This window comes from Lepisma saccharinum, unplaced genomic scaffold (assembly GCF_977018435.1).
Source record: "Lepisma saccharinum unplaced genomic scaffold, izLepSacc3.1 HAP1_SCAFFOLD_391, whole genome shotgun sequence".
Lineage (NCBI taxonomy): Eukaryota > Metazoa > Arthropoda > Insecta > Zygentoma > Lepismatidae > Lepisma > Lepisma saccharinum.
This window is the reverse complement of record NW_028143096.1, coordinates 78,641-150,729: the sequence shown is the minus strand read 5'-3', so window position 1 is coordinate 150,729 and position 72,089 is coordinate 78,641.

Genomic DNA, 72,089 nt, shown 5'->3' with positions numbered 1-72,089 from the left:
CCGGACTTGGAAAGTAAATAATTATCTACCTCATCAATAAATTGAAATATAAAGGAATAATCATACTACATCTACGAAATGTCAATATCATGCTGCTGCTTCAGACAGAGGGGGGGGGGGTTCAACCATGATAACCTATGTTTATTTTGTTAGGAGCCAATGCTAGTGCATGTCTCTACGATGATCCTATCGAAAAGAAATTGACAATTGGCCCACCCTTGACCTCCAAATTTCGTACACGTACTCTACATCACCAAAATCAACAAGGGGGTCGACCCTATCTTCTGCACAAGTCTGACGTGTACGTCCTGTTTCGCGAAGAGTCGACAACCTTCCACAGCTGTTTGTATTATATTACATCAGATATTATATTGCATGAGTGAGTTGGCTGTGTGTATAAAGACTAGTTTCAGACATGGACGCGAATATAATGCCATGATAATTAGCTGCTGTCCAAAGTTATTGCATAACTTAAAATATTTATATATAAAAAAGGATATTTATTGTACTGTGCTTTCTAGCGAAGGTATTATTGTAAACGATATTGTTTGTAAATGTGGAAAGTTAGAAGCTCAATCCCCGGCCTATCAATGATAAAAAATTTCATCACGGACAACAACCAAAAAAAAAGGGTGTGCACGTCACAAAAGCATTGTCATATGGACTGACGATTATTATTTTTTTAAAAAAAAAACAGACCTAGTTACGATGGGTTATAACCTGTGCTGTCTTGCAATTGTTTTTGCTTATTTCAATGTCAGCGAGCGTGATATGAAACATGCATGCGAAGAAGGGAGGGAGATCATAACAAAATAATTCACACTTCGATTTCATTACTTTCGCTAGTCATGTTTCACCTCCTATCTAGAAGGATACTGGATGCTATTTTATTTGAAGATGGCTAAAAGCGAGGGAAGGAGAGAAATGTTACTTTTTACCTTTTTGCCTGTGTGTGACGAAAATAGTTTTACATGCATACGGCTGTATCGTGATCTGCTTGAATCATCATCACATCTGTGAGTTTTCAGTATTGCTGAATATATTTACATATCAACTAACGGTTATGAATTACGTAGAAATTGGCTTTTGTTAACGGTCCAGTGGCGAAGTTGGAAACAGAGAGCGGTCACATCAGACAGGTGCTCCTGGTATCTAAAGAAATGCCCCCCTCTTACAGAAAAAAATGGAGTGTTAGAAAGGAAAGATGTTATACCCGAATGAACGGGGAGTCTCGAGCATATTCCAATCCTCATCTTCGCGTTCAGCTAACGAGGAAAAAAAAGAAACTTTACATATGGGGGACTCAACAGCTGCTGTACGGTATTGTCCATGGATGTTAAAACTTTTGTTTTTTTTTCTGAATAGACGGACATATCAGTGTTGCAATCTCCAGATGAGACCGGAGCTTATTATTATTATTATTATTATTATTATTATTGTTTTGGACAAGGGGGATCAGATCAATGTATGGACTAAAACTTTTCTTTACATCAAAATAAAACAGAGGATTTTTTACTCCACTGCTTACTTATTATTGTAAAGAATGAGGTGCTGCGTCTTATTGTATAGTCTTCCAACAGCACACCTCGGGGCGTAAATTTCTGCTTCTTCATGTATGCAAAATGTACTTAACTTCTGTTGTGAAGCGAATGGAGAGTTTGTTTTGCTGCTGTGATTAAATACTAAACCAAAATCTTATTACATAACTTTGAAGTATATTTGTTAATACGATCTATATTATATCATCGCTATAGGTGGTCCATATTATGCACAGGAGAATTTTTAAAAAATGTCTTGTTTCTCGAACCTGTGACCTGCAGATTTGCTTTTGCTGGCAACAGAAACAGAAAATGGCACTATGTTATTCTATACTGATACAGGTATACTGTAATCATAACAATTTTCTAGTAACAAAACAACAACTATGTCGGAAAGAAATGGTGGGGGGTTTGTCTGTGTGGGGTCTTATTAACTACTTCACATCTGTACCCGCACAACTCATCGACTACAAAGCAACAATGTTAGGAAGTATGTGCATGGCCCCAAAAATACAAATTTAAAATCACTAATGAGACATGAACTCCCTTCACTGGTGTATATTTGAATATGCGAAAATGAGGTACTTTGAATAACCACAAAAAAGCTTGCAACGGTATAGAGAAGGGTCACAACTTCAAATTTTAGACGATTTTTCGTTAATCTGCAAAAGGCCAGGGCATACGGTAAATTGATTTTATTGAAAAGTATGCAGAAGCAGTGTTGGAAGCAGTTTGAAGACTGAAACGGCTATGGAAGAACACTTATTATAATGTTAATATTTCAGTATAATGTTTTCAGAATTGCTTTTCGATAATGTTCGATACTTAATTTAATCAATTGTTAGACAAAACACACATTCGAATTCAAGGACGGAAAATATGAACAGCGAATGAATGCTTTAGAGTAGATGTGATATTTAAAGGAGGTGATTATTTTTTTACTTTCTCAATTCAAAACAAAAATTCATGAATATTATTATCATTGAATGGTTGGTTAGGTGCTCGGTTTATCTTGTTCCTCCGAACGATAGATGGAATGTATACAAGCCTGTGCCTCCTAAGTTTATCGCGGCTATGAGGATGAATCGCGAAATGAAACGAACTGGAAACTTTCAATATATATATATTTTTTATAACATGCTTCACTAAGGAGGTCAAATGACAAGTTGGATTGCTATCCTTTTTATAACTTGTTAATTTTATTACGAACGAAGAAAGAATGCATGGCACTTAATGCTGTAATGTTATTGATTAGATCATCGTTTATCTTGTCCGCATCGATTAATCTCCTTATGTTCTTCTTCTTCGTCTTGTTGTTTTCGTCCAGAGTCGCGCTTACTGGAACGTTAAAACGTTTACCAGAACGTTGAAACGTTTACCAGAACGTTGAAACGTTTATACAGAAAAGGTTGAAACGTATTGTAGCGAATAGTCGAACGTGTCGCGAAAGGCGAAATAAAAAAAAATAACTCCCAAATTCAAAATCGGCCAAACAAGAGAGAGTAAAAAAAACATGTAACCTTCGGTAATGCGTTTTTTTAACCCACCTGCCCCCGGAAGTAATGTATAAAATTTTCAAAAATTGTATCCGATGAAGATGACAACATCCATTGAATCACTGTTCGGCAAAATTAAACTTTTTGTCGCTCCCATGAACCAAATTAGGTGATTCTTATAGATTTCGAGCTCCTGAGTTCGAATCCGCAACCCGTTTTTCTCCAAGACGTACCAGTTTTGAGGGAGGGGGTGGGGGCGGGTTTCAATTACCACGCAAAGGTGCTATTCTCCCCCCATATAAAATTGCATGCTATCATCAGAATTTCAATATAAAACAAGCAGATACAACTACATAAAGAGTAAAAGTTCAACATTTGCATGTCAATTGGTGTTCCTGCTCCTCTTGTAATTTGTACAGGGTGTCTCGCGTGTCGCATTCCAACAGAAGTCGGCCAACATATTCACACTCCATTTCCTACTGTAGCGCCTCTCTATGGTAGCTATTTGTTGATGAAACCTTTCACCGTGTCCATCGGAGACCTCACCCAAGCCGTACTGTTGAGGGAAGAAGTGCAAGTGACAATGCAGGAAATATAACTTGAGGGACATATTAAATCCCATGGTACGAAATGAAGTAATTAACCTGCCCACAATGTCTTTGTAATTAGGTGACTTATGATTCCCGAGATAATTCTTCAGTGATGTAGTCAAATTTCAGTTGTTCCATAAGCAACGCAATGTCACTGCAATACACCAAATCACCATCCTTTGTAAAATTAGGAACTAGGCTCACCTCTCTTTTTCTGTACATCGATATATTCACATCTCGGTCAAGTAGATTCCATTGTTGAAGTCGTGATGCAAGCAACAGGGCCTTGGTCTTCGGAAGGTTTAAGTCTCTGATCAGATCATTCAGTTCTTCCTGACTTATCACATGTGGTTCCTTAGTGTCAGACACTGGGGCGTAATTGGGATCTGAATGCGTACTCGAAGATTGTGCAACATCCTGACAAGTCGCAGGTTCTTCGTCGGATGAAGCACTGCTCAGTGTGTATGAGTCTGGTGGTATGGGTACAGGCAGAACAACATCATGTGGGAGAGGTCTACTCGCAGAATCCAAGTCAGGATACTGTATTTTATGCTTCGTGCCTTTTCAGAAACCTGTAATATTGGTCAGGCAGAAATAACAGTCTGCAACATGATCCCGGGGCTTGCGCCAAACCATAGGTACAGCAAATGGTATCGATTTATGTGTACCTTTCAACCATCCTTTTAGAGAACGCGCACACGAGTTACAACTTTGTTTGGGAGCCCAATCGCGTGGTCGCCGACTTTACACCCAAAGTACAGGTGGTACGCTGTCTTTAGGAACGGTGACAATGCCCTACTTTGCTCCTTGAAGACCACTTCCCCATATATGTAGCAGAATGAATCTACCGAGTTTTTGCAAGTTCGTGGCATGTTGGTTTAACACAAATGTCAATATTTCACGCAGAAATATTTTTCCTTAACGATATAAACAGACACAGAGTAACTCTCTTACACCACGATCACCTCGGAAGTAAAATATCTGCTTCATGGGACAACGAAGTGGATGTCTTGGCACCTTTTTCCAGCCACATCCTTTTTGTCGTTTAGACAGGGGGGTGCCAACGAATAACCACAACTTGATTATGTTTTTTTTTACCTTGAAGGAAGCCGAGGTGACAGTGTAGAAAGAGTGTAACGAAAATAAAACGTTGAACTCCAATGTACACAAATAAGTCTGTCACACATAGTTAAAAATTGTAAGATACCATTTATTTTAGAGCCAGTCACTTATGGCTCATGGGACATCGTGAAAATATTTCTTCCAGTAGTAATGTTAAAATGCAATATTATTCACATTTTTGTTTTGACATTTATCTGGAATTCTCAAAAAAATGTGTGTTGTGGCAGAATTCACTGTTTTTTTTTGGAGTGGGTGGGGTGTATTTGGAATTTTCTTCTATTTCGGGGGGGGTTGTGGGGGCAGGGGAAAGAATGTTCCTAGGATATAGTAACAATTATTGGATTGAGGTAGAAATACACAATTATGCATTCCAAGCATAAAAAATAACAATTCCATTACAAAAATACAATTCTTCGGTAATTTTTTATGGAAAATGCCCCCTAAAAAAAAAACCTTACGTGCTGGAACTTTTTCAATGCGATATTCGTAATCAGCGACTCGAAACCTATCAGGTACACCCTTTCACCCTCGTGGGAGGATTTTCATGCCGATCAGTGAATCGACATTGCTGAAATTTCTCCGGCTTTGGATGATCATGAAAAATTACATTTCTAAAATTTCAGGGAGAAGAAATGATAATCTAGAAGTCTCGATTGTGATAACAGAAGAGATGGACGAAAACAACAAGACGAAGAAGAAGAACATAAGGAGATTAATCGATGCGGACAAGATAAACGATGATCTAATCAATAACATTACAGCATTAAGTGCCATGCATTCTTTCTTCGTTCGTAATAAAATTAACAAGTTATAAAAAGGATAGCAATCCAACTTGTCATTTGACCTCCTTAGTGAAGCATGTTATAAAAAATATATATATATTGAAAGTTTCCAGTTCGTTTCATTTCGCGATTCATCCTCATAGCCGCGATAAACTTAGGAGGCACAGGCTTGTATACATTCCATCTATCGTTCGGAGGAACAAGATAAACCGAGCACCTAACCAACCATTCAATGATAATAATATTCATGAATTTTTGTTTTGAATTGAGAAAGTAAAAAAATAATCACCTCCTTTAAATATCACATCTACTCTAAAGCATTCATTCGCTGTTCATATTTTCCGTCCTTGAATTCGAATGTGTGTTTTGTCTAACAATTGATTAAATTAAGTATCGAACATTATCGAAAAGCAATTCTGAAAACATTATACTGAAATATTAACATTATAATAAGTGTTCTTCCATAGCCGTTTCAGTCTTCAAACTGCTTCCAACACTGCTTCTGCATACTTTTCAATAAAATCAATTTACCGTATGCCCTGGCCTTTTGCAGATTAACGAAAAATCGTCTAAAATTTGAAGTTGTGACCCTTCTCTATACCGTTGCAAGCTTTTTTGTGGTTATTCAAAGTACCTCATTTTCGCATATTCAAATATACACCAGTGAAGGGAGTTCATGTCTCATTAGTGATTTTAAATTTGTATTTTTGGGGCCATGCACATACTTCCTAACATTGTTGCTTTGTAGTCGATGAGTTGTGCGGGTACAGATGTGAAGTAGTTAATAAGACCCCACACAGACAAACCCCCCACCATTTCTTTCCGACATAGTTGTTGTTTTGTTACTAGAAAATTGTTATGATTACAGTATACCTGTATCAGTATAGAATAACATAGTGCCATTTTCTGTTTCTGTTGCCAGCAAAAGCAAATCTGCAGGTCACAGGTTCGAGAAACAAGACATTTTTTAAAAATTCTCCTGTGCATAATATGGACCACCTATAGCGATGATATAATATAGATCGTATTAACAAATATACTTCAAAGTTATGTAATAAGATTTTGGTTTAGTATTTAATCACAGCAGCAAAACAAACTCTCCATTCGCTTCACAACAGAAGTTAAGTACATTTTGCATACATGAAGAAGCAGAAATTTACGCCCCGAGGTGTGCTGTTGGAAGACTATACAATAAGACGCAGCACCTCATTCTTTACAATAATAAGTAAGCAGTGGAGTAAAAAATCCTCTGTTTTATTTTGATGTAAAGAAAAGTTTTAGTCCATACATTGATCTGATCCCCCTTGTCCAAAACAATAATAATAATAATAATAATAATAATAAGCTCCGGTCTCATCTGGAGATTGCAACACTGATATGTCCGTCTATTCAGAAAAAAAACAAAAGTTTTAACATCCATGGACAATACCGTACAGCAGCTGTTGAGTCCCCCATATGTAAAGTTTCTTTTTTTTCCTCGTTAGCTGAACGCGAAGATGAGGATTGGAATATGCTCGAGACTCCCCGTTCATTCGGGTATAACATCTTTCCTTTCTAACACTCCATTTTTTTTCTGTAAGAGGGGGGCATTTCTTTAGATACCAGGAGCACCTGTCTGATGTGACCGCTCTCTGTTTCCAACTTCGCCACTGGACCGTTAACAAAAGCCAATTTCTACGTAATTCATAACCGTTAGTTGATATGTAAATATATTCAGCAATACTGAAAACTCACAGATGTGATGATGATTCAAGCAGATCACGATACAGCCGTATGCATGTAAAACTATTTTCGTCACACACAGGCAAAAAGGTAAAAAGTAACATTTCTCTCCTTCCCTCGCTTTTAGCCATCTTCAAATAAAATAGCATCCAGTATCCTTCTAGATAGGAGGTGAAACATGACTAGCGAAAGTAATGAAATCGAAGTGTGAATTATTTTGTTATGATCTCCCTCCCTTCTTCGCATGCATGTTTCATATCACGCTCGCTGACATTGAAATAAGCAAAAACAATTGCAAGACAGCACAGGTTATAACCCATCGTAACTAGGTCTGTTTTTTTTTTAAAAAAATAATAATCGTCAGTCCATATGACAATGCTTTTGTGACGTGCACACCCTTTTTTTTTGGTTGTTGTCCGTGATGAAATTTTTTATCATTGATAGGCCGGGGATTGAGCTTCTAACTTTCCACATTTACAAACAATATCGTTTACAATAATACCTTCGCTAGAAAGCACAGTACAATAAATATCCTTTTTTATATATAAATATTTTAAGTTATGCAATAACTTTGGACAGCAGCTAATTATCATGGCATTATATTCGCGTCCATGTCTGAAACTAGTCTTTATACACACAGCCAACTCACTCATGCAATATAATATCTGATGTAATATAATACAAACAGCTGTGGAAGGTTGTCGACTCTTCGCGAAACAGGACGTACACGTCAGACTTGTGCAGAAGATAGGGTCGACCCCCTTGTTGATTTTGGTGATGTAGAGTACGTGTACGAAATTTGGAGGTCAAGGGTGGGCCAATTGTCAATTTCTTTTCGATAGGATCATCGTAGAGACATGCACTAGCATTGGCTCCTAACAAAATAAACATAGGTTATCATGGTTGAACCCCCCCCCCCCCTCTGTCTGAAGCAGCAGCATGATATTGACATTTCGTAGATGTAGTATGATTATTCCTTTATATTTCAATTTATTGATGAGGTAGATAATTATTTACTTTCCAAGTCCGGCATTAAAAATTGCAAATAACTCGAAAACGGTGAGATATTGCGCGAAAATAAATCGAAAAATCTCCCCCAAACACCACCCCTTGTCGATTTTGGGGATGTAGCGTATGTATGCCAAAGTTTGGTGGTCCTGAGTTCAAGGGTAAGGGATGTTTGCACACACCCTCCCAAAACTTTTAATCACTCGTAACTTCCGAACATGTAGCCATAGAGAGGTCTGGGGTTTAGTGTGTTGGTCGAGTCTCGGTATCCTCTGTCCTCCCATACCAAAAATTTAGTATAGGTCATCATCATAGAACCAAATTTTCATCAATCGAAAAAATTTTTCCAAGTCCTGCACAGCCCGTTTACGTTTGTCGCGACTATCTTGAATTAACTAAGCGAGTCCAGATAGCATTGGCATTATTCTGCCTTCAGTTTCTTCACAGTAACATCAATTCATATTAACAACTTGCGAGAGAACATCATGCATCTCATTTACAACAGAGCAATTTAATATCCTCGTCTAGTACGCTGCACTTCCTTGACATTAGATGCAGTGCAGGTGTATCCCGGTGTCAGGCTGGTGAAAGAAAATAACATTCAACCAAGTAGACGAATAGCGGTGTTCAAGTTCAGAAGATTCAACAAATGCCTGTCTGCTGCTTTAAACGTTCATTTGATTAGTTAACCACTCACCACGTGGTCATACACCACACCACATATTACACCTCTCCAAGACGTGGTGCAGACACCAAATACACTACATGACACCCAAAATCAACAAGGTAGGTTGCACCGTGTAACCAACTAGACGCATGAGTGCAGTTAAAAAATGCAGCGAACTAGACGGAGCTATTGAATCAAAGTGATCACGTGGCATTCTCTTTGAATCTGACTTCACCCACCCCACCACGCACTCCTGGCAAGGTTATAGAGGCCAGGTATCCTAAAAAACAACAATTATTATTTGTTTGTTTGCATCACAATACAGAAATAATAAGAGGCACGCACGCGTGTGGCACAACGTTCCCCCGAGAGAGGTTTACAAAGGTCACAATATATAAACATTTGGTCCCCCGGGGACTTAAAAAATTACGATAAGATGCATTCGCTCACCACTGTTGCCAGCCATAAATCTCTCTCTCTCTTCATCTTACAGCAACGTTGACATCTCTATTTTTTTAGTTGTAAGTAAATTGCCAACACACTCTAGTTAATAATACTACATATTATGCACACACACGCACACACATACTGTGTTGCCATCCACCCATCTCTCTCTCTCTCCTCTCTCCTCTCTTTTTTGTAAAAGGCCATGGTAAAAGTACCAGTAGGTTACCAAAAATTGCTTTATGCACTGTAACTCAAGCCTCAAGCAAAGTTGCCAGCTCCTTGCTTTAGGCTAGGTTAGACCAAGAAGAAAAAGGCTGTAGGTAGGCTGTCGGTTGTTTAACTCTTCCCACTCTCCTCTCTCTTTTGTAAAAAGCCATGGTAAAAATACCAGTAGGTTGGCAACTTTGCTTTATGCACTGTAAGGCAAGTCTTAAGTAAGGTTGCCAGCTCCTTGCTTGAGGCTAGGTTAGACCAAGAAGAAAAAGGTTGTAGGTAGGCTGTCGGTTGTTTAATTCTCTCTCTCTCTCTCTCTCTCTCCTCTCTCCTCTCTTTTTTGTAAAAGGCCATGGTAAAAGTACCAGTAGGTTACCAAAAATTGCTTTATGCACTGTAACTCAAGCCTCAAGCAAAGTTGCCAGCTCTTTGCTTTAGGTTAGGTTAGACCAAGACAAAAACCTTGGTGTTTTTTTTCGAGTAAGATGTTGGCAACACTGCGAGTCCCACTTTCGGTTGCAGAACTCTCAAGCAAGATTGCCAGCTCCTTGCTTTAGGTTAGGTTAGACCAACAAAAACCTTGGTGATTTTTTCGAGTAAAAAGTTGGCAACACTGCGAGCCCCACCGAGCCCCACTTCCGGTTTGTGAACTCTCAAGCAAGATTGCCAGCTCCTTGCTTTAGGTTAGGTTAGACCAACAAAAACCTTGGTGATTTTTTCGAGTAAGCAGTTGGCAACACTGCGAGCTCCACGAGCCCCACGAGCCCCAATGATGGTGGCTTAGAACCCGGACACTGGGTCTACTATTACGTACGATGTTTCTGCAGGAGATTATCTTTACATGGAACTTCTCGGAGATTACGACAAACTCATTCCTCTCTTTGTAGAATTACGAATCGTTTATCCTATTATAAATAACCGTTAACCAAAAATGCCTAACGACATTTTCGGCAACACCAAGCGTGTAGACCACGCAGAAGAGATTCTCATGTTGGACATTCGAGTTAAGAAGTTGAGGACCGATTTGATTGCTTTGCAGGAGACCTTAAACAAAAGTTTAGAGTCGGAAATCGCTACGCTCCAAACGCAATGTCTCGACCCCATTCTGAAAATCGATTCCGAACTGAAGACGCTGATAAAAAATTATGTCGACGTACCTTCTTACGACAACGTTCAAAATATACAGTTGAGCGTGGATTCGCTTCAAAATGATTTGGCCAAATTACAGCAATTTCAATCGAAAAATGAAGATTTGGAAAAATTGAAACTCGAAATCGAAGAACGAACTTCCGCAATAGAAAAGAATTTCTCTGAACTTCAAACCGTCGTGAACGATATAGACGCAGAACGCTTACATGTCGTCGTTTCCAAATTACAAGAAGAATTCACCAGCACGTTGGAAGAAATTAAATCCAAGTTGCAGACTTTGGAAGATACAATGACGAACCTACCATCGTCGGACGAACTGCAGGTCATCGGTAAAAGCGTCGCGAACTTAAAAATTCAATTGGAGGCGTATCGAGATTTCGAACACATTCAAACCACCATCGCTACGCTTCAGGCGTCCTTGGAATTGATCAACGAAGAAATTAAAAATATTCACGCTGAAGCAAGAGCGTTGACGAGCATTCAAGACACGTTGAGCACGGTTCAGCAGAAGATCGAATATTTAGAAAATTTGAACGTCGAAACAAATCTCGCTCATTTTCATCACGTACTCGACAACATACAGGGTGACTTGGAATCGTTACGGACGAGCGTGCCTTCGAGCGAAGATTTGGAAAAATTGAAAACGGCGGTGACGGCACTATCCGATTCGAACGACATCAAAAGTTCATTGAGCGATCTCGAGAGTAGGGTGGCCAATCTCCCCACCTCCAAAGAATTGCACGCTTTGAAAAGAAACATATCTCGAATGCTGAAACGACTAGAAACGGAAACGGCGAACGTGGAACAGATTCGAGACGAAATTAGTTCGCTGGTGTCGACGCTGCCCACTTCGCAGAGCGTCGCCGACCTTCACACGCAGTTTACAGAGATGCGAAGGATCGTGAACGATCTTACCGAGAAGAGCTCGAAATTGAATCAAGTCGAGAACCTTCAGAACATTGTCGTCAATATCAGAGATCAAGTTGGAGTGCTGGAATCCACGCAGGAATCGACGCTGGCCTCTTTCGGTGCCAAGTTGCAAGAACTCAACGAAAACTACAAGCAGTTGAACGTAGAAGTGAAAATCAAACCGTCGTTTTCTACCGTAACGGATACCATAATCGAGCATTTGCTGCCCATCGAAAATAAACTCGGACAAGTTCACAGTAATCTGCTCGGCGTCGACACTAAATTCGCCAAATTGTTCACCTTGCAAGCCATCGAAATCAACAGCGTTCCCAATCAACAGAGAATCTCCACGTTCGTCGAAGGTAACAAACTGTACATGTTACTTCCTTATCATCCGTACTACAAGTTTCTCCTCGATGGCACGATTCAGATAAACGAATTTTCGTACTGGTCTCACGGTAGAAAAGCTAGCGTTCCTACCATGACTTTGATATCGAATCGTGGTGTCCAGAAAGCAGGAAACATTCCTCTGGCACGTTGGAACGAAACGCGCAACATATATGAAATACAGGATGACGAAGATCTTACCGTTTTCGACGTGAGTGCCGGCGATAAGCTGATCATTCAAAACACGAGCGAGGTACCACCCTCTTTGAATCTCATCACGCTTTTGCTTCTCTTGAAACGTAATCTCTAAAAAAATGTCTAGGCAAGCCATCGTCGAAGAATTGCATAAACCTGCACGCCGTAACTACGAACGTTTGGCTGTGGTAACCAAGGGCATCGACGACCTCTGGCAAAGCGACCTCGTGGAGATGAGTAGCGGCAATTTGAAAAACGTACATAAATTGAACAAGGGCAACAAGTACCTCCTCACCGTCATAGACACATTTTCGAAATTCGCATGGGCTCTACCTTTGAAGGCGAAAACGGGAACATGCGTCACGGAAGCATTCAAATTAATTTTTCGCGAAAGCGGCGGCAGACAACCACGGTTTCTGCAAACAGACAAGGGGAAGGAATTTTACAACGCCGTATTCCAAAAGTTTATTCAAAAACATGACATTCGACATTATTCGACCTTCAGTCACATCAAAGCCAGCATCGTGGAAAGATTCAATCGAACCTTGAAAACACACATGTGGAAACGATTCACGCTTCGGGGAAATTACAAATGGGTCGACATCCTGCCGGAACTCGTCGACACCTATAATGATACGGTACACAGAACGATAGGCATGAAGCCAGCCGACGTTACCAAGTCCGACGAGCAGCGTTTAATTTCTACCGTTTACTGTCCAAAGTACACACCCACAACAAAAAAGCTAAATACAAAATTGGAGACCGGGTGAGGATCAGCAAATTCAAACGCACCTTCGAGAAGGGATTCACAAAAAATTGGAGCACGGAACTTTTTACGGTGGTTCTAGTTTTACCCGGAAACCGACACACGTATATAATAAAAGATAGTAGCGGCGAGATTTTGAAAGGAAGATTTTACGAAGAGGAACTTTCTAAAACGAAACACCCCGACACGTACCTCATCAAGAAAGTATTGCGTAGGAAAGGTGACAAACTGTTTGTCAAATGGCTGGGACTTCCGGAAAAGAGTTGGATCGACGCGAACGAAGTGATCTTGTGAGTACGTGGAACGTGGTGAAGCGTCTACCGGATCCGGAAAGTCAAACAAGAAAAAAAAAAAGAACGGTGAGTTGCTTCCCGACAGCATCCGCTGTCTGATCGTAGGTCCTTCGGGGTGTGGGAAAACGACACTGCTCGTGGACAATTTTCTCCTCGCACCGAATTGGTTAGATTGGAAGAACAGGCACCTGTACGTGTTCTCGAAAAGTTTGGAGCAACCCAAATACCAGCAACTGATGAAACTGTACGATGGTCTGGACATTGCAACGTTCGCCTCGGAAATAAAACCACTCGACGATTGTCGTGAAAATTTAGTCGTTGTGTTCGACGACGCCATCCTGGAAAATCAAAATGAAATTCGCAACTTTTTCACGCAAGGTCGTCACAAAGGAATGGATTGCTTCTACCTAGCTCAAACGTTTTCCAAAATTCCAAAACAGTTAGTACGCGACAACGCTAATTTCATATGTTTGTTTCGTCAAGATCACACCAACCTCAAGCACGCGTACGATGACTACGTAGGCGGAGACATGAACTACAATCAATTTTCGGAACGCTGCTGCTCTACTTGCTGGAACGGTGACGATTTCGGATTCGCGACGATCGACATGACGAGGAAACCCAACGACGGAAAATACAGAAACAAAATCAACGACTTTCTAAACGTTGCAACGTTGTGAGAAACGACGTGTATAAATAACGTCATGACGAAACGAAAAATCGAAGACGAAAATCTCAAGCTTCGCGATTACCTCGCGAAACGCTTCAAAGGTTGGAAATCCGAGAATCGCGGATTCTACGAAGAGAAGAAACGTCAGGATCAACCTGTGATCGATGCCATCAGCGGTCTAGGTAAAGAAATTAAAAGTGTCACGGAACAAAATAAAAATTTGATCAACGAACTCGTACCGCTCGCAGCTAAAAGTTACGCCGTACCCACGCCCATTTCGAGCATTCCTTCGACGCCGTTCGAACTGAAGGATGCACCGGCGCGACGTCGAGCCATAGGCAGCACGTCTTCGGATAAAATCGAGTTGGGATTTTTGGCACGAGACTACCTGAGCACGGGGAAATTCGACAAGGATGAAGTGTTCGGATTGTATCCCAGCATGGAAACCAGCGAAGGCGGCGGTGTGGTGTGGAAGATTGGGAAATCGAAGGTGACCTTCGAAGGCAACGACATTAAAGTCAATTTAGGCGACAAGGATAGTTGGAACAGGTATCCGGGTACGGTGGGACTGTGGGAACTCGTCGCCAAAAAGCAGCCGAAAGATTACACCGACGAAGATTACCAAAGTTACAAGGAAATTCTGATCATGACGGATGCCTTGTACCAGAACAACGACGCCTCGCAGAATAGGGTGAAATCGAGCAGCGGCGAGAAGTACAGGAATCTCATCAAACCGATTTGGAACCAGGTCAAAACAGGCAGCGGCGTCAAACGCTACAACACGTTACCCAAAGAATTCGTTTGGGTGGACGACGTTAGGAAACTCGTGGACCGATTGTTGGTGATAGCCGGCGAAGAGAATGCAGGCAACCGTAATTTCTACAACGAGAAGGTTGGCATCGTGGACATGATCAGCACGAAACTTTCCAACTTCATCGTGAACGACGACAAGGGCATAGGTTACCTGATCAAAATCATCAACACGCTGCCTCCGAAATTTTGGAACGTGGCCGAAGGAAAGGGACTCGTGAACGACATCATCAACAAGTTACCTTTCGAGATGCATCTACCTGGCTACCAGTACTGCGGACCGGGTACCAAACTCGAGAAAAGATTGGAGAGAGGAGACAAGGGTGTGAATCCGTTGGACGCGGCATGCAAAGATCACGACATCGCCTACAACACCACGCAGACGGATCTGGACGCACGTCACGAAGCAGACAAAAAATTGGAACATGCAGCTTTCGAAAGGTTCGTGAGCAGAGACGCATCGCTGGGTGAACGGGTCGCCGCACTGGGTACCACCATCGCCATGAACACGAAACAAAAATTGGGGTGGGGTATATAAATAACATACCGTAAAAAAACTACACAAGAAAAAATCTCAGAATATATATATAAATAACATACCGTGAAAATAACACATAGAGCATCAACATGAAGCCCAAGGGTGTCGTGTACCAGATACCATACTCCAATCTTAAAAATCTAGGTGCCCTCGATGGGTTACTCACCAAGAAACAACGCGAGAAGAAACGTTCTTGCTTGTCGAAAGGACACGGAATGAAATTGCTGCTCAGCACACCTCAATTGAGACGCTTGCAGCGTTCGCGGAAACAGCAAAAGATCGGAGGTTTCATATTTAGCATCCCCGCCATCCTGGCAGCATTGGGGGCCGTTGGAAGTTTGGCTGGCGGAAGTGCCGCCATTGCGAAAACCGTCATCGACTCGAAGAAGAACAAAGCGGAATTGGAAGAACAGAAACGTCACAACCTGGCCATGGAGAAGAAAGGGGGGAAGGGCGTGATGAAGAAGTTTAAAAAAAGAAACAACAGCACTCACCAACCGAGACATTGAATCTCTGATCGGACCGTTACAAATCAAACACTTCAGAGGAGTTTTCATGTCCGACTCGTTACCTTCAAGCGTTAAAAGAAGAGAATGCGGAGTAGTCAACTTGGACGGTCAAGAAAATCCAGGCACGCATTGGATATGTTACCACAAAAATGATGATAAAGCATTCGTTTTCGATTCTTTCGGAGGTGTTCCACCTACAAATTTAATTCATTATCTGAAAACGAACAAACCCTCCATATACTACAACGACGAACGCATTCAAAATTTCGGAGACGTGAACTGCGGTCATCTCTGCCTCTCCGTGCTCGCGTTTCTCTCTAAAATAAATAACCCTACGATCGAGGATTTCCAGAAAGCACTGTGGAACCTCAAACAGCATCACTAGGATGGGCGTGTTCCATCTCACGAGCGAATCTTCAATCTTGAAACTCACGCTGCACGACCACATCGTCTATCCTAAATCCGTGGCTCTGCGTGCATTCTACAGCATGTACCTCATACCTAACGTCACGCAGCACAACAACAAAATTAGCGTCGGAAGCGAACACATCGTCGTCACGCCAGGACAATACAATCTTTCCACTTTGCAAGCTCAATTACCCAAAGGCACATACCTTTCTCAAAATTCGGTCACGCACAGAGTGGAAATCCTATCCGCGACGGAGACCGTGGACCTGGGCACCATGGGAGAACTTTTAGGTTTCGAGAACAACCACCCAAAACTCGAAGCTGGCATCAAGCACGTAGCAACCAACATTCCTAAATTCTTGGCCATAGAGACTCTGAACGTACACTGCAACGTGGCGGAAGGCATGATCACGAAATCTTCGGACGGATTATTAGGAAGTCACAAGCAGACGGGAATCATAGCCACTTTCAAACCAAGTTCTGAGTTCATGGAACCGATCATCTACACGCCCTCTTCGCCGATCTATTTTCCAGTATGTCGCAACCGCATAGACGACATAGAGTTGGAGTAGTGGTATTGATACTACAACCAGGGCCGGAAAGGAAGAGCCCTCCTCAAGCAGCTTTGGCTATACTTAAAACTTGCTCAACATGCCCATATGAGTTTTTGCTTAAGTGTAGCACCCTGCCTAACCCAAGAATTTTGGAAAAATGCCCCTCGGGAATTTTTCGGAAAAGAAGAGCTCTTCTCATGCAGATTTGCTACACTTAAAACTTGCTCAACATGTTCATATGAGTTTTTTGCTCTAGTGTAGCACCCTGCCTAACCCAAGAGTTTTGTAAAAATGCTCTTCGGAAAGTATCAACCCCCCTCAAGCAGCTTTGCCCATATTTACAAAAATTGCATCAGCCAGATTTTTGTCTATAAACTTGTTAAAAATTGATATTGTTTTGGATTTACTTCAAATTAAGCCAAAAACCCACACACACATACATATTTATACCCACACATACCCCCCCTTCTCTCCCCCCCTCCCCCTCCTCCTCTCACATACATACATATATACCTACACATACACACATGCAATGCAAGAGCTCTTGCATCATGCTGTGCAACAAATTATTATCCAATATTATGATGCAAGAGCTATTGCATCATGCTGTGCAACAAATTATTATCCAATGCAACAAATTATTAACCATATATTGTTTTCTAATTGCTTAATTATAACATAATATGATGATGTGTTATATTCTGATTGGTTTATTGTTTCAGAATTTTTAATCTGTGCTTGGGGTATATAAAGAGATTTTGCATTGCATCAGCCAGTATTGTGAGAGTGGCTGAGGAGAGCAGATGTGTTTTTACAGTGCTTCTCATACTTACAGGCCTGTTTGGTTTAATTTCTTATTATTCAATTTCAGATATATTGAACAATATTTTGTATAAGAAAATCTGATATTTGTTACATCCAGCTTGTTTTGTTGCAATCTATACAAAAATCAATACATAGCAAGGCTATTCTAGATACGCATGTCTGTACAGGTATTTGCGGACGGTCAGTGTGAATCAATATTTATTCTTTTTTTCCACTTGTGGGCCATTGGCCTTACAACCTGTCATAAGATAGGCATAGAGTTTTGATTTAAAACCCAAAAAATTATATAATAAAACCGAGGATAAAAATTAATAATAATATTAATATTATTAATATTAAGTATATATACTAAATATACAAATCACACAGCTTACCTAACTGTTAAGCATAAAGTTTTGAATTGAAGCCCAGATAATCTTATATAATAAACAACAAGAAAAATGCCAAAACAAAAATATTGTGACCAATGCAATAAAAATATATTTAGCTCTAATTGGGCCAGACACCAAAAGATTTGTAACCCAGACAAATGCAGAACTCCCACAAAAATTTGCCCTAAATGCCATAAAAAATATAGCATGCAATACTTCACATATACACATAAAGATACTTGCTCTGCACAGTTATCAACACAACCATCTACATCTGGTCTGAAAAGGAAGCACGAAGCACCTGTTAATGCTGGACCAGCAAAGCAGCCACGCTATGCACCTATCCATAGCAGTTTTAATGCCCAACTTAGGGATTATCGCTTTGTATCAGAGCCAAGATGTGGAATTGAGACTTTTTTGAACAGTGTAAATCCTGATGTGCAGGCAATTCTAAATGAACAAAATGGCTCTTATAAGCTGTCCCTCAAATTGTTTACACAATATAAGAAACCAAATGGCACAAAATTTACACAGCCCCACATAACAGAAACTGTACCGGTATATTCAAATGCAAATTCAGACAAAATAATAAGCAGTTTGATGGATCAATTGAACATTAAACACTCTGAATTTGCGGCAAAAGAGTCAGGATGGAGCCTATGCGGTTCATCACACAAATTATATGTTAATCTTTCTGAATTCAGCTCATTACAAGGATCTACATATGTGCCATTACCTGCCAATATCAAAAACAAAACAGCCGTGGTTAATATAAAAAATAATGACCAGAAATGCTTTTTGTGGTGTATTTTAGCTGCTTTGTATCCAGTTTCAAGGAATCCTGAGAGAATAACTTATTACAAACAACATGAACATGATTTTGATGAGGCAATGGAGGGTTTAGAATATCCAATGTCTGTTCAGAATATTGATAAATTTGAAAAAAAGGCCAGGGATATCAATGGCAAACAATTATCTATTAATGTATTTACTTGTTCCACTGGCCGTGGCAATTGCTTGATAGAACCTCTCAGAATCAGTACATTTGATGATGATTCTGCTGTTCCGATTGATCTGCTCTTAATTGAAGGGGATGGCACATATCATTATACTCTGATACACAGTCTTGAAGCTTTAGTGAGAACACAACTAGACAAATCCAATACAATATTCAAGTTGTGCAGAAGATGTTTAAGTGTATTTGATGGTCAAAAAATGGTGAATGGGGTTCGGGAAAAAAATGCGGAAATTGCCAAAAACAAGTTAATTGAGCATCTGAAATACTGTGGCAACCATAAACCTGTTCATATGGTGATGCCCAATCCAAGTGAAAATTGCAAATTCAAAAAGTTTGAAGCCTTGTTGGAGCACCCAGCATATATTGTCTGTGATTTTGAATCGAACCTCAAACCTCTTGCATTCTGCAATCCAGATCCTGAAGAATCTTCAATTACACCATACCAGCTACATGAACCTTCCAGCTTTTGTTATATAGTTATACGGGATGGTGTAGCTAGTGAGCCACACTTATACATGGGACCAGATGCCATCAAAATATTTGCACATAGAATAGAAAATGAGTGCCGTGACATAGCATCTAATATTTTATTAAAATCAAAGCCTATGTTGCCTTTAACAGAGAAACAGATTGAGGATTTCAACAATGCAGAAAAATGCCCGGTATGTGATTCTGAATTTTCAGATACAAATATCAAGGTGAAACACCATTCTCATACAGATGGTAAATTCTTAATGGCCCTGTGTAATAGCTGCAATATTAAGATCAAGAGACCAAGATTTGTCCCCATATTTTGCCATGGAGCATCCAATTATGATTTCCATCATCTGATCAGATACGAGGGGTTTGACAAGCAGAATTTAAATATTTTAGCTGAAAATGATGAGAAATATATATCTATTAGCAAGATAATTAAAGTTAATGGTGTTCCTATTCACATAAGATTTCTTGATTCTTACAGAATTTTATCTGCTAGCCTGGCTACACTGGCCACCCAATTATCTGATGATCAATTCAAAATCACAGGTGCCTTGTTTCCAAATCAGGACCTGAAATTAATTAGGCGGAAGGGTGTATATCCATATGAGTATGTTACAGATTTTTCTAAATTTGATGAGTGTTCTCTGCCACCACAAGAAGAGTTTTACAGCAAAATCAGAGGATCTGGAATCACTGATGAAGATTATCACCATGCCCAATTGATGTGGAACAATTTAAATTGCCAGACATTTGGTGATTATCACATGGCATATTTGAAACTTGATGTGACCCTCTTAGCTGATATATTGCAGGCATTCAGAAAATCTTCCATGCAAAATTATAGACTGGATCCAATATATTTTTTCAGTGCCCCAGGTCTAGCATGGTCTGCAACGTTTTTGAATACTAACATGCATTTGGATCTGATCCACGATCAAGATAAGTATCTGTTTATGGAGAAATGTATAAGAGGAGGGATGGTGCAATGTTCCCAGAGATATGCCAGAGCAAATAACAAATATATGCCTGATTATGATCCAGCACGGCCATCAAATCATATAGTGTATGTAGATGCCAACAGCCTCTATGGTCACGCTATGATGCAAAAACTGCCATATGCAGGGCTTGAATGGGTTGAAGATTTTAATATTGAAGATCTTCAGGACTTTGATGACAGTGACTATGGCCTAATCTTAGAGGTTGATCTGACAATTCCAGATTATTTACACAACAAAGTTTCTGATCTGCCCCCAATTCCTGAGGTTCAGTGCTCACCTGGCTCTAAACAGAAGAAGCTCATGATGACTCTGGAGCCAAAACAAGGCTATGTCACATATTACAAAAACCTCCAGTTCCTGATGAAACATGGTGTTCAAGTGACCAAAATTGGAAAAGTTTTGAGGTTCAGGCACTCAGAATGGTTGAAACCATATATTGATACAAACACAGAGCTTCGAACATCTGCAAAGAGCCAATTTGATAAGGGCTTGTTTAAATTGATGGTCAATTCTGTGTATGGCAAAACAATTGAAAATGTCAGAAAACATACCGATGTTAAAATAATTACTGACCCCAGCCTGAGCAAAAAATTGGTTGCAAAGCCTAATTTCAATTATAGAAGAATTTATGATGAGCACATGGCACTTTTCAACATGAAGAAAACAAAGATTAAGTTTGATAAACCTATTTATGTAGGGGCTGTGATATTGGATTTGTCCAAATTACATATGTTAACATTGTATTATGATGAGCTGAAACCTTTTTATGGTGATCGTGTAAAATTGATGTACATGGACACGGATAGTTTTATTCTTGATATTCAAACAGAAGATGTTTATCAAGATATGTTACAGCCTGAATTGTTTAAATATTTTGATACCAGTGAACATACAAAGATTCAACACCACCACAACAAAAAGGTGCCTGGCAAGTTAAAAGATGAGACACTTGGTGATGTTATTGTAAAATTTGCTGGGTTAAGTGCCAAGGTGTACACTTTTGAAACATGTAGTGGCGCTGTTGCCAAAAAGGCCAAGGGTATTGGCAGAGTAACTGTTGAAAATGAGCTTGAATTTGAAGATTATGAAAATTGCCTCAAATCCCAGAATTTAATCAAAACATCAGAATCCAGAATTCAGAGTGTGGATCACTTGTTGACTTCAAATGTTGTAAGAAAAGTGGCTCTGGACCCACATGATGATAAGAGATGCATTTTATCATGTGGCATACATACTTTACCATGGGGGCATTGTGATTTGAAAAATGGCAATCAATGCCCAATTACAGAGCATGATTTGAAATAAATAAACATGCCTATGAACTTATTTGGGTTCAAGAAACAAGGTATTATGGAGCTGCCAACACCACAACCCTCTCCTGATATGCTGTCTAAACTGAGTGGCTTGTTAATTATTCATCTGAACAGCATACTTACAGATGTTGATGATGAAACATGCAAAATATTGTACATATTTAACAATAATTTAAATCATTACCAATTACCTGTAGGTGGGCAATTGCAATTTATTACAACCCCTGAGGGTGATGTCAAGATTTCAGTAGGGAGAAATATTTACAGAATTAAGCACTCAAACATGGTTTCTGGCACTGTATATACTGTTTCTGCTGGTGACTGCTTATATATTGAGGTCCCTGGATCATATGACAAGCTTATACCCTTTTTTATAGAATTAAGAATCAGATACTCTATAATAAATAACCACTAAAACAAAAATGCCTAATGATATATTTGGCCATAAAAGACATGAAGATCACAGTGATGAGATTCTGATGCTTGATGTCAGAGTCAAGAAATTAAGAATTGATTTACAAGCTTTACAAACCACACTCAATGCCAGTCTTCAATTAGAAATTACAAATTTGCCATCACAATGCATGGACCCTCTTCTTAAAATTGATTCTGAACTCAAATTGTTGCTTCAAAAATATACTGATCTGGCAACATTAGATAATTTTCAAAGTTTAGAAGAAGCTGTAGCAGCTCTTCAAGCCAAATTTAAGACCCAGGCCACCAATTCTGAGCAATTGAAACAACAATTGGAAGAGCAAATAAATAATGTCCAGGCACAGCTCCAAACAATTGTCAAAAGCATAAAATCACAAGAAGATTTTGATCTAGTGATTTCCACTCTAAAAGAACAGATTCAATCACTCCAGATACCTAATCTGGACCCCTTGAACAATGCCATAGCCGAGGTTAAAGAAAAAATTGAGACACTTGAAAATTTTATGAACAACTTGCCATCTTCTGATGCTTTGAATGCAATAACTCGGAGTGTAGCAAATATTAAGCTGCAACTTGAAACATATGAAGATTTTGGAAAAATTCAAAGTTCCATAACCCATCTTGAAGGTACAATAGCAGCAGTGCAAAGTGATTTGGCAAATGTACTAGAATCCCGATTGCCTGGGATTTTAGATACACTTGTCAGTGTCCAGCAACAGATCACAAAGCTTGAAAACCTCAACACTGAATCTGAACTATCTCATTTTCATCATTTGATTGATGATATTCAAACAAAACTTGAAATTTTACAACAATCAACACCCACTCAGGCAGATATAGCCCTGCTCCAAAATGCTATGCAAAATGTGGCTGATGCATCTGAATTAAATAATGTAAAATTGGCACTTGAATTTTTGCAAAATACAGTATCAAATCTTCCTACATCACAGGAACTTAAAAATATTAAGAGGGCAGTGAATCGCATATTGAAATCAGAAGATATCAAGAATATCCAAACAGAGATCAAACAACTCACTCAGACAGTGGCCACTCTACCAACCAATCAACATATTAATGAACTGCATGCCCTGTTTGAGGATATCAGAAGACAGGTCCATGATCTTACTGCTCAAAATTCAAAATTGGCAGTTGTTGAAAATTTGCAACAAATTGTAGCTAATATCAAGCAACAGCTAGGAACCATGGAATCCAATCAAGCAAATGCTCTGTCTGTTTTTGCCACCCAGCTTCAAGAGATTGTGCAACAATACAAGAAACTTGTTGTGGACATAAAGATCAAGCCAGGCCATGATGATGTTGTTAGGACCATCAATGAGCACCTTGAATCTGTAACAAGCAGATTGCTCACAGCAGAAAAGGAAATAACAGGCATAATCGAGAATCCAAAACATTCAGTAATTCTTGAATTGTACAGCATCCCCAACAAAGAATATGATTCACCATTTACACCAGGTGGCAAAATATATATGCTGTCCCCTGCACAATTTTATTACCAATTTTTTGTTGGGGGCATATTGAGACCAATCAAGATCAAATATTGGCATCAGCCACAGGCACACCACTACCCTACCTTATCAATAACAAATGCTGAGAACAAAATGAAAATCACCAGTGTAGAATTGGAGGATTTTACAGATCCCAACACATTAGAAACAGCATATGTTGAAGATGATGGATCTCTGGAATTTAAAATACAAATAGGGGACAAATTATATTTAGAAAATCCTGCAGTATCAGCTGCTGAACACCCTATAGTTGCAATATTCTTGTTTACATATTATGTCTAGACAAATTATTGTTGATGAATTACACAGACAGGCCAGACATAATTATAAGAGACTCCCAGTTGTCACAAAAGGCATAGATGATTTATGGCAGAGCGACTTGATTGAAATGGCAAGTGGAAAGTTGAAAAACTTAGACAAAATCAACAAGGGCTACAAGTATCTACTCACTGTAATAGACACATTTTCAAAATTTGCCTGGGCTGTGCCACTCAAATCCAAAACTGGAAAATGTGTTACAGAAGCCATCAGGACAATCATCAATCAGAGTGGAAGATCCCCGCGCTATTTGCAAACAGATAATGGCAAAGAATTTTATAATTCAGTGTTTCAACAATTTATTAAAAGCCAGGCAATAAAACATTACTCGAGTTACAGTGATCTCAAGGCCTCAATTGTAGAGAGATTCAACAGAACCTTAAAAAATCTTATGTATAAACAATTTACACTTCAAGGTAATTATAAATGGATTAATATTCTTCCAGAACTTCTACATAAATATAACAATTCTGTCCATTCCACAATCAACATGAAACCCTCTGAAGTAACTTCATCTGATGAGCAAAAATTGATCAGCACTGTTTATTATCCAAGATATCAGACAACAATAAGAAAGGCCAAATACAGGGTGGGTGATCAAGTAAGAATCAGCAAATATAAGCACTTATTCAAAAGAGGTTTTACAAGAAACTGGAGCTCAGAATTATTTACAGTGGTTCAAGTTAAACCCGGGACCCTTAACACATATATAATAAAAGATCACCGAGGAGAAATTCTCAAAGGCAGGTTCTATGAACAAGAGCTCAGCAAAACTAAACAGCCTGACACATATCTCATAGAAAAAATCATCCGCAGAAAAGGCAACAAGTTATTTGTCAAATGGCTGGGTCATCCGGAAAACAGCTGGATCGATGCAAACAAAATAATAATATGAGCACCTGGGATGTTATAAAAAGGCTGCCAGAACCTGAACAGCAGATTAAGAGAAAGGGAAAATTGCTGCCTGAAAATATTAGATGTCTTATTGTTGGGCCATCTGCTTGTGGTAAAACTACACTAATGGTTGATAATTTTTTATTGGCACCCAACTGGTTAGACTGGAAAAGCAGGCACTTGTATGTTTTCTCTAAGAGCTTGGAACAATTAAAATATCAGCAGCTGATGAAGCTATATGATGGATTGGATATTGCCACTTTTGAACCAGATGTTAAGCCACTCCATGACTGTCTCGATAATTCTGTTGTTGTGTTTGATGACATTATACTGGATAATCAAAACAAGGTTAGAAATTTCTTTACACAGGGCCGACACAAAAATATTGATTGCTTCTACCTGGCACAGACTTTTTCAAAAATACCCAAGCAACTGATCCGAGACAACAGCAATTTTATATGTGTGTTTCATCAAGATCATACCAACCTCAAACACATACATGATGAATATGTAGGTGGGGACTTGAGCTACAATGATTTTTCTAAATTTTGCAGTAGCTGCTGGAATCAGGACAGTTATGGGTTTGTCACAATTGATATGACAAGAACACCCAATAGTGGCAAATACAGAAATAAAATCAACAATTTTCTAGACATTGAAATATAAATAAATAAACATGAAAAGGCCAATCATTGATGATCTTAAGTTAAGAGATTATCTTGTAAAAAGATTTAAGGGATGGAAATCAGAGAACCGGGGAATTTATGAAAAACACAAACAAACAGAACAGCCCATAATTGATGCTATTAGTGATTTAGGTAAAAATATCAAAACTGTTACAGAGCAAAATCAAAATTTGATCACAGAGCTTGTGCCTGTAGCTGCAAGGAACATATTAGATTATCCAATCACCCCACTTTCCAGTATTCATACACTTAGTCCTATTGCTCCTAGAAGAATTGAAGCTACACAGGATCCTATTGAATTGGGTCTTCTTGCTCAAAAATATTTAACCACACCTAAAGACAATAAAGATGAGGTGTTTGGCTTATATGCTGACACAGAGCTTGATGGTAGCATCATACATAGAATTGGCAATTTCAGAGTAACATTTATGGGGGATGATCTGATTGTTTATTCGGAATCTCGTCTCGGAGAAAAAGGTGCTTTTGTTAAGTACCCCGGCACACCTGGGTTGTGGGAACTGATGACTAGGAAAAGGCCTGGCAGCTATACAGATCAAGATTATGAATATTACAAAGAAATATTAATAAAATCAGATGCTCTATACCAGAACAATGATCCCACACAAAAAAGAGTCAAGTCTAGCAGTGGGGCAAAATACAATAATTTAATCAAGCCCATATGGTCACAGATCAAGACTGGCAGTGGAATCAAACAATACAACACCCTGCCTAAAGAATTTGTGTGGGTTGATGATGTCAGGAAACTTGTAGATAGGTTATTGGTGATAGCTGGGGAGGAAAATGCTGGCAACCACAATTTTTACAATGAAAAGGTTGGAATTATGGACATGATAAGCACCAAATTATCTAATTTTATAGTGAATGACCCTAAGGGGATTGGATATCTTATAAAAATTATTAATACTCTACCCCCCAAATTTTGGAATATTTCTGAGGGTCGGGGGTTGGTTAATGACATTATAAACAAGCTGCCATTTGAACTACATATTCCAGGCTATCAGTATTGTGGTCCAGGCACAAAATTGGATCATAGATTAAACAGAGGTGATCCTGGTGTAAATCCCCTAGATGCTGCTTGTAGAGACCATGACATAGCATACAACACACATTCTGATCTTGACAAGAGACATGTTGCAGACAAGAAATTAGAAGAGGCTGCATTTGGTAGATTTGTAAGCAAAGATGCTTCTTTAAGTGAAAAAATAGCAGCATTGGGAACCACCATAGCTATGAGCACCAAACAAAAACTGGGGTGGGGTTTGTGAATATATATATAATAAACCTACAATGAAGGCCAAGGGTGTTATGTATCAAATACCTTATGCAGGTCTTAAATCTCTTAAAACTATTGATAGTCTCTTGACCAAAAAGCAGCGCAAGAAAAAAAGCTCTTGTCTTGCAAAGGGACATGGTATGAAATTGTTGCTTAGTACCCCCCAATTAAAAAAATTACAGCAATCAAGAAAAAAATCACATGTGGGGGGATTCATATTTACCATCCCTGCCATCTTAGCAGCTCTCGGGGCTGTGGGGAGCTTGGCTGGGGGATCAGCTGCCATAGCAAAAACAGTAATAGATGCCAAGAAAAATAGGGCAGAATTAGATGAATTGAAGCGCCATAACCTGGCCATGGAGAAACAAGGCAAAGGTGTTAAGAGAGCCATGAGTAAGTTTAAAAAAAACAAGAGCCGCTTACAAACCAAGATATTGAAGCTTTCATCAAGCCACTGGGCATCAAATATTTTAGGGGTGTGTACATGTCTGATTCTTTACCAGAACAACCACTCAACAAAGAGTGTGGCATTGTTAATTTGGATGAGTACAAAAATCAGGGCACTCACTGGATTTGTTATCTTAAATATTTAAAAGATGAGGCATTTGTGTTTGATTCATTTGGAGGTGTTCCACCAGAAAATTTAGTAAAATATCTAAATTCAGCTAATCTTTATTACAATAATGCCCGTGTTCAAAATTTCAAAGATGTTAATTGCGGACATTTGTGTTTATCAGTTCTTAGATATATGTCTCAAATAAATAAACCATCAATTGAAGATTTTCAAAAAGCCTTGTGGTATCTGAAACATCATGGGGGTATTCCATCTCACCAGCCAAAATTCAATATTGAAACTCAAATTACATGATGACATAGTGTATCCCAAAACAATAGCTCTCAGAGCATTTTATGGCATGTACTTGATCCCTAATATTACACACCACAACAACAAAATTGCAGTAGGGGATCAAAAAATTGTCATCACTCCAGGGCAATATAATCTGTCCACTCTAAATGCTCAATTACCCAGAGGTGTAGTGTTAAGTCAAAATTCTGTCACTCACAGAGTAGAGATTGTATCTGCTACAGAAACAGTGGATCTGGGTACTATAGGAGAGCTGTTAGGCTTTGAGAACAACACAAAACTTGAACCGGCCATCAAACACACTGCTATGAATATACCTAAATTCTTAGCCATGGAGACTCTGAATATTCACTGTAATGTGGCTGAGGGTATGATCACCAAATCAAATGGCATAGGCACTCACAAACAAACTGGCATCATTGCAACATTCAAACCTAATTCTGAATTTATGGAGCCAATCATCTACAATCCATCCCCAACATTATATTTTCCTGTGTGTCATAATAGAATAGATAATATTGAATTGATGGTCACTAATGAAAAAGAAGAATTAGTTGATTTTGCTGGAGCCACAACAACTGCTATCATAGAGATTAACATTTAAATAAAAATACATACAATGGAAAATATTGAGAGTTATGAGCTACAATCATTCCCCCCAAACAGGAGGACCTTTGCAAATTTAAATCAACCTAACACAGAAATTGAGGTTGATCTTGATGTAGGGGATGGATTTATACACCCCCACAGAGCAGATCTATACATCAAATTTGATGTTGTAAAGCTCGATGGAACAGATTATCCGGCAAATTCAAATATAAGATTGGTGGACAATTTTGTGCCGCATCTGTTCTCTGAAATTGAGATCAGAAAGCATGGCGTTGTTATAAACAGAGTGGATTATCCCGGCATTACCTCCACAGCTTTGGCCACACTAAAATTATCCAAAACCGAGGCATCATACTACAAAATAGGCGGGTTTGAGGCTGGTGATAAGATATTATCTAAGAACCACACAGTGCTGTTCCCTATGCGCCTGTTGCCAGGATTCTTCTCAGATTACAAAGATATTATGTGGAAGGGTGGTTTAAGAATCACATTTAGAAGAGCTGAAAATGATAATAATGCTTTGATGAGGTACAGGACATTAAACTCTACAGGGGAAGCTCTGCCTAATACCCTACCTGATGCAGGCAGATGCATTATTCAGACTATGGAGTTAAGAATCCCTGTTGTTGAATATGAGGCCAGTTATGCTCTTAAACACAAAGCAGATATAATAAAAAATCCACAGATTCCTCTGCAATTTTATACATATCAATGCGTACAGAAGCTCGCAACTGGTACCTATTATGAGTTTGATGCTACAAATTCATTCTCCAGTATACAATATGACATGCCGGATTTTGTGGTGGTACTGTTTCAGACTGGGAGACACAACAATCAGGAAAAAAAATCAAGTAGATTTGATAACTGCAACATCAAGAACATATATCTTAAAAATGGCAGAAATGAGGTCTTTCCTAGAGAAAATTACAATTTAGACATGTCCAAGAATGATTTCCTCAAATTATATGTGGCATTTACATCCTTCAAACGGGTCACTACTGGCAATACTGACATGTATTACACACCAGATGAATTCAAAGCACAGAGACCCATGTTTGTAATCAACACTTCAAAAAGAAAACAAGTTGTGGTGAATGACAGGACAAACATTAAAATTATCTGTGAATTCCATGAGGCATTACCTGATGACACCATATGTAGTGTTATTCTCATAGGAGAAAAATCATATGTTTATGATGTAAGAAATGAGAGAGTCACGGAGCAATTCTAGAGGCCGATTCAAACACAGAAGCCCTTTGGATATAAAACAACACTTTACCGTCAGAAAATATATTACCTACCCATTTTATAGCACCTCTGCTCGTGGCAGAAAAGCTTTTACCTACCCAAATAACACAGCACATCTGCCAAAAAGCCTAAATTGCAATTATTCTGTTGCGACAAGACCAAACCAGTTTGCATGACAATATCCGAGAAGGAATTTCCTCAATATGATAGATGGTCCTGAAAAGAACATAGTGTAGATAAGAATTTCTCTTTGAGTTCCATGACAAATAACATGTAATTTCCCTCGGAAAAGGCACAGTATAGGTAATGTCAACAGATATAATCTCCCAGGCATTTACTAATGATGATGAATAATATGTTATTTCTCTCTGAAAAGACACAATATAGATTAGATCTGCTGGCATGCAACTCCCCGGCATACAATAATTTATGGCTGGCCGAAACATGGGACTGATCAAAAGATTATAAAAACATGGAAGCATGTTTGTTCGCTCCTTTCCCATTGTATTGGTCGGGCAATTGTTTACGCACAACTCGGGAAGCAAAAATCAATACATAACAAGGTTATGGCTAGACTAGAGGGGCCTGGTATCCAATTGAACTTAAACCTGAAGTAAATATGTATAGGTGGGTATGGATACAAGTTTATAGACAAAAATCTGGCTGATGCAATTTTTGTAAATATGGGCAAAGCTGCTTGAGGGGGGTTGATACTTTCCGAAGAGCATTTTTAAAAAACTCTTGGGTTAGGCAGGGTGCTACACTAGAGCAAAAAACTCATATGAACATGTTGAGCAAGTTTTAAGTGTAGCAAATCTGCATGAGAAGAGCTCTTCTTTTCCGAAAAATTCCCGAGGGGCATTTTTCCAAAATCCTTGGGTTAGGCAGGGTGCTACACTTAAGCAAAAACTCATATGGGCATGTTGAGCAAGTTTTAAGTATAGCCAAAGCTGCTTGAGGAGGGCTCTTCCTTTCCGGCCCTGGTTGTAGGAGACGTGGTGGATTTCGCAGGTGCCACTACGACGGCCATCGTGGAGATCAACGTATAATAAATAACCATACATGTAAAATGGAGCAAATCGAAAGTTACGAATTGCAATCTTTCCCTCCCAACCGTCGCACGTTCGCCAATCTGAACGAAGCGAACAGGGAGATCGAATACGACGTGGACGTAGGCGACGGGTTCATTCATCCTCACAGAGCGGACCTCTACCTTCAATTCGACGTGGTGAGGAAGGAAAGCGGAGACGCGTTTCCCGCAGCAGCAAACTTGATACTCGGGGACAACTTCGTGCCTCACCTGTTCTCGCAGGTGGAGGTGAGGAAACACAACACCGTCATCGACAGAATAGATTATCGAGGCATCACGTCGACGGCAGTGGGAACATTGAAATTATCCAAAACGGACGCAGCGTACTACCAGGCCGGGGGATTCGAAGCCGGGACGAAAATATCGACGAGAAGTCACACGGTGCTCTTTCCCATGCGTCTGCTGCCTGGTTTCTTCTCGGACTACAAGGAGATCATGTGGAAGGGAGGACTGAGGATCACGTTTCGAAGAGCGGCCAACGACAACGACGCACTGATGCGATACGCTACTTTGGGTCCGGACGGCACCACGCCGATAGCCAACACTTTACCCGAAGCAGCGAAATGCGTCATCCGGAGCATGGAATTGAGAATGCCGGTGGTGGAATACGAAACGAACTACGCCCTCAAGTACAAAGCGGAGATCTTGAAAAGTCCGCAGGTGCCGATTCACTTTCACGGTTACCAGTGCGTGCAGAAGATGGCGTCGGGAAGTCACATGGAATTCGACGTGACGACGCAGTTCAACAACATACAGTTCGACATTCCAGATTTCGTCGTAGTGCTTTTTCAGACCGGGAGGGACAAGAATCAGGAAAAAGATTCCAGCAAGTTCGACGACTGCAAGATCAAGAACGTTTATCTCAAGAACGGTAGGAACGAAGTGTTCCCGCGCGAGAATTACAACCTCGACGTGACCAAAGACGATTACCTCAAACTTTACGAAGCTTACACGGCTTACAAACGCGTGACCGAGGGAAACGTGGACATGTACTACACGCCCAGCGAATTCAAAGCACGGAGACCCATGACCGTCATCAACACCACGAAAAGAAAGCAAGTGGTGGTCAACGATCGTACCAACATCAAGATCGTTTGCGAGTTCCACGATGCCTTGCCTGCAGATACTCTGTGCAGTGTCATTCTTATTGCAGAGAAAACATTTGTGTATGACGTCAAGAATGAAAGAGTGACTGAACAGTTTTAAATAAATAAAAAAAAACAGCACACAATAAGAAATGTGGAATTTTATATATATAAGTACAAATTGCAATTAGCAGTTTCCAGAAGTTTAATTTTGCTGTGCCATGCATGCATGTAATCGAGGAAGTGGAAGTAAATTAAAATTGTTTTTTTCGCATTGCCTATTACTTTTTGTTACACTCTGGGCAGGTCTTACTAGTTTGGAGGCGATAGTGGCCCCACGGAAGTGTATGGACCCCACATTCAAGAATACACCTCTTGTCGTCGTGTGCATCCAGAGCAACTTTCCTGACAATATTAGTTGTAAGCACATGATCGACGCTTTGGATACGATGCTCTTTTTGTAGAATGGTCGATTTTGTTCTGAGGCACTCGAGGTAATCCTCAAACTTGAGGTGCTCCCGAACCACTTGCCTGCTTACACCCTTTGCCTTTTTTGTTACAGAACCCTCAGCCCGGATCGCATAGGCTTTGGCACGAAGTCCAACAAACTCCTTAATCACATCCCCGTCTTTCTCGTCCTTGAGTTTGCCGGGTATTTTTTTGTTCCGGGGCAGAATTCCATACCGGTTTAGCTGGGGATAGCCCGATGTGTCGAAGAGCTTGACAAGAGCTGGAACTTTGGCTATATCACCATACGCATCGGCCGTGCGAACATGGTACACCAAGCTGTCTGTGTCTGTGTAGAGGAGCGAGATATTGTGGTTGTAGTGTGCACGTAGTATGCCGTAATATGTCTCGAACATGCACAACTTGCTCAGATCCAAAACTGCAGCTCCCACATAGATGGGCTTGTTGAGTAGCACCTCGCCCCGGTTCATGTGAATCAGAGACATCTGTTCGTTGTAAATTGTTCGAGACCTGAACAGCGGGCTTGCAACAAGTCGACGACACTGTGTTTTCTTCGTCACCAATCTCACATCAACGCGATTTCGCACATTCTCCATGGTCTTCCCAAATACCGCATTGTTCATTAATTTGAAAAAATCGCGATCAAGTTCCGAAGTGGCATCAGTGCGATGTTTGGTGTTCAGTTCGATGTACGGCTTCAACCATGGAGACTGCCTGAACAAGAGCACGCGGTAAACTGCTTTGACCGAGACCCCTTGCTGCATTAACCACTGGAGGTTCCGGTAGTGTAGCACATAACGCTTTTTGGGCTCCAAGTCCATGACGAGCTTCGGTTGATCCGAGCCAGGTGGACACTTGAATTCCGGAGCAGGCGAAAGGTCACAGAATGTATCCTGCAGCTTCTCGGGGAAGTCAAGGTCCACCTCGGCAAAAAACCCAAACTCGTCGCACTCTTTTTCGATGTCGTGGTATAAAGGATCAACCCACTCAAACTCTCCTGTTGGGAGTGGCTGCATCATGGAGTGCCCGTAAAGATTATTCACGTCAGTGTACATGATGTAGCTTGATGGTTGGGAGGGGTCGTAACCAGTGGCCATGTGGTGATTGTTGGCGTGTGCGAAGCGTTGCGACACTTGGACCATGCCGCCCCGGATAGCTCTCTCGATGAAAAGCATGATATCAACATCGAAGATAAGTGAAATTTTAACTTTAGTCAGCAGGAGCATGGCCGACCATGCCAGTCCAGGAAGGCTGTAAAAATATACAGGGTCCAGGTTGTAAATGTTTATCGCAGTCGCCCGAAACGCCTGGAACACATCGGCAAGAAGCGTCACATCAAGCTTCAGGTATGCATCGTGGTAATCACCGAAAGTTCGGCAACCCAACTCGACCCACATAGACTGAGCATGCTTGTACTCCTCGTCGGTAATACCTGAACCTCTCAGCTGGCTGTAGAACTTATCCTGGGGAGGCAGCAACTCTTCTTCGAACTTGGAAGGGTCTGTGACGTATTCGTAGGGGTAGACCCCTTTACGTCTGATGAGTGCGACATCTAAGTTCGGGAAACTTGATGTGGTAATGGCTAGTTGGTCGTCTCTGAGCTTCCCAGCAAGAGCATCGAGGCTTGCCTGGAGGAACCTCAGAGAGTCGAGGAACCGAAGCTCGATGCTGCTGCTTGAGTCGGGGATCGGCACCCACTTGCTGATGCTAATATAACGCTCCTCGTTCTGTGCCAGGACATTGATTCTCGCATTGTCGTACCCTAGATGTGTGACCAAGTGATGGAAATCATATCCCGAGCCATTGTGAAAAAAGACCGGTATGAAGCGCGGGTCCCTGGCTCTCAAGTTACATCTGTTGCACCACGGGCCAATGTAGCTTCCGGTCCCATAATGGTCATGGTGGTGGACCTTTTTGTTATCGTCAGTGAAGACCGAGTTGCAAACAGGACCATTTAGAGCTATTTCGTGCTGATGCTTGTTTTTGGGAGACAGAGGCAGCATGGGCTTGGGGGCCAACAGCACCTTCCCTATCTTGATGGCTTCCTTTTGCATTCTCTCCAGGAAGTGTTTGACCGGGTCGGGACCGCGATACACATAGGGCTCGGAGGCAATATGTTGGTCTCGCCACACCACAACATAGGAGTAACTCGAGGCCTCGTGGATTTGGAAAGGAATGGTAGAGGATGTTTCGGGGTTGGGCTCGCAGTTAGACAGAGGTTGAAGAAAGGCCTCGAAGTCTGCTACAATATAGGCAGGATGCTTCACCATAGCACTGTGCATGCGAAAGCACTCTACTGCACCAGGTTCGGGCAGGATAGTTCGTGCAGGCTTGTTGGTACCACAGTAGAGCATGTGGCGAGCTAGCTTCTCAGCAGCAATGTTGGGTCCTCTGATGCGCCGGTAATCCTGCTGTTCTCGATTATGAAATGTAGACAAGCACCTGCGACACGCCTCGACGTGGTGACTATCAATGCTCCGTTGGGTCGAAACAAGCCGAGAGAGCGAGCGAATGAGGGTGTAATGGTGATGGGTTTCGTTCTTGATGAGCAGGAGGTTGATTTCTCGTACCTCGTTGTTGTTGCTCACGTTGCTCACCCGGATGGGGTGGACCTTATTTTTGTTCTCGGTGAGACCGTAAACATTGATGGCTAATTGTAGGGCCAACAAGTCACGAGCACGAACCTCAAACTTGCGAATATGCGAGACTTCTACAGGGTAGGCAATCCCGGCCATTGCATCCTCCAGTTCCGACTCATACTGCTTGTAGTGTGCAACATAGCGTGGACTGTTTTCCCTAGGTATAGGGTGTAATGCTGCCAGCACCGACCAGAGGAAGCATTTGGTGTCTTTGTTCTGAATATTGAGAACAGCTTTCCTTGCTTCAACCTCGGGTGGCAGGGCAATATAGCTAGACCCTGCCAGTGGCAGGAATTTGTTAAGTTTCAGACGAAGTTCGTGGGGGTCGCCACACAGCGAACCGCCCGAGCCTTCAGCCTGATGCTCCTCGTGCTTTGCCACAAGCTCCTCGACAAACTTGTCGTAGATGCTGTCGAGGTCAGTGACATCTGCCTGATGCAGTGTTTTTGCTTTTGTGGCATGGAAGAATTTATATATTTCATCAGACGGTTTCTTATACTTGCAGCATAGCACAGCATAGAATTTAGTGGAGTGTGTAGCCAATGCATCGTTGAGGATGGATATTATCTTAGCTCGCTCGCTCTCCAGAAAACTACGCACATCGCAGAAGCTGTCTGATGTTATGTTAAAGTCTTCTAATAAATGCTCAAACGCAAATCGGTCTGCTTTCTTCGCCAGCTTGACGCGTTTGGCAGGTGGCGATGCATCGAGGGAGGTTACTTCTACCTTTCGCTTGGAAGGTTGCGGTAGAGATGTTCCAGTGCTCTTGCAAGTAAGCTGGTGTCGCTTGAAGTTGGCAATAGAAATATTTTTTCCACACTTAGAGCACAGTTTGGTCGCACATATTCGCTTTCCCGGCACACAAGTACGACAGTGCCTTTGAAAATGTTTACTTGACACAGCAGTTTGGCACGTAGGGCAATTTTTTACAGAACGCATAATGCAGAGATTTTTGGGGGGTATGTTATTTAATACCTAATGCTGTGCAATGCAAAATATAATTGTTCACTTTTTTTTTAACTATTTTCTATGACCTTATTTGGGTTGTTTTTTTTCGCCAAATTATATGCTTCTAGTCTCCTATACAATACAATATACGTACAATATTGTCAACAGTATCATATTTGAGCAGGTCGCTTGTCACCTAAACACTACAGCTTACAGGTTGGTAAAATCTGACATGAAAGCAGATAATACGCTTAAGTCTTATTTATATATAATTTTCACGGACGTACAATATTGTCAACAGTATCATATTTGAGCAGGTCGCTTGTCACCTAAACACTACAGCTCACAGGTTGGTAAAATCTGACATGAAAGCAGATAATACGCTTAAGTCTTATTTATATATAATTTTCACGGGCGTACAATATTGTCAACAGTATCATATTTGAGCAGGTCGCTTGTCACCTAAACACTACAGCTCAGAGGTTGGTAAAATCTGACATGAAAGCAGATAATACGCTTAAGTCTTATTTATATATAATTTTCACGGACGTACAATATTGTCAACAGTATCATATTTGAGCAGGTCGCTTGTCACCTAAACACTACAGCTCACAGGTTGGTAAAATCTGACATGAAAGCAGATAATACGCTTAAGTCTTATTTATATATAATTTTCACGGGCGTACAATATTGTCAACAGTATCATATTTGAGCAGGTCGCTTGTCACCTAAACACTACAGCTCACAGGTTGGTAAAATCTGACATGAAAGCAGATAATACGCTTAAGTCTTATTTATATATAATTTTCACGGACGTACAATATTGTCAACAGTATCATATTTGAGCAGGTCGCTTGTCACCTAAACACTACAGCTCACAGGTTGGTAAAATCTGACATGAAAGCAGATAATACGCTTAAGTCTTATTTATATATAATTTTCACGGGCGTACAATATTGTCAACAGTATCATATTTGAGCAGGTCGCTTGTCACCTAAACACTACAGCTCACAGGTTGGTAAAATCTGACATGAAAGCAGATAATACGCTTAAGTCTTATTTATATATAATTTTCACGGGCGTACAATATTGTCAACAGTATCATATTTGAGCAGGTCGCTTGTCACCTAAACACTACAGCTCACAGGTTGGCAAAATCTGACATGAAAGCAGATAATACGCTTAAGTCTTATTTATATATAATTTTCACGAACGTACAATATTGTCAACAGTATCATATTTGAGCAGGTCGCTTGTCACCTAAACACTACAGCTCACAGGTTGGTAAAATCTGACATGAAAGCAGATAATACGCTTAAGTCTTATTTATATATAATTTTCACGGGCGTACAATATTGTCAACAGTATCATATTTGAGCAGGTCGCTTGTCACCTAAACACTACAGCTCACAGGTTGGCAAAATCTGACATGAAAGCAGATAATACGCTTAAGTCTTATTTATATATAATTTTCACGGGCGTACAATATTGTCAACAGTATCATATTTGAGCAGGTCGCTTGTCACCTAAACACTACAGCTCACAGGTTGGTAAAATCTGACATGAAAGCAGATAATACGCTTAAGTCTTATTTATATATAATTTTCACAGACGTACAATATTGTTAAGAGCGTCAGTTTCCGTAGAGCTCTCTTTTTCCATCTTCCCTCTATACAGTGAAGCTGTAGAAGACACAATTAGCTAACCTAGCATACAACATACTTTCCTAATTAATATGGATATTGTCACACATTCCTCTTATTTTATACTGTTGTAAATGGAAAAGATTATGTACGGTAAATGTTTTGTACATTATAGGGAAAAAATGCAAAATATCCCCTAACTTTAATTCGATCCACCTCTGAATCGAATTTTTTACATATTTTCACGCCGCCATATGTTGTTCTATTTTGCTTCTTTTACTTGCCTTGCTTAATTAACTCTCGCTAATTAGCATTTTTTTGGAAGAAGTCAAATAGAACAACATATGGCGGTATGAGAAATATGCAAATTAAAGAATATTTTAGTAATATAAGGGCCCTAGCAATTAGCTTCGTCGACTAAGAGTACTCTTTTAAACGTCTTCAGCTAGATCGTATTACTACGCGAGGACGTTTAAAATGTTTGGGTGTTGAAAAAGTTTGACCCTACTTTTTATTTCTATTGTTTGCTAATAGATGGCGCTAATAGTACCCCCTCCCCTCCCTCTCCCCTCTTCTCCTCTCCCCCTCTTTCTCCTCCTCCTCTGCTGTATGACAAATAGCACAAACATAAAAATCAAGATTTTGGAGAGCAAAACATAAAATTTGCATGCATCTGATGTCGAACTAGGAACTTTATCTTTCGGGGAGTCAACATTATTTTTTTACTCAGTCGTCATATAACATGAACACACGCAAATATTCACATGTGCTTTTTATTATTTTGTGTTCGGTAAGTACAAGTATATTCTTACATAAATTATTGTTTAATTTAATAAATTGTAAACTCGGAGCCTGCTATACTAACATTCCTTCTGTCTATTGAAAGCGAATGTTGCGTGCATACGGAAATAACACAGAAAAAAAAAAGCGGATGGAAGCAATTTAAAATCAGTGGAGCAAGGTTAGTATTACGAGAGCGTAAAAACATGTGCTTTCATTCAACTTCGAAAAATAAGAATAAATGTGTGCATACAGAACACATATGCTTTCTTTTCACAGTTGTAAAATCATATAAATTGTACATGAAGTAAGTTGCGGGAAGGCTCTCTCTTTTATGTCTGTGTATATGTATGTTGTACAATTAGGTACAAGTATTGTACAATTAGGTACAAATTGTTGTACAATTATTTCCCCCAGTTGCCCAGTTGGAGTTGGGGGCACAACACTGGTACTATTTGTACCCACAGTGTTTACTCATGTATTTTGTTTAATATTTTATTTCAAATTCACTGTCAGAAACTAGTGTTGCCAGTTCCTGGATGTAGGTTTACCTACTCTGTTGGTTGTCACTGTCAAGCTCCCAGTATTCGTACAGCATAAAAAGCCATAACCCCCCCTCAAAATATATACATTGTATACGCCAAGATGCCCAATAGCCTAGCAACACATCATGAAAAAACATGCCAAGAGGACCCAGTGGGTTTATAAGTCAGTGCTGCCAACTCCTATTTGTAGGTTAGCTTAGCCTGTAAAATATCATATAGTGGAATTTTTGTAGAGTAGGTTGGTAACACCGACGAGCATCAAATGATGATTTCAAGCCTCAAATGATGATTTCGAGCCTCAAAAAAGGAACATCCAATAGAGTTGCCAAATATAAAAAAAAGACCATAGTCCCCCTCATAAAAGGCTACAGTAAAAACCCACAGTGTCGCCAACACTAGGCCCCCAACAGTGTTGCCAGACATAAAAAGTACATGGACCCCTCAGTCCCTTTGATGAAAATTTACAGTGAAAAAACCCAGTAGGTTAACAACACTGTCAAAAAATCTACGGTAGTGTTTCCAGATGTAAACAGAGGGCAATAGACCCCCCCCTCATAAAAGGCTACAGTAAGAGCCCACAGTGTTGCCAACTCTGCCCTCAAAATATACATCATAAAAGGCTACGACGAGCCCCACATGATGATTCGAGCCCCAAAAGATTATTCAGAACCGGGGCACCTGTACTACTAAACTACAAAGAATCCTCGAAATTCTGCTCTTCTTGTTGGAACAGTGACGATTTCGGATTTGCTACGATCGACATGACTCGAAAACCCAGCGACGGAAAATACAGAAACAAAATCAACGACTTTGTAAATGTTGCAACGTCACACTACGTTTTAAAAAAAAGAACATATCAAAAAATGACAAAACTAAAAATCGAAAACAATTTAGAAATGCGCGATTACCTTGCAAAACGATTCAAAGGTTGGAAATCCGAGAATCTTGGATTCTACGAAGAGAACAAGCGCGAAGGTCAACCCATCATCGACGCCATCAGCGGTCTCGGTAAGGAGATTAAAAATGTTACAGAACAGAACAAGGATCTCATCACGCAACTCGTACCTCTTGCCGCTCGAAAACATGAAGATTATCCTCCAACGCCTCTCGTTAGCATTTACACTCCGCTCGACTATGATTATGATTATGATTTGATTTATTTTACTTCGCGTTTTGTGCCTCTTGGCTAATTTGCGAAGATGGGAATGAGGTATGAAATGATGAAATTGATGAATGGACATTTACAAACAACCAAGCCCTAGCGGGATTCGAACCCGGGACCCCTAGCGTCGCAGCGCGATGTGCTAACCACTTTTTTTTTTTATTACATTTTGCAATTTATTACATTACATTTGCAATTTACATTTCAACTCATTTGGCAAGTAAACATTACAGTAAGAAAATTAGCATACAATCTATTTCTTTTACAGTCAGGTATCCTGTGGTATTCTTGATGGAGGTAATTTACAAATTGTATATTAAAATCTGGTTGCCGATATGTCGATAGGAAATAGGCATAGTGTCCTAGGAGCCATTGTACACTTTTACGTTTTGTTTTTGGGTAATATTCAAAAGCTGGATATAAAAGAATATCTACAGAGATGTTATACACTGATGTTCGACAAATAGTACTCACAAGTTTCCTTATATAAAGCCATGATGTTTCTATTATTTGGCATTCACTCAGTCTATGGATTAAACTATCAGATACATTACATTTGGCACACATTGGCGTATTTATTAATTTAAGATCATAGAGTCTCTCTCCAGTGATTAATTTTTGGTGGACAATTATATACCATGCTGATCGGATTCGTGATGTAAGATGGTGAGCCTGAATATTATTCCATATTTCTCTCCACTTCATTCTGGGATTTTGCTCAATAATTTTACATGTTGGTTGTTCTAATTTACATAGTCTGCGATATATTTCCGATGTCACTGGTATTGTTAATATCGGAGATTGTAATAGGGCATAACTAATATCCACTATTGTTGACTTAAAATACCATAAATTGTCTACCAGTCTAGTAATATCAATAGGAGCCTCTAGTGAAATATAGTCCAAAGCGCTTCTCAAAACTTTACTTGTGAGGCTGAGTGGATGCTGAATCAATGTCTGCGTGTCAGCTTGAATACGTAAGGCCTGGCATTTGAGTTCTATATTCACAAGATTCATTCCTCCCTCGGCAAAAGGCAAACAAAGTAATACATGTTTCACCCTCAATATCTGACCATTCCAAATAAACCAATTTACTGCACTCTTAAGTTTATTTATATCTAACTTCCGTAGTGGAAGGATTTTTGCCATGTACCATACCTTTGACAGTGCATAGACATGTACAAAGGTCACCCTTGACTTTAAACTAAGGCTGCGAAATTTATTTGTTTGTAATATCGCTTTAACCCCAGTTAATACTCTATCATAATTTAATTGGATCATACTTTGGATAGAGTGCGTATATATTATACCTAGTATACGTATCATTTGTACAACCTTAAAATTACCTCGCTGCGAGTGAGAATGAACCAAATTTAAATTCAAAATGGACGATTTTTCTTGGTTTATTTTTAATCCCGACCATTTTCCAAATTTCTGTAATACTTGACATGTTTCATCAATATCAGACTGTTCATTTATTAATACAGTAACATCGTCAGCATACGCTAACACCTTAATGGTAGTAGAGTGTATGTTAATTCCTTGAACTTTTCGGCCTATTTCACACAGAATGGGTCTCAGTGCAATACAAAACGCTAACATCGACAAAGGATCTCCTTGCCTTACACCTTTATAAATATAGAGTTCTTTTGTCAGAAAACCATTTATTTGAATTTTTGCTGTTGCATGACTATAAAGACTTTTAAATACTGAAAGAAAATGTCCACGTATACCGTAGCCCTGCAAAACGTTAAATAGATATTCATGATTTATCGTGTCAAAAGCACGTTCAAAGTCTAATGCTAATATAGCATTTTCAGAGTTTTTGTTCTGTAGTCTATAACATGTAAGTATTTCACGCATCGTTTGTAAAACATTTGTGATTTTCTTTTTTAAACCAAAAACATATTGATCCTCTCCTACTAATTTGTCGACATAAGGCATAAGTCTGCCAAGCATACATCGCGCCAATATTTTATAATTCGTACAAAGGAGGGTGATGGGTCTATAATGACCAGGTTCGCTTGGTTTTGGACATTTTGGGATTAGAATTATAATACCCGTATTGGAAGATTTACCCATTTGATACTTGCTAAACACTGCATTTATCCAATCCGTTATTGTTTGACCCATCAATTTCCAAAAGGTTTGATAAAACTTATTGGGTATCCCATCCCAACCAGGAGCTGAAAATGATTGCCCTACCTTAACCGCTCGAAACACTTCCTCACTTGTATATTCTTTGTTTAAGTTTTCACTTTCTTCATCTGTAAAAACCTCCGATTCGGATGCCAATTCATCCATTAAAGCTCCATTATGTGACGCTGGTTGGGAATATTGTTGCTCAAAATAATTATAAATGCAATTACGTATTTCAGGGGCTGAATTGATCTTTGTTCCCCCATTATCAAATATTTCACTAATACATTGTCTTTTAGCATTTTTTCTTTCATGAATTACATGGCTGATAGAGGCGACCTCATCGTTGTCAAAATGAGGAAGTCTACTACGAATTTTGACCCCTTGACGCCTTTCTGCAGTCATTTTTAACAATACAGCTTGTATACGTTTTACTTCAGTTTGCACTTTTTTCCGTCTGTTGCTTGCTGAATTTGTTCACGCAATACCCTGTAGTAAAAATTATATTTATTTGTCCACTCTCTCGACCGTTCCTTACAGTAACTGATACAAAATCTTTTTATACCCGGTTTGAGAATCTCCTCCCACCAGCGGATTATATCTATCCTCCTCAGACGGTGTGTTATCCATCTCGACCATTTTTCATTAAATGCTTGTTGGAAATTTTTCTCATTAAGAATTGAAGCATTTAATTTCCAACAACCGTACCCTCTCGGGACTATTGGAATGTCCACATTTATCATCATAATGACAGCACTGTGATCTGAAAAACATGTAGGTGTTATACTGATGGACTTTACGTTCTGACGTAATGTGGGTGTGACATAAAATCTATCCAAACGGGATGCACAATTGTCACGTATATACGTGAAACCCCTCTGCCCAAAACATTTGTCACTCCAGACATCTGTGAAGTTAAAGCCAGTTACTAATTTTTGCAATGAATTCGACGTGTTAAATCCAGGTCTTTGATCCTGCGGATACAATACACAATTGAAATCTCCCCCACATATTATGTGTTCTCTCCTACCCTGCATTTCAACAGCAACTTCCTGCGCAAAAAACTCATCCCTTTGTTTTCTACACTGTGACCCGGATGGAGCATATATGTTATATATCCATACATTTGCAACTTTTGCTGATATGATTCTATTATTAGGATGACATACCACATTTGTGAGGGGAACCGTATTACGTGTTAACAAAGCTGTTCCTGTCGATTGGAAATTTGCATTATTATGAACTCTTATCGTTGGGGAAAAATTGAAATTCATTTGTCCACATTCTTGGAGAAAGACAATATCTAATTATGCTTGTATAATAAAGTCCTCTAACGCCGCCTGTTTTGTAAGTGATTTCATTTTGTTTATATTTATTGTAGCAAAACAAAGGGTCGTCATCATAAATACTATGAACAAAATTTTTGGGATTGGGTATTCCCAATACTTATACTTCCACCTTTGCCCCATCTAAGAGTAATAATTCTTACACTATTTTTATATGCCCCTAATGTTATACACCAAAAATTAACAAACACACTAACAATATTATTTTAGTAGGGGGGGGGAAATACCCCTTCCCTTTGTATAGCTTAATCCATAAATATCTACCACCACGCAATACAATATCATTAACTTTCTGACAGTCCATATAAAAATATTCATTCCAACTAATACTATTTTCTAATCTTAAAGTGATTACCTGTATCCAGTATTCACAAAACTTTCATGGCCTATCGGACTTGGATCAATAACCATGTCTTGGACATTTGTTTTTACATGTCGCAATGATCGTCTTTTCGTCCGATTGCTGCCTGACACTTTCCTTATACTCTTTGGTCTTTTTTGTGAGCCGGAAACCGAACGACCCGTACTACTTTGGACACTTCCACTTTCACTATCAGTTTCCGAATCTTTTTCCTGTTTAGCTTCTTGTCTGAAGTCCTTTTGCTTGGTCTGATTCTGCTTCCTCTCCTTGTTGCTCTGTAGCACTTCATCACTCGATTCCTCTTGCACTTTAGTTATGTCTTCTTGTCGTCTTAGTGGTCCACCCTTCTTCTGCTCCATAGTATCCAGGGACATTTCTTCACTTTGTCGTGTAAGTTGAACATTTAACACAGGTTCTTTTGGTTGATCTTGCATATTTTCTTCAGTTCCTTCCTTGGTCAAAGTTTGTTGATCATTCTTGTGAATATTTTTCTCTTCCTGTATATGTTTTCCCTGTTGAAGCCCTTCTATCACCGTCAGTTGTGCTGATTCTTGACTCACATTTATATCTTCGTGTGTAGATGTAGACGGTGCAATTGCTTCGCTATAGGACCGAACTGCACGACCCATGACTTTGAACACTGTTGGTTTCCGTAAGGTACAATTAAACCGCATGTGATCACTACTACCACACCATTCACAAGTCGGGATTTGACCATTATATACTACATGTGCCGTATATTGGCCTATTTTCACAAAGGAGGGAATTGGCTTCTTAATTGCCATCAAAACCTGACGCACCCCATTATACACTTTGTACCTAAATTTGTCACTCCAAGTTTCTGCTTTCAATTCATCGATTGTCCCATATTCACTCAGTTTTTCACGAATTTGTCGTTCTGGCACTTCCAAAGGAAGATTAAACACTCGAACCGGCTTCAAAATTCGATTCGCATCACTCAGTTTCACTTGTGTCACAGCTCCACTACTATAATAAAAATTCACTTCAGCAGTATTTTCTTCTAATATTTTTCTCATTTTTCCCGGACGCACTAATTTCAAAAATACACATTTAATCGTCGTGGGAATTTGTATGGCTGCAATTTCATCCACACTCAGTTTGAATTTATCATGAATAAATTCATGTACTTCCAAAGGACTAGGTTTCAAAGTTCCCGTTTCAAAACTGATTTGTATCGTATTTTCGCGATCCATTCTAAATTTTACTTTTGTCCAATTCTTCACTAGCACAGTTCAACAGCACACCCTCTCCCACACGTACGTACCGATATCGCGCTGAACTTTCACTTTTCCTCAAAGCACAGAGCTCGTACAGCACGACCTACCTGTTCCGCGCTAGGCGCGAGACTGACCACTCGGCCACGGGGTCCGGCACACTCCGCTCGAACTCAGACAACCTCCGAAACGTGAAGTCATAGGAAGCACTTCATCTTCTTCGGAGAAAATCGTGTTGGGTCAGTTGGCAAGAGATTACCTTAGTACCGGGAAATTCGACAAGGACAAGGTGTTCCGATTGTACCCGAGCATGAAAACTAACGATGGAGTGATTTGGAAAATTGGAAAATCGAAAGTCACATTCGAAGGACACGACGAAAAAATTAATTTAGGGGATAAAGTTAGTTTATCCAGGTAACCCAGTACCATGGGATTGTGGAAACTCATCACCAAAAAATATCCCAAAGATTACACGGACGAAGATTGTCAAAGTTACACGGACATTTTAATATTGTCGGATGCTCTGTACCAAAACAACGACACCACTCAGAATCGTGTCTAATACAGCAGCGGAGAGAAATACAGGAATCTCATCAAATCTATTTGGAACGACATAAAAAGTGGAAGCGGCGTCAAACGCTACAACACATTACCAAAGGAATTCGTGTGGGTGGACGACGTGAGGAAACTCGTGGATCGTTTACTTGTCATAGCAGGCGAAGAAAATGCAGGTAATCGTAACTTTTACAACGAGAAGGTAGGGATCGTGAACATGATCAGCACCAAACTCTCCAACTTCATCGTGAACGACAGTAAAGGAATAGATTACCTGATCAAAATAATCAACACTCTTCCACCAAAATTTTGGAACATGGCCGAAGGCAAGGGTCTCGTGAAGGATATCATAAACAAATTACCATTCGAAATGCATATCCCAGGTTATCAGTACTGTGGACCGGATACCAAACTCGAACAACGCCTGGAATAAGGGGACAGAGGAGTGAATCCATTGGACGCAGCATGCAAAGATCACGAAATCGCCTACAATATTCAAACAAATGTAGATGCACGTCACGAAGCAGACAGAAAATTGGTACATGCAGCATTCAGGAGATTAATGAGCAGGGACGCTTCTCTGGGAGAATGGGTTGCAGCGTTGGGCACAACCATCGCCATGAATAAGAAACGAAGATAAGAAACACACCGTAAAAAAAAGACACAACTGCCAACCGTACTGTTGCACAACACATTTACGTTCATTTTCGATAAAGGTGACTGGAACATAGACTTGATCAAAGTAAAGCCGGAAGGTCGTCTACAGTACAAAATTGTTCTCATAGATCACCTTCGGGAAATATGCGGTACAAAAAACTTGCAAGATATCGACACCTTTTTTTTCGGGCTGCTTGGAAAAAATGGACGATAGGTTGAACAAGCTTTACAAGGCGAGACAAGGAATAAGACAATACAGCGACGATTGGAATAGGTCCAACATGGAAACAGGTAGCATCATCGCACACCTCATTGCGTTGTCGGAAGCGCGAACTTTTTCTTCGACTCCCACGATATATAAATAACCGATTGCCAAAAAAGTCCTTATCACGCGAATTATTCACAAAACTCGTAGACATAGCGAGAAGTCACCTACGAGAAATTAGCAATATCACATCGAACACAGAGACTAATAATATTATCGATCACATATTTAAGACAATTAGTTTTCTTTTTTCAGAATATATATATAAATAACATAACATCATCATGAAGCCCAAGGGTGTAGTTTACCAAGTACCGTACTCGAATCTAAAAATCTTGGTGCCCTCGATGGATTACTCACCAAGAAACAACGAGAAAAGAAATGTTCTTTCTTATCCAAAGGTCAGGGAATGAAATTGTTGCTCAGCACTCCTCAATTGAAAAGATTACAACGTTCGAGGAAAAAAAAACACACGCAGGAGGTTTCATATTAAGCATTTCAAAAATTCTACCAGCTTTGGGTACAGTGGGAAGTTTAGCGGATGGTAGTGCAACTCTGGCAAAAACCGTAATCGACTCGAAAAAGAACAAGGCAGATTTGGAAGAACAGAAACGTCTCAACCTGGAAATGGAGAAAAAAGGTAAGGGCGTCAAAAAGAACGCTTTCAACAAGTTTAAAAAAAGAAGATGCACTCAGTAACGACGACACTGAATCTCTGATCGAACCGTTGGGAGTCAAACACTTCAGAAGATATGTTATATCAAACATTCAAACAATAACGCTTTCGTTTTCAATACTTTCGGAGGTGTTCCACCGTCGAGTTTAGTAAAATATCTCAAAGCTTTCAACATCTATTGCAACGACGAAAGAATTCAAGGTTTCGAGGAAGTGAACTGCGGTCATCCTTGCGTTTCCATGATCGCCATTTTGTCTCGAATAATTAACCCATCAATTCAAGATTTCCAGAAAGCACTGTGGAACCTCAAATATCATCATGGGAGTGTTCATCTCAAAAGCGATACATTGGTCTTGAAACTCACTTTGCACGACGATATCGTCTATCCTAAATCCATCGCTCTTCGTGCATTCTACAGCATGTACCTATTCCAAACGTGACCGAACACAACAACAGCATCAAGGTCACAAACGAAAAAATCAGCATCATGCCGGGGCAGTACAATTTGTCCACCTTGCAAGCCGAATTACCAAGAGGAGTACTTCTCTCTCAAACTAAGTGACCCACAGAGTTGAGTTGGTGTCCGCACTAGAAACCGTGGACCTGGGTACGATCGGAGAACTTTTGGATTTCGAGAACAACACAAAACTCGAACCTTGCATCAAACACTTCGGTGCCAACATTCCAAAATTTCTGGCCATCGAGACTCTGAACGTTCACTGCAACGTGGCGGAAGACATGATCACAAAAGCAGACAATATCGGCAGTCACAAACAAACGGGAATCATAGCAACATTCACACCAAAGAATTCTTGGAACCGATCATTTTCACGCCTTCGTCACCAATCTACTTTCCCATATGCCGCAATCGAATCGACCAGATTAAATTATTGGTAACAAACGAAAAAGGTGATGTTGTGGATTTCGTAGGAGCCACTTCCACTGCCATCATCGAGATCAACATATAATAAATAAACATCATGGAGCAAGTCGAAAGTTACGAATTGCAATCTTTCCCTCCCAACCGTCGCATGTTCTCCAATCTCAACGAAACGAATCAAGAAATCGAGTTCGATATGGACGTCGGGGACGGATTCGTTCATTCTCACAAATAAGACCTGTGCGTTAAATTCGACGTGGTGAAAAAATAAAACGGAGAAGCATTCCCGCCCAACGCAAATTTGAAACTGGTAGACAACTTCGTATCTGTTCTCGCAGGTTGAAGTCAGAAAACACGGAAATGTCATCGATAGAGTCGATTATCCAGGAATCATTTCCACGGTAGTGAGAACTTTGAAACTTTCGAAAACAGATGCCGCTAACTACCAAGTAGGAGGATTCGAAGCAGGTACGAAAATATCAACAAAAAATCACGTGGAAAGGAGGTTTGAGAATCACTTTTCGCAGATCCTTGAACGACAACAATGTGTTGGTGCGATGCAGTAACTTGGGTCCGGACGGTATCACTTCGCTTCCAGACACTTTACCCGAAGCAGCAAAATGCATCATTCGAACCATGGAGCACTCAAGTACAAAGCTGAAATCTTGAATAATCCACAGGTACCCATTCTGTTTTACAGTTACCAGTGCATGCAGAAACCCGCTTCCGGTAAACATTTCGAATTCGACGTCACGACGCAATTCAACAACATGCAGTTCGACATGCCAGATTTCGTCATAGTATTCTTCCAAACCGAGAGGGTCAACGACCAGGAAAAATATTCCAGCAAATTCGACAACGGCAAGATCAAGAACGCATACCTCAAAAACGGAAGAAAATTAAGTTTCCCTCGCGAAAATTACAACCTCGATATAGCGCAAGATGATTTCTTAAATTATACGAAGCATACTCTGCTGACAAAAGAGTGACCGAGGGAAACAAGGATGTATACTATACTCCAAGCGAATTCAAGGCACAAAGACCCATGTACGTCATCAACACGTCGAAGAGCAAGCAGGTTGTGGTCAACTATCGTGAAAAGTCGTGGGTCCAAAAAAATTCATCGTAGAAGATTACTCTGAGGGCCCTTCGTACTTATGATGGCGTAGCACTGTCTATTTCCACGTACGTTCGTACTTATGATGGCGTAGAACTGTCTATTTCCACGAAAGCTCATACCGTTTCAAACTACTCGTGAAAAGTTGTAAAGAAATTATTGGTTACGTTATATCACGTAAGGTCGTAAGAAAAAAAGGACGTAGACAAAAACAACACTTGTAGGTTAACTTAGCCCGTAAAAGGTCGTAAAAAGTGAATAGGTTAAGTTATATCACGTAAGATCGTGCCATACCTACAAAGGATGAGGGAGAAAAAATCGAGTTGTGGTGAAAATTGTACTGGAAAGTCGTCGAAAGCTATAAAATTTGGAAAAAAAATCGTCATAATATGAGACAACTGAGGCTAAATCCATAGAAATAAAGAGTTACCTACAAAGGATTGCGTTGAAGTGCTATATACACTACTAGGGTATGTTAAGTAACCACGGACCCGTTTTTCATTTTAAGTTACATTAACTACGCTGTTGCTGATGACATTGCCTTGCTCCAGAGAAATAACCGTATTCCTAAGGTCATTTACCAACGTTTCAGAGCTACTTGTAGCAGTCTGAACTACCTTCATTCTATCTATTTCGGCATTTAATGTTTCAAACCTAACCTCATATTGAGTAAATTTCTCCATAATTTCCTCATTGCAGACTTCCATCCTTGTCAACTTTTACTCATGACTCTTCATTTGTTCTTGGTTATCTGAAATTTCGGCATGCGTTGTACTAATTCCTTCATCCAATTTACACCTCAACTCACCGATAACATTTTGACAAGTTTGAGCAACATTTTGTAACGAATGTTCAATATGATCAAACCGGCCAGAAAACCTAAAAATATAATGCTGCAATTCCTTTCGAATGACTTGAAACTTCACTACCAGTTTTTCATTATTTGGTTGCAAATCCTTTTGTAACATTTCATAATTTTATTGCAATTCACAGCTAATTAACTAACTCTCTAGCCTTCTTAAACCCGAAGGTTCATGGCTGCAGTAACACATGCCTTCCATCTGTCCCTATCCTGAGCGAGATTTATACACTCTTTTCCATCCATACCGATTTCCTTTAGGTCCATCTCAACGTTATCCCTCCTTTTTCGTCTTTGCCTTCCTACAGATCTCTTACCATCAGGTTTCCCAACAAGAATCCTGTAAACTCTTCTTTCCTCTCCCATTCGTGCCACATGGCCACATTGATTTAATCATTCTAACAATATCTGGACATGAATACAAATTATGTACTTCTAAATTATATAACCTTCTCCACTCACCCGTCTCCTCATTCCTTTTAGGTCCAAATATTTTCTAAGGATCTAATTTTCAAATACTCTCAATTTATGTACTTTTTCATCTTTTCTTGAAGATTCTCATTATTTTTCTGCAAACTTTGGGTAACCGTAACTTGAAATGCAGCAATAATCTTATCCAAGTTTGGATTTACTGTAGTTGTATGAGATTTTAATAAAAATGGATCAAAATCTGGTTTACTAGAACTACAGAAATATATTTTATTAGAAGAACTAAATATTTCGTAGTGCATGACAGTAAAACCTCTACACTCTAAATGTTCCCATTTATTGCAGCTATTGCACTTCAAAAGTCGAGAATCTGCTTCAATGTTGCTGCAACAAATAATATTCTTCATTGGATCAACATTTTCATCATTTGTTCCATTATCCCTGAAACTATCGACGACATCGCATCTGAAGAAACTCCCGTTCTTAAGTTGTAAGAATTTCTTCCGATCCATTATTTAAAGTAATCAGAAGATAGCTTCCAATCTATATATTCACGAATCCTGGCTAAAGATCGCCATAATTGTCGCTGATAGGTTTTGAATTAGCAACTAGTACAAATATATAATTTCTTTAAGAAATAAAATACAGAAATCAACTTAAGAGTTGGTGTATTACACTTTATATCTCATAATTTTAAAAAAGTAAGTGATAATGAATTATCTTTCTTCTTATCAAAGATTTATACCGTGACAATAAAATTGAGAATGTTATAAAGACACAATAGGACTTTCAAGCAGGAAATTATGATGATTCTTAGTTCAGCATTAAATAGGACTTTCAAGCAGGAAATTCAGTTGATTCTTAATTCAGTTTTCGGTAGGACTTTCAAGCTGGGAATTCAGTTGATTCTTTGTTCAGCGTTCACCAGGACTTTCAAGCAGCAAATTTAGTTTATTCATTAGTTCAGCGTTCAGTAGGACTTTCAAGCAGGACATTCAGTTGATCCTTATTTCAGCGTTCACTAGGACTTTCAAGCAGGAAATTCGGTTGATTCTTTGCTCAGCGTTCAATAGGATTTTCAAGCAGGAAATTCAGTTGATTTTTATTTGAGCGTTCGGTAGGAATTTGAAGCACGAAATTCAGTTGATTTTTATTTGAGCGTTCGGTAGGAATTTGAAGCACGAAATTCAGTTTATCCTTATTTCAGCGTTCACTAGGACTTTCAGGAAGGAAATTCAGTTGATTCTTAGTTCAGCGTTCAGTATGACTTTGAAGTAGGAAATCCAGTTGATCCTTATTTCAGCGTTCAGTAGGACTTTGAAGTAGGAAATTCAGTTGATCCTTATTTCAGCGTTCAGTAGAACTTTCAAGCAGGAAATTCAGTTGATCCTTATTTCAGCGTTCAGTAGGACTTCCAAGACGGAAATTAAGTTAATTCGTAGTTCACCGACTTTCAAATAGGAAACACCATTGAGCATGCTATTTTACACTGTATAACATGTCTATTAACACCAATTGGCAAATGCAGTGGTATGTTCAAACAAGTATAATAATTATTTCTCATTTAAGGAATATCGTATATCATTCTCACCTAATTTGGGTGTTTTTATTTTTTGCAGTATCAAGAAGTGTCCCTTATTGTGGAGGACCTGAAAAATTGTTTTGTAGGAATAATGTACTCACAGGTGAGGAAAACACTGTAAATATTTGTCCACTAATTTTACAACTGTAAAATAATAAAGAGTTCCACTACAGAGTTCCACGATATTGTGGGATCCTTTTTGGAAAAGTGCTAAATTATATTAATATTTTTAACGATCACTACTTTTTACATCTCCTCAAATGTTTGAATGTTTATAACTTGTAATATTATGATTATATATATTGTAATATCACTACGTTGACAGTGACTGCAATAGAAGAATGACCATTATTTCCGGTCTCCAACAGTATTAAAGCACGGGCAAATTTCATGTTTACGTTCACTGCTGTAACGTATACATCCCTGCAGTGGCCAATCAGGTCCCCTACCTCGATCATCTAATTATTACGTCACAGCTTAGCTGGGTGCGGCCACAACTGCAAGGGAGGGGCCACGTGGGAAACCACAGTGGCACAGGAACAGAAGAGATTCATGTAATAAAATCTGTATATTACTTAGCATATAAGTTAATCTTGGAAGCATAGGCTGACTTGAACATAAATTACACTGGGGAACAAACAAAAGATTTTATTTTGCGGCATAAAGTTTAATAACAGTTTCAGCACACAAAACAGCTGTGATTGCCAATTGCATGATTGGTTCAATTGAATTGACTCCAGTTATAAAAATAAACACACCATGGAAAATGTAAAAAAAAAAAAGGTAAAGTGTTCCCCTGTGCATAGCACCACGCCATGAAGGCGTATAGGGGGTGCGGGGGTAACGCCCCACACTTTCTTGATTCGGTCGTGAGTGGGGGTGATGTGATCAGCATCACGCCCCTGACCGCCTTTACCCCCCAGGGTTTCCCCCAGGTACCCATGTTATTCGACGCTGGGTAGGCGCCGGGGCCGCTTCCACCGTTAGAAAAGTTCCCGGATTTGAACCGGCCGGGGATCGAACCCGGGACCTTGAGCATGGTAGTCAGACGCGTTACCGACTGAGCCACCGCGGCCACCATGGAAAATGTAGGAGGTAAAATTACTCTGCGCTTTTCTCGGGAATATCAAAATTTTATAATGGGCTGAAATTCCCATTAAGAAACTTATTTATTTATTTGTACATTGTTGCCAGGCAACTTATAAAGCATTGCTAGGCAATATATCGGACACTCAACAAAGCTTAAGGAAGAATATCAAAACATAAAAATTGTTTTAGAAAAAAAAATTGAACATGCTGAACATAAGTGGCTCGTGTGTGTGGATTTGAAGATGGTGAATTTTTTACTAGGACAGCAAAGTTGGTACACAAAGTATCCCTGTATCCTATGTTTGTGGGATAGTCGTGCTAGAGAAAAGCATTGGACGATAAAAGTTTGGCCCCCCAGGGAAAATATTAGTGGGAAAAGCTAATATCATTCATGAACCGCTTATAGATAGGGACAAAATCATCCTTCTGCCACTGCATATTAAACTTGGGTTGATAAAACAGTTTGTAAAGGCCTTGCATACAAATGGTGATTGTTTCAAATATATATGCCACACTTTTCCAGGACTAAGTATTGAAAAATTGAAGGCAGGAATCTTTGACGGACCACCACAGATTCGTACACTTATAAATGATGCCAATTTTACAACTTACATGTCTTACATCGAATCTGAAGCCTGGCTGAGATTTGTGTCCATCGTCAAAAACTTTTTGGGGAATCACAGAGCAGAAAAGTACCCCGATATCGTTGGAAATATGTTGAAAAATTTTGAGAAATTGGGAGCTAATATGAGTGTGAAGATACATTTTCTACATAGCCACATTGACAGATTCCCTGAGAACCTTGGTGATTTTAGTGAAGAACGGGGAGGAAGGTTCCATCAGGATATAAGGATAATGGAAGAAAGGTACCAGGGACGGTGGGATCGCCACATGATGGCTGTCTACTGTTGGAGCTTACAGAGGGATTGTCCTAAAAAGCAATACAGCAGGAAATCGTATAGAAAGCATTTCACATAGTTTGTTACTTCATTGTGTACATATTTTCTTAATTATTATGATCATAGGCCTATATAAATTTATTTTTATAATAATTATTGTAATCACAAAAAGAAATATTAAATTGTTGTTGGAAGTTCATTTATATGTATGTCTTATGTTTCCGCCATTTTGGTTTAGTTGCATTTATTTCATAAATTAGAGCCAATTCAGGAAATATATTATTATATCATTATTCAGCAGCATGAAATTACCCTAAATTAGCTCTCAAACACTGTGCCGCAATTTCACTGTTCCCCAGTGTTATTTTTTGACCTACATAGAAAATATTTTCACCTTTACAACATGCTTTCTCCATTGCAAGGTGATGCGAGTTCTTATTTTCTTGTTGACCTTTTCAGGATTCAGGGTGAAGAACTTCAACTGCTCTCATTGCCTACCGGCTTGCTCTCAAGTAGAATACAGCACACACATTTCTTTTGAGAACTTACACCCCGATGACATTTCGAAATATGGAAGGTAAATATACATATATTATGGTCACATCATCAGCAATTTTCTTCATAAATTCTACATGTATTACATGTTAACATGTATTGTTAACTTGTGAAAATGCAACTATAAGTACTCAATTGCTTAATGGTTACTGACTGTAGTGTTGCCACCCGAAGAGATCTTTTTGGAAAGAAATTCGGACGAAATTTTAATGAAAAAAAATGCCAATAAAATAACAAAATTTCGGGGATATTTGAAAATATCAAACGCAATATATTATATTGTGGTTCCAGTTTCATATCATATCTCTTGTAGCATCGATGAAAGGCTTCGAGGAATCGGTAAAGCAGCTGAAGGAAGTGTCGGGAGAATAGGGCTTAGCTGTTGGAGAAAAAAGTGCTAATGTGGAAATGGAAAAATTGAAAACAAGTCGTGATATTCTTAAAGGAAGGGCATCCCCTGTGGCGCAGTAGTAGCGTGGTAGCTGTGTAATCAAGAGGCTCGGGTTCGATTCCTGGTGGAAGAACACAAACTGCAGGACCAGTTCCGATTAGCCTTACTGTGCATATCTCAATTCGTAAAAGTCGAAATTATTTTCCTGACGATATGAATCTGATGGAAGGAGCCTATTTCATGTGTGGTTCAATTGCTTTTATCAATTTAAAGAGATCACTTTCTGCTACGAGAAAGTATTCTTTCTGATAGATGTCTATCTATGAATGTCGAAGAAAACTAGTGGTTATATGCAATGAATGCAACAAAGAATAATAAAAATGTTATTTCCATCCAAAATATAACTTTCTGAAAGAATTATAGATATAAGTAACTTGAAATTTGCTACTTTTTTCGGTGCATTGTGCCTATTTTTTTTTATTTGGTCCACATTTTCAACATTATAAATGCCTTTTTTGCCTGCTTATTTTAACCAAAATAAACGCCTGAACTTCCGGCCTCTAGTAATAAGAATGTACTATCATTGCACGTCTGTCGTCGATTGTTATTTGTTTTACTGTTTTCACTTGAATTCATTTTCCTGCAGACTTGGAGAAGTGAGAGTCTTTTTCAAAGATAGTAGTTTCTCCCCCATGCAGAGAAGTGAACTCTACGATTGGACAGACTTCTTAGGTAAGTTATTTCTAATAGATATTTCAGATATCGTATGTTAAGAGCTTTCTCCATTATGCGTTTTATTACGATGTCGTCATTTCGGATTATTAATTCAGAAGATGCAAATCAAATCTCACTGTAATGTTGTGTTTCAACTGATGATTCTAATTTAAAAAATAAAGCCGGTCACCGAGGCGGAGTGGTTAGCACATTACGCTACGATGCTAGGAGCCCCGGGTTCGAATCCCGGCACGGGCATGGATGTTTGTGAGTGTATATTTAACAATTTCATCATATCATCACTCATCCCCATTTTCGCAAATTCGCCACATGTAAGAAAACCATAGTGATTAAATAGAATTAGAATGGTAACACGATTAAGCCACGTTTTCATATGAAATACATTACAATTGCTGATCAAGGCAATTTATTAAAAATTAAAATATATGGACAAACTGAACAACAGAGGAATACGATAGACAGCCAATCCTATTTTTAGTACAAAATTTCAATTACTCAATTAAGCTACATCATACGTAACGACTAAGTGAGTATAATTTATCAGGAAAATGCATACATTACAGACTAATTTACCTCTACATTAAGAATACTAAGACTTCAAAATTGAACGCTAAGAATAATGTTCAGGCTAAATTACAGGGTGATTCTAAAGGTAGGGCACAAACGAAAACCACAGATACCTTCCATGAAATAGAGGCGGAAGTGCACTTTGCGCGAGATGCCTCCTTTAGGAGCTAGACAACGCCGAAAACGTGTGAAAATGAACTTCACACAGCTGTACAGCCAGTACTATTTAAGATAGAAAGGTGGAACAAAAGAAGTCAAAAGGAACACCAAAGTCGCCCATCCGAAAAACACCAGGCGGCAGCTGCGCAACGCATGCGCATGGGGTTCCACAAAGGAAATAGGAGTGTCCCGCAAGACAAGTAAAGGGAAAGGGTAGCGATCGACAACGGTAGAGACAAAACAAGCAATGAAGCATGAAGTAACAATTGCACAGCGAGAAACAAACACCATGACTGAAGCAGTGCAATCGATAAAAGTAGTGCGGGGGTTGCAGAACCACGGGAGGACGACGTAGGACAGAGAAACACACCGAGAATGCAAGGAAAGTGGTCCGTGACACTCGACAGGCAAAAGACGCGTACATGGTTCGGGGCAGAAATGGCGGCGCTGGTGGTGCAGCGCATGGGGAGTCACCAAACATAGTGGGGAGACACCGCAGCAAGAACAAAACACGGTGCAACAAAAGAGAAAGAGGATCGGTCGGGAAATGGTACCTGCCAAGGAGACAACAAATGCGGGACGAGGGATTCTCCGCAAAGCACCGACGGGATGTCACACAGAGGTCGTGCGCCAGCAGGACAAACACAGCAACTACGGGCACAGGAGGTTATTGCCAATGAAAGGTGAACGTACAGATAGGACCACGTACCCCGTACAGACGTTGTTACAAACGTCGTGATGGGGCCCAATCAGCCTCTTAGAAATGAAGCCGTAGGCACATCGCTGGGTGGGAAGGGGCAAAAAGGCTGCTGGAGTGTCGTCGGATCCCACCACTCCGTACGGTGGACGACACCAATGGACGAGGTCGGAAAGTGTCCAGCCCGATCACCAGGTCCACCGTCCGCAGACCTGACGCGGCTGCTTGCTTCCGAGCGCAACCCCAGCCGAACAACTCGAGTCCCTCATCTGCCGCAGCCTTCCGCTCCGAACCCAACCGTGGCCTCACACCACCGCAGCCGCACACTGCGGCGTGGGTGTGAGACCAGGCTGAGCGAGGCTGGAAAAACAAACTGCGTGGGACAGCCGTGGAATGAAGCTACGTGGGGGTATGCACGTCTGTTCAACTGCTGGGTCACCCCACATTGGTGTACACAAACACCACACGATCGTACGTAGTGCTTCCCGTCGGCTTGAGCAAGACGGACGACGTACGTGTTGTGGGTGAATGGGGCAAGAATGAAGGACGCTACATGTGTTCCACGATGACAAGCCCCCAGAGTACATGGCCCCACCTGACGGGAGTGGTCAGGTAGTGAAGAGCACAGGCACGGGTGGCTCGGGAACGTCAGCTGATTGTACCACAGCGCCGTGCGGACGTGTGGGCTGCAGGCGTCTGTTCTGCGTACACAGTGCCAGATTGAAAGTGCAGCGTCAGGGAGCAGGTCAGTGAAAGAGCCGGTGCGGAGGTGGTGTGCTTGACGTACGACAGTTGAGTACGTTGTTTCGAAGCCATTGTGACCAGTGTGTGTGTGTGTGTGTGTGCGTGTGTGTGTGCCACCTGTGCACTGGAGTACAGTATTCCATAATTGGCACTGTACTCACCGTACCATGGAACGCTACACATTTGTAGAACTGAGACACATGCATTTTGTCTACGGCCTTGCAGATGGCAGTGGTCGAGCAGCTGCATGCCTGTATCGCGAACGGTATCCGGACAGGCAACACCCCGACAGCAGGTTGTTTTCGAACGTGCACCGTACCCTTGGTGAATCGGGTGTGTTACGTGCAGGCCATCATGTTGGTCACCCAAGACATATGCGCACCGCGGCAGTCGAGGAGGACGTACTTGCTCGCGTGGACAACACACCGTCCACTAGCACCCGTAGCATTGCGCCTGCAGTAAGAGAATCACAATCGACAGTGGGGCGTGTCCTTCAAGATGATCTGCTGTATCCGTATCATCCACAGCGAGTCCACTCGTTGCTGGCTGGGGATTACCCACGACGTGTGGAATTCTGTCAACGACTGTTGCAGTTTTGTACCGACGATCCCCGTTTTTTGCGTCATGTGCTTTTCACGGACGAGGCATCATTCACCCGTGAGAGCATCTTCAATTGCCGAAACAGCCATGTGTGGGATTATGAAAATCCACATGCAGGAGTCGAGGTGCACCATCAGACCCAGTTTGCAGTGAATATCTGGGCAGGTATCATCGATGAACAGATTATGGGTCCATACCTGCTGCCACCACCTCTATCGCACCTTTCTTGCATCAGTCCTTCCAGAGCTGCTAAAATATGTACCCCTCAACGTGCGACATTGCATGTGGTTTCAATTGGATGGAGCGCCTGCACATTTTGATGGCACAGTGCGACCCCTTTTGCACCGTACCTACCACAGCGCTGGATCGGCAGAGCGGGCCCGTCCCTGGCTCGCCCGTTCGCCTGACCTCCCACTAATGGATTTCTTCTTGTAAGGCCATGTGAAAACACTCGTCTACGAGACCCCGGTGCCTGACCAGGAAACATTGGTAGCGCGGATACTTGCAGCATCGGCCAAGGTGTGTACCATGCCAGTTATTTTTGACAAGGTTCGCCAGAATTTCCTGCGACGCTGCAATGCCTGCATGGAATGTGGTGGTCGTCAATTTGAGCAACTTTTGTAACAACGTCAGTCCGGGGTACGACTACGTACTACGTACTATTCCTATCTGTAAATGCACCTTTGCGTGGCTATAAACCTCCTGTGCCCGTAGTTGCTGTGTTTGTCCTGCTGGCGCACGACCTCTATTGACATACCCTCGGTACTGCTACGGGGAATCCCTTGTCCCGCATTTGTTGTCTCCTTGGTAGGTACCATTCCCCGTCCGTTCCTCTTTCACTTTTGTTGTACCGTGCTTTGTTCTTGCTACGGTGTCTCCCCACTGTGTTTGGTGACTCTCCATGCGCTGCACCACCAGCGCCGCCATTTCTGCCCCGAACCATGTACGCGTCTGTTGCCTGTTCTGCAACCCCCACAATACTTTTCTCGATTGCACTGCTTCAGTCATGGTGTTTGTTTCTCGCTGTGCAATTGTTACTTCATGCTTCATTGCTTGTTTTGTTCCTACCGTTGTCGATCGCTACCCTTTCCCTTCACTTGTCTTGCGGGACACTCCTATTTCCTTTGTGGAACCCCATGCGCATGCGTTGCGCAGCTGCCGCCTGGTGTTTTTCGGATGGGCGACTTTGGTGTTCCTTTTGACTTCTTTTGTTCCGCCTTTCTATCTTCAATGATACTGGCTGTACAGCTGTGTGAAGTTCATTTTCACACGTTTTCGGCGTTGTCTAGCTCCTAACAGAGGCATCTCTCAGCAAAGTGGAAGGGGCACTTTCGTCTCTATTTCATGGGAGGTATCTGTGGTTTTCGTTTTTACCCTACCTTTAGAATCACCTTGTATAGACATCTTGCAAAGGATTATTACTCCCTACATCTACAAGTCAATAACAATTATTCTAAATACTACTAACTAGGGTAAAAAGTAGTCAAATACACAACAAAAGAAGAAAAGAGAATTACAAGTAAAACGGCAGACACACAATATCTCAAAACAATCACATAAAAATATTCAACAACAAAGTGCTCATAACATAGAACTGCTGTCCCCAAAACATATACAAATAAAATCAATAAAAAACTACTTGAAAAGGGGAAACTCAGAGTCGGTGGAAAATAACAGCAAAACGTAGAAGCTTGCACAGTCAATACTGCTCAATTTGCATACCGTTCACATGCAACTCTCATGAAAAGGATCAAAACAGTCTCCCAGCTCAGTTCTCATCTGTACTTGGAAAACAAAAACCTGCAACAAATTCTCGGAAATCCTACCTTTCCTACCCTTGTTTGAATTGGAAAAAGTGCAACCTTCATACTAAAATATTGAAAAAGGCATATCTATGTACGTAAAAGTGTGTACGCATGTGTTTGTCTGTGTGTACTCTTAGATATAAAAATAGCAATATTGTTATAAATCAAAGACTATAGTTAATAATATTAATTTGAAAATAAGCTGATATAAAAGATATAGTAACTACAGTATTAGATATTTAACATGTCATAGTAATTAGATTCGTGCCCGACCCTGAGGCCGAGTGGTTAGCAGATCGCGCTGCGACGCCAAGGGTCCCGGGTTCGAATCCCGGTCGGGCTTGGTTGTTTGTGAATGTCCATTCATCAATTTCATCATTTCATCACTCATCCCCATCTTCGCAAATTAGCCAAGAGGCACAAAACGCGAAGTAAAATAAACTAAACTAAACTCAAATCAAATCAAAATTAGATTCGTTTGTTAATTACAAGAAATTGAAGTTAAATACAGTAAATAAACTTGGTCACTTACATTGAAAGAGGAACATAAATTGAGAGTATTTAAAAATAAGATACTTAGGAAAATATTTGGGCCTAAAAGAGATGAGAAGACAGATGAGTGGAGAAGGTTACATAATTTAGAAGTACATAATTTGTATTCATGTCCAGATATTATTTGAATGATTAAATCAAGAAGACTTAGGTGAGTGGCACGAATGGGAGAGGAAAGAAGATTTTACAGGATTCTTATTAGGAAACCTGATGGTAGAATACCAATAGGAATACCAAAACAAAGATGGAGGGATAATGTTTAGATGGACCTAAAGGAAATTGGTAGTAATGGAAAAGAGTATAAAGATCTTGCTCAGGACAGGGACAGAAGAAAGGCATGTGTTACTGCAGCCATGAACTTTCGGGTTTAAGAAGGCTAGAGAGTTAGTTGGTTATACATTAAATAAGCATAATTTTTGGTTTGTACGTAGGGAATAAAACGAAAACTATGTCAACTTTGCATTATAAGCAGAAAATTAAACTAATTTGCCTTAGAAATACATTTTAAGAATAGCGCAAAATAGCATGTGTATTAGAAAATTAAGAAATTTTGTGATGCATTAAAGTACTTACTAGGGCTGAAAAATTCAAGTACTATACAATATTAGTCTCTGATTCAAGTAATATAACTGTAAATATTACTTTTGTGTGTAAAATATAATTGTTAGTTGCACTAATAGGTACAAATATTAACTTCATACACCTTCATACACTCTAAATAACAAAACTTTGATATAAATTTGTAACAATTTGTTAAAAAGTAAGTTAAACAAAAAGGAATTAGCTTTGTTTCTTAAATAAATATAAAGTAGTAAAAATACTAAACGAATAATTCCTTCTTTTGTTATTTAAAGGATGCCAAAACAGTGTAAGCCAGTTGTTATATTACACATTTAACTCATCATTTGTCAAGTATAGGGCATAAGACCTGGTAAATAACATTAAAAAAACATAAAAATTTAAAGGCAGTAACAATATTTTTTTAAAGTACTATTTTTTACCTAACATTGTGAATTAAATACTAGTACATTTTGTCAAATTATAAATAAAATATACCTATTTCTTTGGTATTTGTAGTATAGTCAAGGAAAATGTTACTAAAACTTGACTAGTAGTTTGTGCGTTCACAGTGCATCTGAGAGTTTTACCTTTATTTGTCCGTAACTGGATATAAGTGTAACTGGATATAAATGTAACTTGTTAATCTCACCAAACACAATCTTTACCTCAATTTTGAAAGCTAGCTGAACTTTTGCGTTTTGGATTACATATAGTAAAGGCCTCTATAGTGGTAAAATACACGCAGTCTGTAAAAATTTGGAAATGTTGTTTCCTACTCTGTCGATCCAGAACAAGAGTGTTCTCAAGTGTTGCAATACATATCTTAACATAACTAACTTTTCAAGAAAAGAATGCATTGTTCCCATATAACTTAGTTGGTATAGCATTAGGCTTTTAATATATCTGTCCAGGGTTCGAGTCCCTGTCTGGGCTGTTACAATTTTTACATTTTGTCATCGGATCTTGTGCAGAATATATATAAAATATGTTTACAGTCTAACAGATTATTATTTATCTTCGAATTTCGCAAGTAAGCTTTTAAGTTTCTCAAATATCAGCATCTTTAGCTAACAGTACAGCATAACCAGTATTTTTATGATAGAAATGTTCTAATGTTAGAAACTACACCTACTGTAATATCTTTGTCGTATTAACTTATATACAACCCATAACTTTAGGGACTGTTTCTCCTCCATTACATTTCCTCGCCATTTATCCTTAGCGTCGCGATTAGCCTCAGATGTAAAAAAGCGAAATCTTATATTTGTTCTTTTTATATATATCTGAAACCACCTATACTATAGAACCACATTTTATGAATTTTGCCATCTTTCTGTTTGATCTGTTAAATAATCCCGTCAATAAAAATATGCTTACATAGAAAAATCTGTTTTTGACATACTTAAATCGGGTAATCTGCTTTGCGTAATTTCTCAGACATATAGACAATCATAGTTCTTGATACATTTAGCACCTGATATAGTTTAAATCAAAATCTAGTTAGTGTTGGCATGTGTGCATCTGGTACATGTAGTTACTTGAAAAAGCAAATATTGGGTGTGTAAAGGATAGCCTTCTTGTGAAACAGTAACAAATCAACCTTATTTCCTCGTAACATTAGCTGTAAGTGCTTCTTGCAGACTAATAAGGCTCTGGCGTGTGGGCCTACGTCACCTACAATTCTCTGTAAGGTTCGTGTTGTCCTATAAATTGTTGATATACATGCTAAGTGCCAAGTTACTGCCTAACCTTTTAGCTTAAATCAGATGATTTTAGACCTCAGATAGTGATTGTAGTAAAAAAAAAAGCCTCGTATAATATAACAGATACAAATAATCCCTGATATTAAATCTATTACTCAAAAAAGTCAGTGATACTTGAAAAGTTCCCTGAAGTATAAAATAAAAGGCTATAAGGGTAAATATTTCTTCTAGCATGGCAAAAAAAAGTTTGGCAACTAACCCTTAGGCTCATATAGCCGAGTGTAAGATTCGTCTACTCCTGTGATTTGTATGTTAAATGGTTATACAGAAAGGGAAAACAAAACAATGTTGGTAAGCGTCAAGTTAAAAGGATTTCAGTCTTTATAGACACACAATAATTTTCGTTACAGTAAGGGCAAATAGTTAAAATGTTAAACATTTCGTAAACTTTACCCAGTAAGTCTTAGCTAAAAACACAATAACAGCGTTACGGACATAAAAGTTAAGCAAGCAGAGATATTCTAGTGGCACATAAAAAATCTGAAATGTAGTTTAAAATACTCTGACTTAAGGTTGTGGGTTATCTGAGAACAGCATTTTCAAGCCTTCTCTCCTGCATAAATAGGCTCTAGAAATCACTAAGCCTCAATAAAATGGAAACATGGAGTAAAAAGACTTGGAGCATGGTGCTGATTTCAAAAACATGCAAAAATAAAAATTTTACCAAACCTAACAATAAACAATACCGTTGAAACTCTAAAATAAACAAACTTTCTTACATATCGTGCATAAGCTGACTTAAATAAATATAGAAATACAAAACCAAAAATATCATAGTGGATATCTGAAAACCGTAAACTATAAAATAACATTTAATCAAAACTACTTTCTCTTTAGTGTTTAGAAAAGAGTTACATAAAAAAAACTCTAAGTTAAAAAGTGAATATGGGATACAAAACGCAATAAATAAAATATAATACAAACACTTGTAAAACAAAAAGTAAAACTTGAGAAAACACCCTTTGTGCGTCCAAAATATAATGAAACATCTTGCCTGAATGGGTTAAATTGTGTTATTTGAATAAAAATTAGGATAAACTTGGAAAATAACCCAACAAAACTTGACAAGACACACGTTTAAACCATGTTATTTTGGTAAAAATAAGCCTAAACTTGTAAAATAAACAGACAAAACTAGACAAAACAAACTTTGTGTGTCGGAAATGTAAAAGAAAACTCTTTCTTGAATAGACTAAATCGTCTTACTTAGGCAAAAATAAACCTGAACTTGCAAAATCATCCGGTAAAACTTGGAAAAAGTACTCTTTGTTTCCAAAATATTACAAAAAGTCATGCTAGAATCGTTTAAATTGTGTTATTTGAGTAACAATACATAAAAACTTGTAAAACAAAATAAAAATTGGGTAAAAAGTAACTAAATATTATATTAAAAATCACACAGGAACAGAAATTCACTAGTTAAACAAGCAACCTGTTGTATATAAACCAATGATCAAAGGGCCCGAAGTTCAACACCCCGTGATAAAAATAAATAGTGAAAACTTTAGGTACTTAAACTTGTAAAATATTAAATTAAAAGTTGAAAAAAAAATTGTGAGTCTAAAATATAATACAAATTGTTTCCTGAATACATGAAATTGTGTTATTTTGGTAAAAATAAGCATAAACTTGTAAAATAATAAGTTAAAAGTTAAAAAAATGTCTGTGAATCTAAAATATAATCCAAAAAATGGTGCCTAAATAGATGAATTTGTGTTATTTGAGTAAAAATACATAAAAACTTGTGAAATATTTGACATAAAGTCAAAGTTTGATAAAAAAAATAAACTCAATATTATGTTATAAACACGCAGTAACATAAATTTACTAACTAAATCAATAATCAAAGGGCCGGAGATTCGACACCCCGTGATAAAAGCAAATAGTGAAAATTTTAGGCCCAGTCCCAGATAGCTTTCCTTTCTTCCTAATTCGGATAACACCCTTTTCGCTTCGTTCTCCTTGTTCAGAGTAAAATTCTCGCTCCAATCTAATTGGGTATCCAAAAATCCTTTTTTCTTGTGTTCTGGGTAACCTTGGGTTACTTTGACAAACATATTCTAACAAGCAAGCATTCTACCCTCATCCCCATACTACAGCATTCAGTGGCCTGGAGGCAACCCTGAGCGGGATATTAATTTGCTAAAACCGGTTATACAAGCGACGCATAGCTTCACAGATTTGACCTTGACCGCACAGTCCCAGACATCCTTTGTTGTTTGGTACAATTCCTCGCTTGTCCTGTGCTACAGTGTTGCATATCTTTCCCCTGTTCTTGCGTTCTAGTTAACCTTGAAAAAACAGGTTCTTAAAATCTACAGACGCGTTTTCTAATTAGATAATCGGGTTCTTTCTTTGATCCGGCGTTCTGACGTCATTCGACCTTGATCGCACATCCCCAAATTCCTCTGTCATCTCCCTGCTTTCAGTTCTCCTGTTTAGCATGTCGGACCATCGTTTTTCATACCATAATAACATTATTACATAGTACACTATAATTATTATCATCATATCGGGGGTTCGAGTACCGGAACCGTCCAAAATCGTAATTGGACCTTTACCATTACCCATTATCAACATTCATTGAGTTTCATAAACCATAAAAACTTATTTTCAATACTATAAACACTAATTATTAACATTTTATACATTACATACTTCACAGTAATGAATATAAAACCATATGCATAACATTTAGTACCTCTAATTACCTTCTATTTACATGTTTGTCTTAAAATAAATAATTTTATATTCATAAAAGTTATAAATATGCAAATATATAAATGTAAATTATTCTAATGATATGCAAATTTATTCTAAATACATGCAAATAAATTCTAACTACATGCAAATGAATTATGAATATTAAACACCGACCGACATTATCGTATTCTCCTACTGCTAAGGGGTCTCGGGTTTGATACCCGGTGGAAGCACATCGTGGTTCGGATCTCACTTTAAACTGTATGTCCTGTCCCGATTTGCCTTAATGTGCATAAAGTGGACTTAAAACACTAAATCAACAAACCAACCAACCAACATCAGGGTCTTCCTCAGACAGAGAACTAAACGCAAAATCTTCGATTTTGATTTTGAATTTTTTATTTGATTTATTTTGAGTTTAGTTCTCCATCTGAGGAAGAGCCTCATGTAGGGTAGAAACGTAACGTGGAAAGTGCTTTTAAGTTTTAATAAACTGCCTTGTTCAGCAACTGTATTGTAAATAATTAAGAATACAGGCTTACAGGAGGACTAAAAGTTAAAAAAATTGCAAAGCTTGTTTTTTTGGCAAGCCTAAAGGCAATTTAAAGTGGGATCCTATCGGTAATCGGATTGATTGATTGATTTAAAATTTTTGGTGCGTCGGCATGCATGGCTATTTTGTACACTTCAGTATATTGTGGCATGTTTGGAAGGCTCTGATATATTGAGAAAAATACCCTTATCTAAAATACCTAAAATTAAAATGGTCCGTAAAGAGCCCCTTGAAAAAGGGTGAATGTGGAAGGTTGTAAAGGGACCTGCACAGGACAAACACAAAGCTTTAAAAAATGTGTGGATAGTTTAAAAACTACCTCAGAAACAGTGGCAAAGGTCTGCTCTTCTCAGAAAGCTAAAAAAAAACATGGGCTAAAACAATCCCATCGTCTCCCTACAGAGATGACAAATCATTGGGAAGGTAATTGATTGATTGATTTGCTTTGTTTTACTTTGCTTTTTGTGCAACTTTTGGCTAATTTGCGAACATGGGGATGAGTGATGATATGATAAAATTGATGAATGCACACTCACAAACATCCATTCCCATGCCGGGATTCGAACCCTGGACCCCTGGCGTATTACCGCGATGTGCTAACCACTACCCACGGCATTTTTGGGAAGGTTAGAACCCAGTCTGAACTAACGAACTAACTCTCCAGCCTTCTTATACCCGAATGTTTATGGATGCAGCAATACAAGCCTTCATTTGGTCCTATCCTCAGCAAGATCTATTCACTCTTTTCGATCCCTACCATCCGAGAAACCCGAGTTCGATCCCAGGTGGGGGTGAACCGAGAATTTTTTTCACCTTTTCAAGCGGCTCCTGCACCCACCCAGCGTCGTATAAAGTAGGTACCTGGATGAAACTCTGGATGTAAAGGCAGTCAGGGTTGTGGTACTGTTCACATCACCCTCAACTTCAGCCGTGATCAAGAAAGTGTGGATCCCTAACACTACACCCCCTATACTCCTTCGTGGCGTGGTGCATAGGACAGGGGAGCACTTTTATGTCACCTATTTCCTTTAGGTCCATTTCAATGTTATCTCTCCATCTTTGTCTTGGCCTTCCTATTGTTCTCTTACCATCAGGTTTCCCAACAAGAATCCTGTAAACTCTTCTTTCTTCTCCCATTCGTGGCAAATGGCCTGCTATTCTAAGTCTTCTTGATGAAATCATTATAATACGTAATATCGCGAAATGACGACAAATTGTGTAGTTCAAAATTATGTAACCTTCTCCAATAACCTTCTCATCCCTTTTAGGTCCAAATATTTTCCAAAGGATCTTATTTTCAAACACTCTCAATTTAAGTACCACTTTCAAAGTAAGGAACCAAGTTTCGCATCCATATAATACTACAGGCAAAACTACTGTTTTTATATTTTAACTTTCAGTTTTTTAGATATTATACAAGAAGATAAAAATGTATGAAGAGAAAAGTAACACGTATTTCCTGGATTAAGCCTGCGTTTTATTTCCTCTTTAATATCATTTTCATTTGTTAGTATTACTCCCAAGTCCTTGAATATGAAAACTTGTTCCCCGTCTGAGGGAATTAAAATCGGCACATTCGAGAAGAACATTTAATATAATTTTACATGTATGACACAGGGGAGGGTCTAGCACTTGAAGCAAATGATGATGTGTGAGACGACTGCGTCCGACTCGAATCCACGTTAAGATGACTTTTTCTCGGCGAGAAGGACGGGTCGAAGATAATATCCTGCTGCTTATCAACAAAAATCTAAATATACTATTAAAAGGTTCTAGTTTTCTTAACAATTGGAATGCAAGAAGACAATTCCATTGTCTCACTCATAATTTTGAAATTTCTCTGTTGCAGCCAACTGTGGGGGATTTCTAGGTCTATGTCTAGGATTCAGCGCCCTCAGCGTCATAGAGATTGTCTACTTCTTCACTTTCCGATTGTTCGCACTGCTCTATTACTTCAGGCGACAGCGAAGAAAGATGGAATCTTCTGACCCTACAAAGCCGACCAATGACATTTACTTTTAAGTTTATCCCCCATTATTTCCTAACTTATAATAACCTTTTCCCTGTATATTTTAGCCTGTTACTATTGGTGAATGTAATTTTAGTAATGTTTAATCTCCTTCTATGTTTCTGTGCTATGAGTCAATAAATTTTGATAAGCATGAAAGAAGTCATTATTTCCCTTTTTTAATATATATATATATATATATATATATTGGTTCTTTATAAGTAGGACTGAATCAATACCACTTTGAACCGGTACGTTAAACGATTCCCACCAATACCGATATCGATACTCGAAAGTTGTAATAATTGAATGTTCCTAAAAATATTGATTAATACCGTGCGTTCATTTCGATCTGCAGCCGAGAGATCGGGAGAAGCGTGGCGGGCGGCGCTGACGGAGATGCCGACATTTGCGGCCTGTAATGCCCGCTTATTTTTATAGACATATGCAGACATTTATATAAATATTGCAAAACGATCACTAACCTGTGTTATAACACGCAAAAGTTCTTCTGTAATTCATTCAAGTTCTACTCTTATATACACAAAAGATACGCTTTAGAAACGATGTTAAGAGCCACAGATAATAAAACATTTTAATCATAGTTTTGACCAGTAACGTCCTGCTTAAGTTTATATCCTTGAAAGAGTTTTGTGCCGATGGGGATCGTTTGGAGGTTTTGAATGTGCAACACTGTATCAAGATTACGCTGTAGAAGAAACCGTTAAAAGTCAATAGTGTTCGTGAGCTTCCTTGCAATCCGAAATCTCCGAGCTCGAGTTTTTTGTTCACTCGCGACTAGATGAAGACAGAGTTGTAAATATAGTGGCGAGCAATGTAAACCAAGAGCGTGTTAATTTCGTACTGTGCGCAAGAGTGTTATTCTTGGTTACTTGCAGTTACTTGTTTGTGTTATTGTAGTGTGTATGTGTGACGTGTCAGTGAGACGATTGGAATGCCAGCCGCAAGATTCACGTTAGAACAAAGATTTTTTTTGTATGACACGTACCTACGTGAAAACAAACTCGTGTCGAGACGTGTGTAGGTAATTTGTACAGAAATTCCCATGTGTTTCAACTCCACACAGAGATACGGTTAGACATCTTGTCCTTAAATTACGAGAAACTGTATCGTTAAATTTTAAAACACCTAAGCAAAAACGACGGATTCTAACCGAAGCAAAACTCGATGATATTGGTGCAGCGTTAGAACGTTCTCCAAACAAACCTCTACGCCGTGTTTCACAAGAGGTGGGCGTGTCAAAATCATCGGCACATACAGTCACTAAGCTACTAAAATTAAAACCATACTCTTATAACACAGGTTAGTGCTCGTTTTGCAATATTTATATAAATGTCTGCATATGTCCATAAAAATAAGCGGGCATTTCAGGCCGCAAATGTCGGCATCTCCGTCAGTGCCGCCCGCCACGCTTCTCCCGATCTCTCGGCTGCAGATCGAAATGGACGCACGGTATTTGTATGAAGATACATAACAATTAACCAAGATTTTACTTTAACATATTAAAGAATTGTATATTACATATTATAATATTATCGCCGCGGTGGCTCAGTCGGTAATGCGTCTGACTACCATGCTAAAGGTCCCGGGCCGGTTCAAATCCGGGAACTTTTCTAACGATGGAAGCGGCCCCGGCGCCCACCCAGCGTCGAATAACATGGGTACCTGGGGGAAACCCTGGGGGGTAAAGGCGGTCACTGGCGTGATGCTGATCACATCACCCCCACTCACGACCGGATCAAGAAAGTGTGGGGCGTTACCCCCACACCCCCTATATGCCTTCAATGCGTGGTGCTATGCACAGAAAAGCACTTTACTTTTTTTTACCTTTTATATTATAATATTACATGTTATGTTATATAAAAATTCATTTTTCACATAAAAGTGGTGTAAAATAGAAAAGGAACTTACAATTTTGCATAATTTGCAGAATAATTAGATGAAAATGTCGGGAAGTATCAGTTGGTATCGGCAGATGAATTCCAAAAAATACAGATACATCGGTATCGGCCCAGCCCTATTTATAAGAGTTGGATTTAGATACACACGGATATGTTGCAAGAGGAGATTTTGTAACATATAAGAAAGAAGCATGTTAAAACTCTTAGGGATGTTTAATGGCCTATCTGACACCTTGCAGGAAAGAGACTATTTCAGGATCTAATTTTTTGCTGGTGACTGTACTTAATAATAGGGTTGTTGTAGGTCGAGGAATTTTAAATAAATTCAATTCCGGTACAGAAGAGAAAATCAGCAAGCGTAAATGGGTTTGGGGCCGTTAAGAAGCTTTTTATTTGTAAAGTATTTAAATACTCTCCAGGAACCTTTTTAAGACTCAATTGAAGTACGGTCCAGGAACCTTCTAGTATTATGGTTGTCGAGTTCGGCGCCCTAAAATGGCGAGTTTTGATGAAGGCCCATAGTCCCGTGCCATAGCCTTTTACGTTGTATTCTTGAGGGGGAGCATAGCATTTTACGATGTCTTTAAACCTCATGGGCTATTTTCCGATGTGTTCGAGGACCCATAGATAGTAAATAGGACTTTGCGTCCACTTCCGTTTCTTTTTCTGTTTTATAGGACCTGGTTTTAGCTTCGGATCGAACGCTGTTTCCCCCGCACGAGGCTGATCTGACTCGTTCAAGTGAGCAAATTGAAGCGAATCGTCTGGTTCAAAAAGACGAGTGGGACGAGTCTCGTAGCCTTTGACGAGCTGTGTTCTTCGGGGTCTTATCCTTTCACGAGCACTTTTTGACTCGCTAAACAGACCAAATTTATGCGAATCTCGCTCCGGACTTAGGGCGAATTTAATTGATCACTCTCTTTCATGGCTGCTCTTAATCTAGTCGTGCCGTTTCATTCTATACTCTTCTACGAGGTATAGGCTACGATCTCGAAACTAAATCTATCACTCTCTTTCATGGCGGGAGTGGTTAGCACATCGCGCTGCGACGCCAAGGGTCCCGGGTTCGAATCCCGGTCGGGCTTGGTTGTTTGTGAATGTCCATTCATCAATTTCATCATTTCATCACTCATCCCCATCTTCGCAAATTAGCCAAGAGGCACAAAACGCGAAGTAAAATAAACTAAATCAATCAATCAATCTTTCATGGCGGTTCTTAACCTAATTGTCGTTTCCTTCTATACTCTTCTACGGGGCTGAAAATAATAATTGGTCAAAAATTATCTTTCGCCGTAATAGGCTACGATCCGAAAATTAACCGGTCACTCTCTTCCGTGCCATTGTCGTTTCCTTTAACACTTCTCGTCTCACTTCTAAACCCTTAAAGCCCTTAAAGCCTGTGTTGTATTCGAAAGGGGCGACCGTAGCACGTTATGGAGGCTAAGTCGACCTATTCAGTAGACACCCTACAACTACGAACCCACGGCGGTGCGAGTTCCTGAAAGCCTGTTAGGTGTATTGAGGGGGTCCTAGCTTTTTTTCACGAGCCGTTTTCAGAAGGATGCACATAGCATGTTAGCCGTGGTCTTCATTTTTGCTAGTTGTAAAGCTAATTGTTTTCATAGTTTTGAAAATGGAAAAAAAAAATAAACTGTGCAGATTGATAGTTATA